The following is a 72,089-nucleotide window of genomic DNA, read 5'->3' on the forward strand; positions in this document are numbered from 1 at the left end:
ACTATTCTGTGTATTTTGGATGATTCACAATCATTTAGACAAGTAGCTTCCTCTGTAGTCCAAAGCTTTCTCCAAAAATGTTCCAATGGTTGTTGCAGTATCTCATGCCATTTAAGTGACTTCATTTTTTTTTCCCGGACAGTTTTTCACCTTTGTTTTAGTTACTTCTAGATTGTACACTTGGAAATCAGGCTTAAAGCTAACTCTCTCTTAGAGAAATCACCATAGCACGAAACTGAAATCTGTCACGTGACTGGCATCATGTTTTTTGTAAATGGGGAGGTTTGCTGAAATCAGGTGGTCAAGTAATCAGAAGAAAAGATGAGAGAAAAGCCCCAGGGAAGCATGCTAGAAATTGGAAATGTGTGGGTACATACTTGTATTTGCCATCTGTTCAACTGGATTTATAATTTGGGAAGAGTCAGAGAAGAGATGAATAGAAAAAAAAATATATTAGTTGCCACAAGAGAATTTAAGAGAAGCTTAAAAAAAGCTTTGGTAGACAGAGATTAAACTAATGAAATGAGCCAGTGAACTTCTGTTGAAATTTTCTGTCTCTGGATGATTTCTCCAAATGTTTGGAACCTTTCTTATTTAAAGGCTTAGGAATAGCACATTCTCAATTGTTTTATTGACTTCTACCAAGATGACTTATAAAAGCATCCTAACGCCTTTGGCTTCTAATCGCTCCTCCTGAGAAACTGTTCTAATTTTGCCAAATGAATTGGGAAGGTGAGAGTGTATGAAACTTCTTCCAGGTTTGTCTTGCTTCAAATTATGTTCCTTCTTGTTATGAATGTCTAACGATAAAAATACTATCCCATTGCCATCTGTTAAGTACATTCTAAACAGTTTGAGAATATATTAGAACAATACCTTGCATGTTGAATTTATCTTCCAGAGATGGGGTGGCCTCATCAGTCTCCAAGGTCATGGCACAGTCAGGACACCTGTGAAGAATGAAGCCACCCTCATCATGTGCAGATGAATTCAATTTTCTCTCTATTGTAATGTCATGTTTGATTCACTCACTTCTTATTTTTATTTTTAAAGACAGCCTACTGCTGCAAGCCTCTTTCTTTGTCACCGCAAATAGGAAACATTCCTCAGAACTATCAAGCTCTGACTCTCTTTGCCTTTCCAAGGTTGGTGAACACCTCAAACACCGAAGTAGAGTACTTAGATTAGAAATATTTTTGGTCTAGGAATGTCAGGCAACTCTATGATATCCAAAGTTCGACTGTTAAATTCATCATCACAGAAATTGTCTATTTGATTTGATTTTTGCTTTTCTTGATCTTACGTGCTAAAGTAGCACACAGGCCCCTGCATCGTGTGGGCAGCATCCTATACGCTGCACCTTAACGAGGGATGGGTCACAACACAGCCTGAATCTGAATCCAATTAGAGTAGCAAAAGGTTCTGCAGAATAAGTCTCCCGTCTTTGCTGGTTTCCTCTTTAGAGAAACAAGGCAATGTTTCCACATTATATTTACTTAATGGATGAGACTCAGTCTATTAGATGAGATATAAAATAAATTAAATTCTGTGGCAGGGGAACACCCCGAGGGCACTGCGGTTTGTAACACTATGTTAATATTCTCCAAGACCACTGCATGAGCTTAGCAGAACTATCTTCAAAATTAGCTTTACAGGCCACCTGCAGACTTCTTTTTTGCTTTCCTAATCAAAACTGCAATCCTAGGTAATTTAACAAAATATTAAGTAAATAATTGCTTCAGAATATTTTAGGTTTAGGGACATAAATCGTATTCTTTTTATATGCCTGCTGATGCTGAGAAGCAGGGAGGTTCCAACTTCACAATTTCAGTTTTGGGTGAGCTCTATTACTTTCCATTCTGAAAAATTAAATTCCTTCTGCAGATGGATGTAACAGAATCCTTAGCTAAATTATACTGGGAAGAGGATCTGACTTCAGGGGTCTGTACAGTTACATACTCAGGATCAAGATAAAAAAGAGTGTAACAAGCTCTAGGGTTTTGGAGTATATCCATGCGTACTTATGAATGTGAACTCCTTTTTTGGGGATGGTTTTTGTTATGCTCTTCCAAACCAGTGCTTTCTGAAACTGAACACCAACTGGGATAATAAGGACCTGTGGTGGGTGAGCCTCATAACTGCAGTTGTGGATGGAGGGGGCTTCCTAATTAGACGCTGGCAGCTTAAACCTGGCAATCTCTGCAGCAAAAAAGTGGTTGTGATAATAATGACAGCAGCAGGGTGTGCTGTGTGTGAACAGAGAAGCATTTGCATTTTGCAATAAGCAATCTGCTTTTGGTTGTAGCTCTTCCATAACGTCAAGTTTTGGTCTAGATTCTGCTTTGGTTCTGTTGATGGCTTCTCTTATCCTCCTTTAGCTCCTTCCTTCTCTATTTTCTATAGAATGATGGGGTTTTCTTTATTCCCTCCCCCTGCACCCGTGCCCCTTTCTGGTTGGAAGGTTTTTTATTGTCTTTTCAACTCCTTAATGGTTATTTTTATTTTTAGCATGTTTTTTACTTACTAATGCCAAATATTAATCAGTGTCCTGCTTTTCTCCCAAATCCTATGAGGACTTTAGAACTCAGTAGCTCTTGTCACCTCTGTAATAACTTGTACATTGTTTTTGTCCCATAGCTGTCTCATGTCATTTAGAAAAACTTAAAATTAGTCATTTTTATTTCCTAATAAAGCTGATACTCATGCTTCCAGTTCTTTGCTCACTATTCCTCCTTGCATATCTCTCTTTCCTTTTCATTTACTTTTCCATTCTAAGTTCATTCCCCTGAAGTGTATCTTTTAAAAGATTTTTTGTGTAGGGATCTGCTAATGGATAGTTATGCTCAATTTTGTAGTCTGAAAATGTCTCTATTTTGTTCTCATTCTTCAATAGTAGTTTGGCTGGTCATATGACAGTAAGTTGACAGTTATTTTCTTTTAACGCTTTGTATCCTTCCCCTGCCGCCCCGAGCTTCTATTATTGTTATTAGGAAGTCCCCTAGGGGATGCCTTTGCTTTCTATATTATCTATTTATTTTAAAAACATTATCTTTGTCTTTAGTGTATTCCAGTTTCTCCACTATGTGCCTAGGTAGAATTTATTTTTGTTTATCCTGTTCAGGACCAGGAAAAATAATTGCCTAAAGTCATAGAAAAGAATTCTAGTATTGCCTATCCCAAATGTTCATCATTTGCCAATTACCTTCACAATGTTTGCCCCATCTGCTTACCACCATACTTATGTTTGCCATCATACTTAATATCTTTCTTTAAATGGGCTTTAAAAAGCTTTACTATAGTATAAATAAGTACAAAAGAAAAATTCTATGAAATTATGGGTTTAATATGCTAATTATAATTTCCTAATGAAAATATAGCTAATATTTTATTTAAATAGAAAAGTTCTTGTTTGTACCACCTAAAATACTTTGTACACAAGCAGTGAATTCATCTTATGGAATGAAAAATGCTACTTTAAGTATGCCTTTGTTTGAATTCTTCCTCAGACTTATGAGGAGGATTCTATTCCCTAACTGGATGAAATGACTTCTGGAAGCTTCTGCATTTGCTTAGGGCATTGTCTGATTCTGGGAATCTTGCCCCACCATAAAAGGAAAGTATGATGTTCTATGGTCCTGGCCATTTTGGCTAATGGAAGTGACTAGAAGTGGTGAAAGCAGAGGTTGAGAATTGAGAGTCCTCTAGCTACTCTCAATTCTTAATCTCTGGTTCACAAAATGGACAAAAATTTGCATTTCAACACAATGTTTGAGTCAATCTCTTTTACCAAGGAAACTGATGAGTAAAGCCAAACTTTTAAGTTTATACTTCATAGGAGGTTAACAAAGCAACAAAACACTAAGCCAACTTAACCACTGCTCTTGTGAGCCAAGGGTGAAAGAAATTTATGGTCAGATTTAAAATGCTTTCCTTGATCAGAATATTCACACAAGTATGCTAACTCAGGGAGAGATAATTCCTCAGTCAAATTCCCACTCCAACTGAGATATTATCACTGTTTGAAACACTGAAGAGACTATGATATGCTAATAGCTTTAAATTAGTTCACATTCAAATTTCTAGGTGTTTGGGGAAACTAAACATGCTTTACAGTAATTGGCCTCTTCTGTAAATGTGGCCTTAGGTACCACTTCTTGTGTTGAACAGCCACTTTTGAGTCCAGGAGTGAGGGGTTCCAGGCCTAGTTATCTCAGTCTTCCTTAAGTAGACATGGCTCTCTGCCATCTCACTGGGAGGCCTTCCCCAGTGTGGTACCTAGCTGCTTAGCTGGTTTTAATTTGGCCTTTTGTAGAAAGTTTTATTTAAAAACAACTATGAAAAGGACCATTAATGTCCAAGAAAGTGAAATTTGGGCCAGGATGAAAAGGATGCAAAGATACCAGTAAACCATGGATACTTAATGAGAAACTCCAGAGAAGGAATGAAATCAAACAAATTTGACTCCATCCCAATGAGCTGTGTTTAGTTTTAGATAAATATATACTTAAGCGAGTCATGTAGGGGACTAAAAATAGCATTCAGGTTCAGGATAGTTTCTACCCCATTTATTAGAAAATGCATGAACTCAATGGTAATTCAAGAGGATCCAAATTAATAACAAAAGAAAAATCTTTGAGAAAAACAACCCCTGCTCCCAAACAAGAAAAACAGAAAGAAATAAAAATAAACTTAAAAATAAGGAAGAAAAATAAATGCCTAAAAGGTAAAACTTTGATATTTTAGGTTAAGAAAGAGAGAAGAGAGTTAAGAATCCCTTCTTTCCTCCCACCTGGTGACTTCTCCATTACCCGGGAATGCAGAGATGAAGGACAGTAAGCTGTTTCTGCTGGAGAAGGTAACATGGCCATAGGCACTTACATTTTGAGATGGTGTTGAGTGTAGGGCAGATATGGATGGAATGGTCAGATCCTGACATTTCTGATGGAACAGTGGCAGCAGTTCTGTGCTACAACTGTGCACAGTTGTAGACTACTAAGTAGAGTTTACTTAGGGTGCCAAACTAACCCTCTGTTGAAAAGCTGGATAACTCTTCAAGGTCACTGAAGAAGGGGTATGTATACCAAAGAGCTGCCATAACAAAGTACCACAGATTGGGTGGCTTAAACAACAGACTTCTATTTCCTCACAGCTCTGGAGGCTGCAAATCCTAGATCAAGGTGTCAACAAATTTGGTTTCATTCTGAGGTCTCCCTTCTGGGCTTGTAGATGGCGTTCTTCTCCCTGTGTCTTTACATGCTCTTCCTTCTGTGCATGTCTGTGTCCTCACCTCTTCTTATGAGGACAGTGGTCATATTGGATTAGGGCCTATCCCAATGACCCTGTTTTACCTTAATTACCTCTTTAAAGGCCCCTTTTCCAAATACAGTAACATTCGGAGGTCCTAGGGGTTTGCATCTCAACGTATACCTTTTTTTTGGTGGTGGTGGTAGGGGAGCAATTAAGGCTTCCCCAAAAGAGGGTGATTTGGGCAAATATCCATGCATATCTTTGCAGAAGTAAGTGGTACCCTCTAAAAGTCCTTGACTACCTGTAAATATTATTTAAGTCAAACCTGCTTTGTGTGATTTTTTTCTAAAATTAATAATTGAATACTAAGGTATTAGAATTACTTAGAAGAATATTAATTACAGAGTTTTGAAATACTTTTGTCTTCTCACCGCACTCAAAATAGAAATCAAGAATCTTGATTGAATATCTAGTGCTGGTGAGTGTTCAATAATGATGATATTAGTTAATAATAGTAGAACAATTCTGAACAAAATAATAATAATAATAAAAAAACCCAACCATGGAATTCTTTGTGGCCTAAAAGAAAAGTCATAATTTTTCCATATATATAGGAATAAAAAATTGTGTTGAAATGGTATAAGCTGTGTTTGAGGAACTTGAGTATTTCTTGAACTACAACTGCCTCAAGAAATATTTTCCCACAGTTCCTTCTACCCCTAAGCCATGTATCTGGTGCTTTGGGAAGGGTTCTGTTTCTAGCTGGCTAATTATGGATGATAAATAAATGATAAATATAGTCACAGACTGAAGTCCAAACATTTGATAAGCTTTGAAAGATAAACTTTAAATGAAATTGAAAATGACATCTATGTCATTTTGTTATGTTACCTTTTAATATGTTACCTTTTCTTTTGGCTTAATATGTTACTTTTTAATATGTTACCCTTTCTTTTGGCTTCTTTGAGGACAAAGTTTGGGTCCAAACCTCAAGGTAGGGTTGGACATGGTTACCTCTGACATGGCCTGTTGGGCACTTTAATCTATATCTAAGTACTTTCAACTTTCTTTATGCATTGTTAGCTTGTTTTAGGCCTAGAGACTCAAACGGAAGCTAAAGGGGAAAATATATATTGTTAATCAGACTGTACCTCTGCAGAGTCCAAAAGAGAAAAGGAAACTATTTCCTAAAGGCCAATGTTTGCATTTTCCCTGAGAACTAGGAAAAGTTTGAGTTTGACAGAGAATGAGGTTCACCAGTGATGAGATATTGTTCTCATTTTATCTTTTGTAAGAAAATAAAAAGTAAAAATAATACAGAATGTATAGTCAAAATTGGAGGCATGATTTTAATATTTTCAAGAAAACGCAATATTCTAGACCAAGTTTTATCTCCATACAAATTGCTGATTTTGAAAACCATAAAAGTGAGGTATTTTTTGGAACCCTTTGAATACAGATATATAATTCTTAATTTCATAATAAAGTATTGGGCTCCCCCTCCCCCCCAACTACACATTAATTTTATTTTGTTTGTTTCTTATTAAACTGATTTTACCACTAGATACATTTAAAAACATCTCCCAAGTAGCAGTAATTATAATTTGGTTTGGCAACTCATGACAATGCTTGGTGTCAAATAAAAATTTGCCTTTAAAATGATACGCATATATCTCCCAAATACTTCATTTCTTATTTTTATGAGCATTGTGGAGAAATAGCTCTGCAGTGAAGGCATTCACAAATATAATAGTAATGCTATTATTTCTGATTTCTATATAGAGCTTTTTATTTAGTGATCACAAAATGCATCAGAAATGTAGCCTCATCTGTTTGCCCAATACTAATCACTGCCGAATTTCTTGCTAACAAATGTAGAAAGAGAAGCAAGGAAGTTGGGCGTGATTTTATACAAACATCCCTGATGTTTGGAAAGACTGCCAAGGGGAGAGGATTCTTTTCTGACTCCTGGATTGCTATTTTAGCCCCTATTTAGCCTTTTTCCCATGGAGAAAATGAACTATCTCACACAATATGTTTACAGTACAATATGTAAGGCAAAATGGCACAACACAGTTCTGTCAATATCATTTACGATGAACAAATTAAAAAAAGATTTCTTTCATAAAATCAATAGTGCGTGCGAGAAAAATCGAGATGAATAGGCGAGGGAGAGAAGGTGCCCAGGGTGACAAATGGGTGGCATCTTTGCACATTCCTGCCTGAGTGAGCAAAGGTAAACAATTATTCGCTGAATTTGTGTTTTCACTGTGTAAGTTGGGTCAACAGAGTCTGATAGGAGGAAGAGAGGATATATTGTTGAGGCATAAAATAAAAATGTTTATCTGAGCATTTATCACCCCTTGATCTAAAGTGGAATTCAGAGATGGGGCTCTGCGCTCGGCAGACTCAGCTCTTGGTTTATACGCAGCCTCAGAATGGCTCTGCAAACCATAAAACGTGCTTTCTCACTTTTCTGCTTGGATGATTTTAGAGCTGCTCTTTAGAGACCAATTTCTCTAATGGTGAGATCTAATTCAATTGTGTGCTCACTCAATTCAGAGGGAAGTCCATGGAAAGAACAGCACCACAGCATGTTTGGGTGCTGGTTGGATGAAAATCCTATTCTGGGCAGTGAGGAGAGCAAATGTATTGCTTCCCACTGAATGTGTTGGTCATGCCTCGCTCTGAAGCCTTCTTATTCATTTAATTCAGGTGAAAACTCTACTGTGCAAAGATTACATACATCTTGACTGATTTTGAAATGGTTGTAATAGTTTTTCTTTTTCCTTAAAGCCCCCCAATACCACAGTAATCTCATGTTGTTGTTTAGAAAGACCTGCGTTGTAAACTCTCATGGACCAAGGTTAAGCTAATGCTGCTCATTCTGTATTGTTCTTATTTAGTATTGTGCTCATGATATTTGGACAAGTCATAAATACCTCTGATGATAATGAATTTATTTGAATGCTACCTTTGCCTACAGAGAACCAACTCTCAGTAGGATCTGTGCTTTGAGTTATTTGTATATAGTGATGGTAGATGTGATCCTCATTCAAATATCCTCTTCTAGCCATTTCCCCAGAAATGATTATTTCATGTGTGCTCTGGACAACAAGGAAAGGTAAGCAGACTGTCTTGTACATTAGGCCTTATTCATTGATTAAGCCTTCCAACTTTCATACTATACTTAGTAGGCTTACAATGAAAAGACCAATGCTTCAGAGACTTTTAATTTTCTCCTAGTTATCTGGTTTCTAATGAAAACAATAGAATTACAGAATTTCTGGAAATTAAAGGGAGCGAAAGACCCTCTAATACTCTGACTTTACAGATGGTGAAAGAGAGGCTTGGTGAATTCGAGTTCTAAGATTAGTTAATGGCAAAGTCAGGACCCGAATCTGACCCTGTTCCTTTAGTTACTTATCACATGGCCTCCTCTATGGCAGGCACTGTGCTAGTTGCGATGGATACAGAAGTGGATGGGACAGACCCAGAACATGAGGGATAAAAACTTAGTGAGTCTCCCTCCTTTCAACTGGACCTCTGAGCAAGATCAACTCAATGTTGACTTCTTGAAGCACATTCATGGCTTAAAGTAATATTTAAAATATGTAAATTCTTCGGTAACTTTTTTTTTGAGGGAACATGTATGTTTGCGTGTGCGTGCCAGCTGGCAGGCGTGGGAGGGGGAGGGGGGCGGGGCAGAGGGAGAAGAAGAGAGAGAGAATGTTAAGCATGTTCCACACCCAGGGCAGAGCCCAAGGCAGGGCTTGATCTCATGACCCTGAGACCATGACCCTGAGTCATTATCTGAGCCAAAATCAAGAGTCCAAGGCTTAACTGACTGAGCCACCCAGGTGCCTTCTTAGGTAACTGTTTTTAATCCTGGCCTGTTCTTCCATTTTTAGCATCATGGTTTTCCAAGAAAGGTATCTTAAACCAGCTTCACTAACATGTTCCTCTTCCCACTGGTGTAGTTTGTTTCCTCGAAGTTCTTTGGCTTTGTGCCAGTGGTCTCTCTTGTTTCCACTACTGTCTGGTGCTGGTAGAGCAAAAAGAAACCCGGAGAGAGAAACTCCCGAAGATCAAGAAAGAGAAGGCCTACCCCTCTCCAGCATTCCACAAACCGCTAATTCTAAGAATCATTCTTCTGACTCTTCCCTGATAGCCAGTTTGTCAAGATTTCTCAGAATTAATTTATTCTTTGCTCTCTACATCTTCTTTTATTTTCTACCTTGGAAGATACTAGAACAAAAACCTAGGTCCTACATCTGCCAGCATAAAGCCTTGTCATGGCTTTTTATTCTTATTAGCAAGAAATAATTTTCCATTTTAAAAATGTTGTCATTTTGTCTTTAATGAAAACTTATGTTTACATGAAGCTTTATTGTTTACACAGTGCTTCATATATTTTATCCTTTTTAAAAAAATATTTTGTTTACTTATTTGAGAGAGAGAGAGAGCATGTGCAGGGGGGGGCAAAGGGGCAAAGGAAGAGGGGAGAGAGAATCTCAAGCAGGCTCTGTGCTGAGCATGGAGCCCAGTGCGGGGCTTGATTCCAGGACCCCGAGATCACGACCTGAACTGAAACCGGGAGTCAGGCTCTTAACCAACTGTGCCAAAGAATTTCTTTGTCATTTTACATATATCATTTTATGGTCTTTATAGTTCTTTATCATTTTACATTTTCTCCATTTACAGTGTGAAACCAAAGGCTCAAAAGGTGTGGTGAGAAATAAGATCACATTTTTGCTGCCTGCTAGAAGGTGGCTGGCAGTTTGCTGAGAAATGATCTTGACTTATTCCATTAAGCCACACTACCACCATGATGACTTTTAAAACCATTCCTCTTGATTACTCATAAATTATATTGAAGTCTTCCTGAACAAATTTTTTTCAGAGCATAAACATGTTTTGAAAACATAGCAAACATAGCAAAACAAATTGCAAATTTTGCAAACATAGCAAAATTTTAAATAGCAATATGAAGTTGTGTCCCTTTAATAATGTATGAGTTTATGTAGGATTTGTTAAATAATTTGTAGAAGTAATGGCATTTGATCTTCTACAAGTAGTCTTCCCTTGGGAAGGGAGTTTGGGTCCCAATATAGAGGTTAAGAGTGTGGACTCTGCAAACAGACTGTCTAGTTTCAAATCTTGGCTCTGTCACTCCTAGCTGTATAACCCTAGGCAAGTTATTTAACATCTCTATGTGTCAGTTTCTTAATCTGTAAAGTGGGCATAAAAAAATGACCCTAGCTCATAGGCTTATTGTGAAGATTGAAAATCATGTGTGCACATACACACTATATATATGTTTGTGTGTGTATATATATATATAGAGAGAGAGAGAGAGCGAGAGAGCGAGAATAGTGTCTGGCACATAGTAAGCCATTCAAAGTGTTAGCTATCACTCCTAAGATGGTGTGTCAGGAAAGCAATCTGGACTTGGAGTGGAGGGAGAGTAACTTCAAGGGCACAGGAGAACAGAGTACAGCAGAAAGGCAGGAGTATGTGTGATAGAGGTCGTACTGGTGGGCATGGTAGGGTCGGCAGATCTTGCAAGCTCTGATGCATCCAGGATGACCTTGTATGTGTAGTGCACTGCTTTCCCTGCTGAGCTTGGTTTGGGGTGCAGAGTTACCCTCTGGGGGTGAGGCTTGGAATGAGCAACGCTGAGCCCCTTCCTTAATTGAGGCAAATGATCAGAATAAAGACTTTGGGAAAAGGCTACATGAAAGCTTCCAATCATAGGAACTGGTCCACATAGTGGCCAACCTGGTCTCTAAAACTCTGGAAAAAGTTGCTAGATAAGAATGAAGACATCACAACAGTGCTATCCTATCAGCTGGTGTCAATGGAGATCATGTGTTTCTGGCTGCTAGGAGGTCTTGGGAAATAGCTTTGCTTCCTAGGTCTGACCTTCAGGGACATAAACTTACTCCTACATGACCTGAACTGGGGGTAGGAGTGGGCATGGGGGAAAGGTCAAAGCTGCTTAAGAATTTTCTCTTTCAAGTCAGCGTTGCTCTATGAACCAGGTTCAGGCTGGGGCTGTCTGTGGTGGGAGTTTCCTTGCCCATCTTCCTTTTTAAATGTAAGATCATTGTGGGCAAGGACTGACCATATGCACTGTTTCTCCCTGGCAACTACCTGGTAACTGTTATAATTACAGGTGATTGGTAAATAATTGGTGGATGAATTGGAAAAGCTAGAGAGAAAAGGGGACATGAAGTAAGAGCTGACTTAGCCAGAGACTAAAAAGGAATTTGGCCTCGGGACTGATGCCTGGTCAATTGAAGTGCCCACCAGATCAGCACTTTTCAAATTACAGGAAACTATATAGACTTCTGATGATGCTTGAGTACAATGGAGCAGAAGGAAATGAAAATTGATTCCAATTCTACAGGAGAAACTCATAAAGAAACACTTCAGGAACTGAGAGAGCCAATCAATGTAGTTTTAAAGATGCACACCAGTGTCTCTTATAAACTGACATTAAAAAGGATTATTGTCATTTGCTAAATAGAGAAGTTGAGTCAAAGAACAGCAAATGCCTTGAGCCCCTACAACTAGTAGATGGCAGGAGTCAATCAGTTTTACGTGCTGTTCTGTCTTCCTGTTTAAAATTTATAAAATCTAAACAGCTAATGAGGCTGTGTTTAATTCTAGGGAAGAGACCTAAAATGATTTAGTTCATGACAGGTGCAACTCCTTAGGGTAAGGAAGGAGATGCAGGGCTTCATGTGGAGGAGGGAAGCAGAACAATGTAAGAAGCCATCCTCTAAATGACTGTGAGGATTTCAAAATCAGTATAGGAAGCTTCAGGCTGTGGCCTAATCCTTCCAGAAAGAAAGTCATTCTGGTCTCACTTGGAGCTGAAGCCTCAAGCAGTTAGCCCAAGGCGGAGGGTGTCAGAAACAAGGCATGGCTTTAATTCAAGCAGAGTCAGTCTGTTGACTATGAAAAGCCAGACTCAGGTTGTCCTCCCAGGACAATTGTCTTTCCTGTTCATTTCAATTACTTTCCTGCAGCCTGTAAATGGTTTCTGAAGAGCCTTGGTAGCTATACCATCTTGATTTACAAAGAAATATTCTGCAAGACTGGGGCTTTGGCACATGAATTTTAATGATTTCTTTCTTCTTCTTTTTTTTTTTTATGGGTCAGGCCTGATGGAGTGGTTAATCTTGTGCTGAGTTTTAGGCACCTGCATTGTCTGAGCTGCTAGCATAACAAACCTTTCCTATCAATGGAGAATTTTTAAAGTCAACTTTCACACTGGCTTTAGAATATCAAAGGGAATATAAAAACTAGAAAGGTAATATTGGAATTCTAAGTCAATGCTAAGAAAAATGTTACAGTAAACTGCCATACACCTCAGGCTCTTGGAGATGGTAGCAGTGGGAGGTGGGACACAGGAAGGCTATATTTTGATTTTCAAAAGACCAGTGAAGAGAAATTTTTTTTTTCTTTTTCAAGGTTAGCATATATTTTGCCATTTTAGTTTTAGCACTGGACACATATTGTAAGTATTTTATTTCATGACACCCTGACCTTCTCTCTCTCTCTCTCCCCCTTTTATCTACTTATTTTGTCTCTTTCCTGGTAGTCTCTGAGCATCTTTAAAACTATTCTTTTTCTCTATCCCCACTTCTTAGGATCATGCCTGGCACAAGGTAGATCCTTAATAAACATGTGTTGAATGAAAAACTGAATTCCAGTATGTGGAATGACCAAAGGATAATGAAAAGATTAATTTTATTTAATTCATGCTTTTGTTTTTGGTTAAATGTTTTAGGTTGTATTTTGATTCATATGTAGCACTGTGCTGTGCCACAGTAGGTCAGAGTGAAAATTACGGACTCTGGAGCCAGGTTTTCTGAGTTTGACTCTTAGCTCTACTACTTACTGTCTGTGTAACCTTGCACAAATTGCTTAACCTCTCTGTGTCTCAGTTTTCTCATTTGTAAATGAGGATATTAGTAGAATATACCTCAAGGAGTTATTAGGAAAACCAAATGATTTATTCCATGTAAGGCACTTAGAACAATTTTTGGTCTGTATTAAGTGCTGTGTTAGTGTTGGTCATTGTTTTATTAATCATGCCCTGGGAGTGATCCTCAGAAAGCGAGTCTACTAAAAGGGTTCTATCTTATTACCAAAAACTCAAATGAGTTTTCCAGTCTCTTCGTTTTAATAAGTATTCAAAGTGACATGTGGTTTCCTCTCAGTCCTTTTGTGGGATTTATTTTTAGTAGCTGGGAAAGCTGATATCTTTTTTTTTTTTTTGAAGATTTTATTTATTTATTTGACAGAGAGCGAGAGTGAGAGAGGGAACACAAGCAGGGGGAGTGGGAGAGGGAGAAGCAGGCTTCCCGCGGAGCAGGGAGCCAGATGCGGGGCTCGATCCCAGGACCCTGGGATCATGACCTGAGCCGAAAGCTGATATCTTAAATGATCACAGCTTTTGATGCCCATGGATTTGGCCAAGACCAGCTTTCTAAATAAATGCAATACGAGGATCCTTTGGTCAGAGATGGGTTCTAAAACTACTCTTCCAAGAAAAAAGTCTTAGGTGGAGTGAGGGGATCACACCCTCATTATAAATCTACAGTACAAATATAATATAGTCCCCCAAATAATCCTACTCTTCAAAATTTGATTCTTTATAGGGAATGCTTCTGATTTATATGACTTGAGTTAGGCCAATTAAAAACTTGATGGACTGAATGGTGAATACCTAAACTGAAAAAATGTGACTCTCTGGATTGTTGCAGTTCTTAAAAATGTGAAGGTATGTAAAAGCAGTATGTTGGCTCACTGCAGGATGCTTGATACAATTTCATGGCATGTTTAAATCTCTGCAATCTGAGAAGACGCACTTCTCTGTTTTAGCCCCAGATTGGCTCTTAGTTACATTATCCTTCTGCTGCTTTCCCTTCCTGTTTGATTTACTTTTTTGTGTGTGGGGCTTCTCAAAGCCTTAACCATATGGGATTATATTAAGTGGCTCTAGTAACCAAGTTGAACACCAATAAACATGAAATGGCTCATTATAGGGCAGGAATAAGGAAATGGAAAGTGCTGGTAGTTATATAGGAGTTTATGTATCTAGTAAAAGGGGTTCTGTTTTTAATACCTTTTGTGGCATATTAGATGTGCTTTCTTGTGTTGAAAATCTTTGCATCTCTTTCACATTAAATATTTCAAGATCACTTAGTTATTTATTCTTCAAATACAATGAGTAAAACTATCCCAAAAGGAGGAAAATGGCAAATTGCTGAAATTACAACTGTTTTTACTTTTCTCTATTGGAAGTAGCTTTAAAATCCATGGGGGGAAAATCCAATTTGAAGGAAAGCAGTATTAGAAAGCATGCAATTATGTATAGTGAATATTTCCTCAATGATGGAAAAATTCAAAATACATGAAGAGAAGCCTTTGTGACCATTTTCTCAATAAGGTGAATTGATACCGTACACTGCTATTGGGGACTCCTGTTGCCAAGGAGGCAGAGTAGAAATGGATTTATTTTTGTATTCTGGACTGGGGTAAGGGCACAATATCATTGATGGAGATGGGACCATGTGCCAGAGACCACATAGGAATTAAAAATATGCAATTTGATTTTCCATTCTGATTCTGCTCCTGAGAATAAGAATAGTGATGATAATAGCAACTATTAATATTTAATTCAGTAATACAGTTGTTGCACGTATTAAGTGAGATATTTTCTTAAGTTATAAAGTTCTGACGTGATGTAAGTCAAGCCACTTGGCCAAGTTTTATTCCTATTAGTAAAACGGAATAAACTACTCTTTTGCTACCTTGAAGATGAAGGCCCTTAAAGATTTTCTATTAGATATAGGATATGTTTACATTAATATAGAAGTTGGTATAGCTAATTTTGTGAGTTCTTACAGGTATCCACTTAGTGTTCTTTTCCATTTCCCATATGTTGGTATTTCTGTTCATATAATAATTGCATTCAGGCAGGTGTGAAGCTGTTGGACAAGGAGAATATGAAAATGGTCCCGCCTTTTTTTTTTTTTAAGATTATTTATTTATTTATTTGAGAGAGAGAAAGAGAGAGAGAGAATAAGCAGGGAGGAGAGGGAGAAGCAGGCTCCCCGCTGAGCAAGGAGCCTGACACGGGGCTCTATCCCAGGACCGTGGGATCATGACCTGAACTGAAGGCCGACACTTAACTTACTGAGCCACCCAGACACCCCTGACTCCGACTTCTTCACTTAGCACATGGAAAGATGGATAGAGTATTGTGAAGCATACTTAAACTCACCCAGGATAAGTGTGCTGAATTCTGGAAATAGGGGACAGAGTTCTTATAGCCTCATGTAGGGGCACTTAAAGGTGAAGCATTCATTTGGTCATATCTGGGCCGTACCTCTATAAACATAAATTTTATATGGCTTATGGGAATGAGGCACTTAAAGAAATTAGTTGAGGAAAAATAAATCAGGTGCAAACCCTCAAAACATGAGAAAGGGAATTGAGAGGGAATGAAATATATTTTTTTCTTTCCATTTCTTATGTCTACTCTTAAGGTTTTATGGAATTATTTTCCCAGGATTTGGCTATTGGGTTTATGGGTTACCCTTCTCAATCTTTATATTATACAGCCTGATATTTGTGAACTTTGGATATTATGTATTTTTGCACATGTTTTACCCACAACTGGTTCATGTGCTGTGATAGTTTGGAATTCATAATTCACAATGCCTTTGGCAAGGTATGCTCAAAAATGTATATGATTTTTTCCCCAATTTTCTTTTTTAGAAGTTATTCTAAAATGTTAGAATATAGAAAAAACTCTAAATAATTATGCAATGAGTAACTGTGTATCCACCACTCAACTTAAGAAATAAATATTGCCTATTACTAATGGGACTGAGCATCTAATCATGTTTATGAATTTTTGTTCATATGTTTTATTCATATGTTAATTATCTATGTTTCCCTCTCAACTTTTTTTTATTGTGGTAAAATATGAATAACATAATATTTGCCATTTTAACCATTTTTACACGTACAATTCTGTGGCATTAAGTGCATTCACAGTGTTGTACAACCATCACCACCATTGTATTTCCAGAACATTTTCGTCTTCCCAAACAGAAGCTCTGTACCCATTAGGCAATAATTTCCTTCTCTCCCCACCCCTCCCCCAACTCCTGGTAACTTTTAATCTACTTAATGTCTCTATGAATTTGCCTACTTAAGATATTTCATATAATTGAAACCATACAATATTTGTCCTTTTGCATATAGCATATTTCACTTAGCATAATGTTTTCAAGTTCATCCATGTTGTAGCATGTATCAGAAATTCATTTATTTTTTATGGCTGAATAATATCCCATTGTATGCATATATTACATTTTATTTATCCTTTCTTTTGTTAATGAACACTTAGGTTGTTTCCACCTTTGGCTATTAGGAATAATGCTGCAATGAATATTGACACACAAGCATCTGTTTGAGTCCCTCTTTTCAGTTCTTTTGGGTATATATTTAGGAGTGGAATTGCTGGGTCATATGGTAATTTGGTGTTTAGAATTTGTTTTTGAGGGATTGCTACACTGTTTTCCACAGAAATGGGACCATTTTACATTCCCATTATCAATGTACAAGAGTTCCAGTTTCTCCACATCCACTCCAATTCTTCTTATCTTCCATTTTAAAATGAAATGAACAGCCATTCTAGTAGGTATGAAGTGGTATCTCCTTGTAGTCTTTATTTGCATTTTCCTAATGACTAATGATATTGAGCATCTTTTCATTGATTATTTGCATATCTTCTTTGGAGAAATATCTATTTAAGCCCTTTACCCATTTTTGAAGTTGGGTTATCTCTTGTTGTTGAGTTGTAGGAGTTCTTTATATATTCTGGATATTAAATCATTGTTAGAAATATAATTTGCAAATATTTTCTTCTATTCTGTAGGTTTCTTTTGATAATGTTCTTTGATGCAAAAGGTTTTTTAATTTTCAGGAAGTCCAATTTATCAGTTTTTCTTTTGATGCTTGGGGTATTTTATCTTTTTCTTATTGATTTGTAGCAATCCCTTATATATCCTGGATATAAATCTTTTATTGATTATATTCATTACAAATATTTTCCTTATGTGTGTGGCTTGTCATTTCTCCCTTTAAATGATGTCTTTTGATGAGCACAAGTATAAATTTTAAGTTAGTCACATTTATTTATATTTAGTCTTTAGTATTAATAGTCTAAGAATTCGCCTTGTTCAAAGATCAAAATGATATTATTCTGTATTTTTTTCTAAACATTTTACATTTTCCTTTCAAATTTAAACCTTTAATCCAGTTCTCTTTTTCTTTTTTTTTTTTTTAAGATTTTATTTATTTATTTGAGAGAGAGAGAATGAGAGACAGAGAGCATGAGAGGGAGGAGGGTCAGAGGGAGAAGCAGGCTCCCCGCCGAGCAGGGAGCCCGATGCGGGACTCGTTCCCAGGACTCCAGGATCATGACCTGAGCCGAAGGCAGTCGCTCAACCGACTGAGCCACCCAGGCGCCCCAGTTCTCCTTTTCGTGTGGCTGGCAACATTAAGAGAATCTCTTGAGGGGCGCCTGGGTGGCTCAGTCTTTAAGCGTCTGCCTTCGGCTCAGGTCATGATCCCGGGGTCCTGGGATCGAGCCCTGCATCGGGCTCCCTGCTCAGCGGGAAGCCTGCTTCTCCCTCTCCCACTCCCCCTGCTTGCATTCCCTCTCTCACTGTGTCTCTCTCTGTCAAATAAATAAAATCTTTAAAAAAAAAATAGAGAATCTCTTGAAGCCACTGTTGGACTCCAAATGTCACCACAAGTGTACGACTGGCAGCCCTTTGCCTCCAGATCCTACTTCTTGTTCGGTTCTTTCAGGTGGTCCTCCTGACTTTCCTTACTGACTTCTTCTTTTCCAGAAGGAGAATCATGGGTTGACCTGCTATGCATCCTTCAATCTAGGCCTGTGAGTATCTGGCAGACTTGGATTAAACATTCTATCTCGTGCCTAGAATGAATGTAGACTTGTCCACATTTTGTTTTCTATATAATTCTAGAAGGTGGAAAAGTAGGCATTTGTATTGGTGCCATCCCAAGGACTTTCTGGAGCATATTTAGTTACTTTGGCCAATTGTAGTGTTGCCTGGAAGGGGAGACCAGGAACCACTCTGGGCCTTTCTGATCTTGACATTTTAGAAATAGAATAGCTCTTATTGGTGGCATGACATATACAATTTGTTTTATAAGATGAACATTTCTTTTTTCTTCTGTTCTTGTCAGAAGTCAGATGGAATCTCATATTTTCATAAATTACAAATTTTATTTGGTAACGGCTAATCAATCATATTTCAGGATCCTAACATCTACCTGTACCTGTATTTTGTGTTGAGAGATGAAAATAACTGATAGCTCTGAAACTTTTAAACAGGGAGACAAATGATGGCTGCTCATCTTCCCTGGGGCTGGCAGGGAATCATGTGAACAGAGGAATAGGGTAGCTGAGAACATTGATTTTGCAGTTTGAAATATCTAACTTTTAAAAACAGTATAAGAAAACTTATCGGGCGCCTGGGTGGCTCAGATGGTTAAGCGTCTGCCTTCAGCTCAGGTCATGATCCCAGGGTCCTGGGATCAAGTCCCACATCGGGCTCCTGGCTCAGCGGGGAGCCTGCTTCTCCCTCTGACCCTCTCCCCTCTCATGCTGTTTCTCTCTCGCTCGCTCTCTAAAAAATAAATAAAATCTTAAAAAAAAAAAAAAGAAAACTTATCAATTGCAAGGACTACAGCTGAAAGAAGCATGGCTGCCTGTCATGTTCTTTTATAAACTTTAAAACATCTATGATTAAGAAGTCCTGGGAAAAGGCAAAGGGATTCATCTGAGACTTTGGAGATCTGGCTTTTTCATCATGGCTCTTTCTTCTCCATACCAGATGAATATGTTTTCTGCATAATATCTCTGGATCCTTCTCTCCATTTGGCATAGTGATGCCTACATTGCTATTATGCCAGGATTTTTGAGAAGAAGGCAATGCATGGGAAAGTAGCTCATGAACCATAAGCACAGGCCACTGGTTATGTTCATCATCCAGCTGATGAGACAGGAGCAACAGGTTCTGGCTGAGTTAGAAGGCATCTGAAAACCACAACTAATGGAAGAGTTATTTCTAAATTGTCAAACTTTCCTCATTTTTTAAGGACTTTGCTTATTTAGCCATGACAAAAACCCATAGCTGACATTTTAGATGAAAGGTGAAATGGACAATTTACTCTTTGGATACATGGGAGTGGGGATTAGGGTATATGGACCCTGCAGCAATCCTAGGAACAAGGGAGAGACCGGCATCTGGAAGAAGATCCATTCTAGGCTGGACATTGTGCCACCTGTGTTTCTCAACCCTTCTGTGTTCCTGCTTATCTTTTGGGGGAGGTCCTCCCCTGTATCACTTTCTGTGGATTTGGGTTTACAAAAATACAATCACTTTTGGCAAAGTGTTCCAGATGTTGGGAGAACTACTACAGAATAATCTTGTTCTGCAGAATGATTTGATTCAAAATGTAGCCAATTTCTAGCCAGCAGAAGGCTCCTGAAATGTTTGTAGCATCTGTGGCTCTGAGCTACTCCAGTCCAGGGCTCCAGATGCTGGCAGGCATTTCTCTCTATTAAATCAGCCTTAAAGGATTGCTATATGCACTTCAATCAAACCTTTCCCACACACACGTTCCCATAAAATTGCTGCTCTCCAGAAATCTTTTCAACCACACTCATGTAAATGTGGCTTTTTCTATGACTAGAAGAGAAAGAATATGTATAAAGTCTGGTTCAACAATAGCACCTTTATATACCCCACCACGCTTTATGTTGTGTGATGGGACACTGCTGCTTGATCCTTCAGAGATTGTCAGGGGATGTTTGGTCAGGTTTTTCTTGCCATAGGTTTAGTGAGTTCCCATTATGTGACAGGGTTGGAACGCAAGAATAAAAACTTATTTTATGGATTTCCTATCCTAAGTTTCATTTCTTTAAACTTTATGGCTTTCAAACTCTTTTCCTGATACCCAGGTTAAGTAGGCAGAGCAGGTGTTATTATTCACATTTTATAGATAAATCAAGGCTTAGTTATGACTTAGAGATGTTAAATAGAGTTCACTGTACTACATTTAATAAGATTTTTTACTATGTTATTTTATGTTACTTATTTTTGAGTTTTCTCTTATAAAGTAGTTTCATCTTTGAACAATGTCTGATCAAAATCATAGGAGTCAGACCTGTATCCTTTTGAACTCTCTGAGATTATAGTTAAATGGAAATAGATTTTTGGAAATATAGATCAATGTATTTTTCATTTCCCTTCAGTCATGCTTCCCTACAAAAGTTAAGGCAGATACCTTCTAGAACAAATACATCCATAGGGTAGAGAAGGGGGATATGGCCTTCAGGATGTCTTCACCAAATAGGAAACAGAAGGGAACCCTTATGGTAGAGGGAAGGGGAAAGAGAGTATCCTAATTCCTTGGGTGTAACCTGAGGAAGCAGCCAACCTATCTGAGTAGGAATATGTTGAAGTTGATGCTGTTGTTGGCAGGATGTGATTTAGCTAAGAGTTAGGGATGAATCTGGCACTTTTCAATTTCCAAAGCCAGTGGATGAGATGCAGAAGATTTCAAAATTCCCATGGGCTCTGCTGGGGAAACATACGGATATCCATTGGGCCAGCAGGAATCAGAGCGCCCTTCCCAACCAGAGATGAATAACCTTGATCATGCACTCTAACTGCTGCTCTAGCACAGTGTCCACCCCCATCCCCTACCCCACAGTGGTCACAGCACAGGACCTCAGGGCCCAGGGCTGCGCTAGTGACAGGACTCTGAGGACCCTCTATGGATCAAGCCCTATCTCCAGCCCCATCACACTGAGGACTTGTAATTTACTCTTTACACCCACATGCCATCTTTACTTCAAATATGTGGGCTCATAAGGAAAACTTGAGAGACTGAGTATTTTTCCAAATGAGACCAAATAAGTAATTCTTTTAAGCAAGCTTAAAATACAGAGAAAGTATTGAATTCAGTAGTTTAAAATTCCTTCTTAGATCATTTCCATTTTGACCTTCCCCCTTCTCCCAATTCCCAGTAAAATGGAAGTGCTCACAAGAGATTTAGTTCAGTTAGAGGGATACAAAGGAAGTTGCATTTTTTTTTTTTTGGTAGTGTATTTGAGTTTTAGCATGTGAATTGTCCACCTAGTTACAATAGGAGAAGGAAATATTTCAGTGGAGCTGAAGGGTATGTTAGAGGTCGGTGTATATGAGAACCTTGGAAACAATAGGAGACCATAGGCATTTTTCCTTTCTTGTATTTGCTTTCATTCTTGCTTGCCTAAGGATCTTTTATATAATGGACGTCAGCAAAAGTGCCTTCCTCTAGGAGGGCAGTCCCTGTGCCTACTGTGCTGGCCTCCAGGGGCCCCTTGGTTTCTTGATTTAATTACCATAAGACCTTTTGCAGTTGCCCCATGGTGCTTCTAGGCTTTCCCAGAAGCTGTGCTATAAATCTTCCACCCACTGAAACCTTTTGTATATCCCTCAACCAGAATAATTGGGAAGAAAATTATGTGCACGTCATTTCAGTTGGAGAAAGTGCTAATAATTCAGGGATCTGTGCAATGGGACATAGAAATCCATTACTTTTAGGGTTAGCTCCATATTCCGTTGACCTTGGGCAGCTCTCTGGGCCACTGTAAAGTGAATTGGGCTATGTGATTTTAAATGTCACCATTTACCTTTTGCTTGATTTGCCTATTCACTTAACACATATTTATTAAGTGCCTACTATGTACTATCCTAGGTGGTGGGATGTGATAATGAACCAGATAGGCATGGTCTATGCCTTCATGGTGTTTTTATATAGAGAGAGAAAAATTGGGAAACTTTGTAATAAATTATAAGGTGATATTTACCATAAAACCATGACACAAACACTAATCCCTTTACAATCAAATTAACTTTTCAAGCAACACTTTTGTTCCAGATGTTCTTAGGCATCCTAGACCAGCTCTCTTAACAAGCCTGGTTCAGATTGGGTTCTCCAAAGGGCAGTGGAGAGAGCACTAAGGTCTCAGCAGAGATCTTGCAGGCAAAATGGTCCTTTCATGATTGGGGCAAAATAATGGAAGTGACTAACACTCTGAGCACCTATTATATGCTAAGTGCAACACTGTGGGCTTAACACCCATTATCCCATTTGGGGGAGGTCAATCTCAATTACATTTGGCCTTGAACTCCCAAGTAAACTATAGATAGATGGCTTTCCATCAGAGCTTTCCATGTTCTTTACCATGACCTTTTTTTCTAATTCAGTAAAATAGAGCACAAGAGACCACCAAATGTATTAAATTAAAGATAACGGCAACTGATCACAGAACTTTTTGGTGAAGAAGGGTGTATATAAGAGAGAAACAGATGGGGAAGATTAATACCGGTGAGTTCACCTCTTCATTTCATAAGAAAAGGGCATTTTATAGCCATCTATATTATTTTGAAGTAATGAAACATTTTCTTAAGTGGGAAATCCTATCATCTGTTGTGCTTGAGTAGCCTTAATCTAAAGAGAAGCAAATATTTCATGTTTTTATAAGGAACTCTGAAAAAAAAAAAACCAAAAACAATGACTAACCATCTGGTATATGCTTAAAATCTGTTCTGGAATGTATATTCTATATATTTTCTAGATTGTTATATTTTAATGCTAAGCATCCTTACAGATGCACCTATTTCAGGATTACATGTCCAGATGACTGCTGAAAGAAGACACAATATCCCTCCCCAACCCCAAGACCAGTATTCTGACCATCCTTTATTCAGAATGTTTAACAAAATAGAGTCTCAAACTAGGGCATATACACCTAAATATTCATGTATAACTCTGTTGCCCAGTAGACTGGGGAGACCTCGGGCCCTGAGGCCTCTACGCAGCCAAGCCAAAGGATGTTGCCCTAGGCTCTTGGTCTTGCCAGGAGGAAGAATTCAAGGACAGACACAAGGCCATGGATGAGCAATATAAGCAGGGAAGTTTATTAAAGTGAAAGTACACTCTCAAGATGTGAGAGCGGGTGGGCTCAAGGAAGAGCTGTGCCCACTGGGGTTTGGGTTTCCTACTTTCATTGACAGTTGCTAACAAATGGGTAGAATACTCATTACTTGAGGAGGGGATTTCTTGGAAGCAGGGTGGTCTTCCAGGAATATGGGTTATGCTGCCTTTTCTTCCTTATCTGGTCAGGAATTTCCTGTCATGGCACCCTTAGGGAGGAGATTTTAGTACATTAATGCAGCAAATAAAGGAATAATGTGAACTTTGTTCTACTTTGTCAGCCATCTTGTGCCTATCTGGTTTAATCTGGTTTCTTTTGATTTTGTTTTGGAGTGCTGCCACAACAGGCCTCTGACTTCCTCTTAGTTGCCCATGACCTCCTCTTTGCTGACTTCCAGGCATCCTGTTAGAACCTAACTAACTGCCTGCTCTAACAACTCATGTATGTTAAGGCAAGCCCTTGAACCCGAAATAGCTCATTTTCTAAACATGTACTACTTTCCTTCTGTAGAGGGGTCAAAATTTATATGTGATTCTTTAGATGGGGAAAAAATGAGGAAAACTTTATTTTCTATCACTAATGTTACTTTGCTTTTGAGCTCTATACCTGAAAATGGTGGAAAAAACTTAAATTTGTAAAGATATCTTGGTTTCATATTTTAGGTAAATCTTCAACTAAAGTTCAAACTCTTTATAACTGCTGTTTCTCCCATATCAAAGGCCCACCCTGCTTTCCAAAGGGGGATCTGAGTGTAGTGTAAGGTGTGGTAGAAGTGTAAGTGGCCTCAGGGTCTCAGGGGCCCATCTGGCCTACCTAGTGTCTTCTGGGGTTTTTCTGAAAATTTCCCTTGACCTGACTTGCTCACCGCTGCTACCTGTCAAGTGTGGCTTGTCCTGCCCAGTTTGTTTGCTAACTGCTGCTGATTATCGATTTTTCCACCCTCCACAATCAGGATCAGGTACATAATTTGGAAGACCCCATGCAAAATGAAAAAGTGGGGTCTTATTCAAAATTATTAAGAATTTCCAGATGGCTACAGTAGAGCATTAAACCAAACACGGGGCCCTTCTGGGCACAAGGTTCTTTTAAGCTTCTCTGCTATACCTACTTTCCAGAGTAATTCAGAATAACCTAGTCTGGCAAAGAGACCACTTTAAGTCCTTAGGAGATTAGGGAGGAAGAGAAGCTGAATGGGAGAAAACAGATTTATTCATTTATTTAAAAAAATGAGGTGGGTGAGAACATGGTTGCATATTAATAAGTCTTGTTTTTGACACAAGCTCAATCACTCAATTCTTAAACTTGTGAATGATTGCTGTATCTCTTTGTCTCTAAACCAAGCTCCCCATAATTTGCTTTTTCTTTTTGCAAAGGTCAGCATCCTCTTATTGAGGTGGCTAATTTCTCCATGTGGCTAATTTCTCCATGTTGTGACAACTAAACCTATATTTATATAGATAAGCCTTTTATATTAACACTATCAAAACTCCTCCCTCTGTAACCCCCCTTCCCCCCGGCCAAATGCTCTAAACTTACAACAGTGCCCTAAAATATTAAGCTTTAATATTTACATTATTTTGGTACTATGTCTTCAGGATGGGAGTGGAAAGCATTTCTTTGGGGTGGAAATAATATTTGATTTGTATGATGGTTGGTGCATTAAAAGTAATTTATTCAGTATTCATAATCCAAATGAATGCTGATGCTAGGGCCCCATCTTGTGCTTTTAAAAAAGGAAATATACCTGTGATTGAAATCCATTGGAATATAATAAAATCAGATTAAAAATTAGAATAATATTGTTAAATTCTAATTCTAGTGTCTTCTATATTGTGTAGACCTATACTTAAGAAGTTGAAATAAAATTAAAAATATTTGCCAGAAAATTAGGTGGCAATTTAACCTAACATTGACTGCCACTTTTTTTTTTTTTAAATTCAGAAGGCTAATCAGTCACAAATTACATATTGCTATGCTAACAGTATCTTATGTAATGTCTAAAAATCAGATTGACAACTTCATACTAAGGGACGATGGTCCTGTGTTAAATTAAGAGAACATTTTTATTTTGCAGTTTGCTATTTACCTGGAACACCATAGCAGCACTAATACCTACAATTATAGACAAAGAGGTAAAATAAGGTGGCCATCTACCCTATTTGATTTGTTAGCAGCTAAGAGCAACTTCTTAATAACATAATTTAGACTCATGCATTCTATGCAGAGGCAGCTGATTGTGATATTTCTGGGGAGGGGGGAAAGTGTTCTATCCAACAGATGTATTTGGAAAGATATACTAATGTATAGTTGGAAGAAGATTTTTGCCAAGGGTTTGGGCTTCTAGATTAAAAAAATTCTCTCATTAATAATATTGTTACAGTTAGAAATATGATTGGTAATTTCCAGATTGCCTTTCCTCACCCTTCGTATACCTCTATTTTGTTTACATCCTAGTGAAATATTAGCACATTTCTATTCATTAATCAAGTCCTGCGATTCCTTCATAATGCTTCATAAATCTAAGCCTTCCTTTAGCTCTCCCCACTATCCATGTTTAGGTTTCTGTTGCTTCAGTCCTCCACAGTTATAAAAACCTTTCTGTCTTCCTGCCTTTACTCTTATCCTTATTTTATTTATCCCATACACAGTTGCCATATTAATCTTTTGAAAATGACACTGGATTACACTATTCTCGTACTCAAAAAACTTAAAGATGCCCCAGAGTCTAGAGAATAAAATCCAACTTTCTTATTCTGGCATGTAATCCCTGCATAATTGGGCCCCAACTACCTCTTCAACCTATATTCACACTGGTCTTCCCAAAGATCCTGTCATTTCTTTCAAATTGGTCAGATGAGGCAACCTACCCGAGTGTGCTTCTGCCCTCATGTGTTTTTACTAACTGTGTTTTCATCACCTGAAATGCTCTCCTATAGTTTCATCACTTACCCAAGTTATTGTCAGTCTTCAAAGTCAGCCTAAATTCTCTCTGCTCTGTGGACCTTTTTTTCTAGCATTTGAGATAACAGACATTTTGGTTCTTTTAATTCACTCAACCAATAATTACTAAACTCTTTCTACATGTTGGTTTCCTTTACAAGGCCCTAGAGATGTAATAGTGAGCAAGCCAGATGTGGTTCCTGCACTCATGGAAGTTCCAGGCACAAAATAGAGTAAACCTTCTCTCCATTTCCAGAGAGAGCATTGACTATTTATGATCTAATTTGAACACAATATATTTTATATGTTGTGATATATATATATATATCTCACAGAGTATATATTTATATCTTCTTTATATACTTGATTAAACCCTTTGAGAACAGAAACTATGTCTTATGTTCAGTTCCATGAAAGAAACAGTGTAGCATGTTGGGAAATAGTGCAGCTCTGTAGCCAAATGGCAAGCTGTCAGTTTGGTTCTAGCTCTTGATGGTTTTGGAGCTGGGGTGAGTTACTTACTCTCTCACAATCTCCTCCTTTCAAAGTAGTTTAATTTTAATATACCTACCAAAACAGGGTGGTGGTGATGAGTATAAAGTGATTTCACACTTACAAAGTTCTTCCAACAGAGCCAGACATATATTGGGTGCCCAGCAAATGCTAGTTTTTGTTCTTATTTTTATAATGCCACACACAGCCTTTGCGGTCTTAGGCAAATCATTTAACTTCACCATAGTTTCTTTACTTAACGTGTAAAATAAAAATGATCATGTAAGCCCGCTGAAAGGGGTGTGTGTGTGTGTGTGTGTATTTGAGGAAATTAGATAAAAGATGAAAGTTCTGGGGAAATCAGAACATGCTATAGGAATGTAAGGCTCTGCCATTAACCTGTGCTGGTTGCCTGGGAAAAAACAACCATAGTTCTTGACCTCCCATAGCCTACAGTCAAACCGGGGTAGCAAGAGAGACAAATAAGCAATGACAGTATATTGTGTTAACACTTGGAGAGGGAAAAAGGAAACTGTGTTCAAGCATGTAGCAGGAATACCTCGGGTAGTCCTGGAATGGCAGCGGTCAGAGAAGGTCCACCTAGGAGGGATATAAGCAGATGGAATGATATGTGTAGAAGCAAGGAAAAGCATGAACTTGGCTTGTTTGAACATGAAATAAAATTTAGTATAGCTGGCACTTGGAATGTGAGCATGAAAGTAGCAGGAGGGTGGGTACGTAAGGTATTCAGGGCTGACTACTACTCTAATTTGTGGGGTCTCAGTACAATATTAAAATGTAGACCTCTTTTCAGACAGCAAGCACATGGCTTTTTCCTTTCTTTTGCATACTCTGTCTTAACTTATTTTTTAATTTGCTGTTTAATGTGCTCTCTCAGGCACAGGGAAACTTGGAGGGTAAGTGCAAACTCTCCAGTTCTCCTGTGCCCTATCCTGCTACTTGGTGCTAATTGTCCAACTTCAGCTCTCCCCGAGGGCTGGGACCAGTTGGCAGCAACAGTTGCTAGGTGGGTGCAGGGAGCATGCAGCTGAGAATCCTTCTTGGGACAGTCAAGAAGCAGTGAGGGGTGGGAGGCCCCAGGACATGCTCCATTGTCTCATCAGCCTTCATTGACAAAATTCAAAGATAAAATTATTTAAGAATTTCAAGATGGTGGTATTCTGAGTATGGGAATTAGTGTGACTGTATAGTATTGGTATAAGACTATTTTTTTATTATGTTATGTTAATCACCATACATTACATCATTAGTTTTTGATGGAACACTACTTCCATGATTCATTGTTTGCATATAACACCCAGTGCTCCATGCAGTACCTGCCCTCTTTAATACCCATCACCAGGCTCACCCATTCCCCCAACCCCTCCCCTCTAGAACCCTCAGTTTGTTTCTCAGAGTCCATAGTCTCTCATGGTTCGTCTCCTTCTCCGATTTCCCCCCCTTCATTTTTCCCTTCCTGCTATCTTCTTCTTTTTTTTTCTTAACATATAATGTATTATTTGTTTCAGAGATACAGGTCTGATTCAACAGTCTTACACAATTCATAGGATTATTTTCTTATGTTCTAGGGATAAAAGGTAGATATCTACATATAGATATATAAAATTATACAATGCCAAATCAATGGATCATTTCGATCACTTCAGAGTCAGTTTTTAAAAAATAATTAAGAAAATTAAGTAGGAAATACATGAGCAAATAAACAGGGAAAAGATGTGGAAGGTTTAAATGGTTTCCTCTGAGTGGGGAGATTATTGTGTAATTAATATATATATATTTTTTGCCTATCTAAACTTGATAATTGTTCTAAAATAAACATTGATTTTATAACAAAAAAGAATAAATTATAATATTTTTTATCCAAAAAAAAAACCTCTGGAAGGGTTTTTCTTGAATAGTGCTCAGAAAAAAGAAGGTTTTAAAGCATGTATGTTCATAGCAAAAATGGCTATATTAAATCATTAGCCTGGTATTTCCAGAATAAACCCAACTTGGCAATGATTAACAAAAAAATAGCCTAAAGTATTTGGGTTTGTTTGCTAATAATTTATTTTTTTTATTTTTGTTTCTAGGTTTATAACTGAGATGAGAAAATTTATAGACTATTATTTTGTATTAGAAAAATATTTTGAGGAGAGTGACATCAGCAAGATGGCAAAATGGGAGTATATTGCTATTGTCCCCCAACAGAATTTACCTATTTTAGGAGGTGTATAGTTTGATGAGTTTTGACAAATATATAGTCATGAATCCATTACCAAGATCAAATATTGCTTATTTCTGTTACCCCACAAAATTCCCTTATGCCCCTTTGTGATCAATCTTCTATCCCCTAGCTTCCAGCAACAACTGATCTGATTTCTGTCTCTATAGCTATTGACTGATAACTATTGATTTTAATTTAGTTGCACTGTGGCTAGAGAACACAGACTTTATTATAATGATTCTTTGATATTTGGTAAGATTTACTTTTAGCACATTATGTGGTTAATTATCATAAAGTATCTTTAGTTTTGAATTACTATATGCAGAGTCCTATATATGTCAGTTAAGCCAAACTTATTGGTAGTTTTTTCTAATCTTCTATCACCTTACTCATTTTCTGTCTGCTTTATCTATCATATTCTGAGAGAGGTATATTAAATTTTTCCACTATTGTGGTGGATTTGTTAATTTCTTGTTGCAGTTTTGTCAATTTTTTTGTGTGTGCCTTGTACCTGTTGAGATTAGGTGCTTACAAGTTTAGAATTGATAAATCTTCCTTGTGAATCAAAACTTTTATTATTATATAGTAACTTTCCCTTATCCCTAAAATTTTTTTAAAATTATATTTTTCTGGTATGAATCCAGCTTTCTTCTGGCCAATATTTGAGTGACATATTCTTTTTTCTAGCCTTTTATTTTAAATATTTTTGAGCCCTGTGTTTTATGTGATCTTTGTCCAAAGCTTAAAGCTGTATTTATTTTTTAACACAGTCTAACAATTTTTGCCCATTAACTGAACAGGTTAGGCCATTTACATTTATTATTACTTATATTTTTAATTTGCTTCCTCTTTTTGCTTCATATTTTATTTTTTCTTTTCCTGCCACGTCTGAATCCTTTTGAGCTTTTTGTTTGTTTCATTCCCTATCCCCATTGCTTTGGAAGTTATATACACTTTTTTAAGTGATTACTCATAAAATTATAATATATCCACTTAATTTGCCAAAGTTTAAATATAATATCTCTATTTTCTTCATGATCATTAAATAAGTTTAGAATTCTTTAAACATGATTATACCCTTCCCATCTTCTATGTTATTGTTATCCAGTATTTTAGTCCTCAGCTGTTTTTGTATCCCTCAAATCAGTTGTTTTAAATAATCCATTTAGATCTATCCATGTACTGAGGGATACATGGATATTCTTTATTCACTACCCCTAGCTTCTCAGACTTTCCTCCTGAGATCATGTTTCTTCTTCCTAAGGTATATCTTTTATAAGTTCTTTTAATGATACTCTCTTGCTAGTCAGTTTTCCTAATTTGCTCTTGTTCTTTTTAGCTATGCATACAATTCTGGGCAGACAGTTATTTTCTCTGGATGCTTAATGCTATTACATCATTGTCTTAGTTTAGGATGTTATAACAGAGTACCATAGACTGGATGGCTTATAAACAGTAAAAGTTTATTTCTCACAGTTCTGGAGGCTGGAAGTCTGAGTGAGATCATGGTGACAGTGTGGTTGAGTTCTGGTTGAGGGTCCTCATCTGGCTTGCAGACCAGTCTTATTGTATCCCCATAGCATAGAAGGGATTAAACCTAATGACTTAATCATCTTTCAAAGGTTTCACCTCCAAATGCCATCATACTGGGGCTTAGGATTTCAACATATGAATTTGGGGGTGGGGGCACATACATTCAGTCCATAACAATCACTACCTTTTGTTTTCCATTGTTGTCAGTAAGTCTTAGGATTCATTTATCTACAAATTCAATTTTGGAAAATCTACGTCATAATTTCTACAAATATTCCCTCTTTTCCATCCTCATCTAGAAATCCAACTTGACATATCTTGGAGCCTCTCATTCTGTCCAACATGTCTCTTAATTTCTCTTTCATAATCTCTGTTTCTTTGTATTGCATTTGGAGCAATTTCTTTAAGTTTATCTTCCAGATAATGCCTATTTTTTTCACCGCGAGTTTAGCTTTTCAAGGATCCAGGCTTTATGAAGGCGCTTTACTATTCCCTTTAAGGACTAGTGCTTAGGTCCTACCTAGAGGTTGTTGTTAAAAGCAAAACTAAAACTTAAATTAGGTTATGGATAAGAGCATATGCCCAGGAAATCCAAATCTCACATGATGTTACTATACTGGTTTTCAGTTATCTTTTCTCTTTTTTTTCCCCCAGTCTGTAGGTATTTCCTTTATATTTTATGATCTCAGCTATACATTTCAATGGGTATTCGTTGTATTTTATCCAGTACTTCTAGATGTTTCATTTGGAAAGGAATTTTTGGTATATTTATCTGCCATACTGCTAGAATTGGAAGTCCAGAGTTCATTCTTTACCTGAATTTCCTTTATACTTGGTCAGATTTTAATGTGTATGTATCTTAGCTTTCCATATCTTTGTGTTTTGCAAGAATACAAAGCATTCCACAATCCTGCTGTCTTGTATTCACTGTTCTACTCCTATATCCACAAGATCTTTTTGATCTATATTATTTCTTAGTTTCTTAAATTTCTAATGACACTTTCTACTAACTAGCTCAATGTGGGGATACAGGCACTCTTAGATGCCACATAGCTGGAGGCAGAGTCAAGGGAATGAATGCACCGATCATTAATCACCCCAGATAAGGGGACTGAGATTGACATGAGAAGTGGGAAAATTATAATGTCTGTAAATGTTCCCTTAAATGGAAATGCGTAGGTGGGCAAATTATCTCTACATAAGTATATAAGCCTTTAAGTATAAAAGGACCATGGTACCATGTAAAATTAAGCTATATGGCACTGACAAGTCCCCATTTTGCTTGGACAATATCACTGGTAGCTATGGATAATTTTGGGGGATTAGGAGGGGCCTTGGGAAACTGTGAGGAGACATCCTGCAAAGGCAACTGCTCTATGTGATCCCCTAATTTCAGGTGAGTTTCTATGTCCTTTGGTTCTTAACATCTTTGTGGTTCTTTGTCACCAAGCCAAGCTCACCTCACATGGTACATTAACTTCCTTCAGTATAATAGACTTTCTTTCCAATCATCCTGTCCATTTACAGTATGGATTTATGATTGTTATAATAAGACTTCAGATAAAACTTTAGATAAGACTTCAACTAGATGGTCAGCTCTTGAAGGACAACAGTCTTTTCTTGTATCTTTCATAAGTAGTATCACATTGCTATGGCTCATGCTTAATACATACTTGTTGAGTAAATGAATGAACACATACTGTTCACAGTACATCTTGAGTGGTCTGTCATGGAAATTCACATCTAGAGACTTTTGAAAGTGAATTTTATATTTATAAATGAAACTGTCTTAGCCCTAGTGGCCTATCATTTCAAAGAGTTTTAGTACTTAGTGACCATTTAATGTATGGATTATTGACCTATTCACTCATATTGCAGATGCTTTGAGCTGTCCAAGTCTGCCAACAGAAATCTGCTACAGACTTCAAGATAAATGACTTAATAGTCTTTAATGGTTGCTGTTATGGATGGCTGTGCCCTTAATTGATAGTTTAGCAGATTAACAGCTTACTGGATAGATTACTTCACTCTGCTATACATTTTAGAGAATGAATGTATCTCTAATTGCTCAAGTCAAATCAAATATTTGCTGAACTTCCACTATGGGCAAAACACTGTTTAGGTACTAGAGTGGGGATGAGAATCAACTTTCAAAACACAGAATAGCAACAAAATGCATACAGTAAAAATGTCAAAATCAAATGTAGACATCTATAATGGATGCTTTCTATGAATATTTGCCAATTTTATATCAATGGAGCACTAATAAGAAATGCTATCAGTCATTATTCTTAAGAATCTCTAAAACGGATATTTGTTGAGTGCTTGCATAGGCACATTTAATTGTGCTAAAAGAGTGTTACTGAATATTATTGTTCATAAAACATGAAATTAACAAAAACACGAACAGCATTTGAGTAATTAAGAGATGTGTTAGCAGCAGCAGCAGCAGCCGCGGTGATCATGGCCATGGTTAAAAACAACAACAAAGAACTTGTCAAATACCATGCTGTGTATGTTTTCTTCCTTGCTAGTAATGTCAAGCCTAAGAAAAGATTTGTTGCAAATGAGAAGAGGGGGGACTCCTCTGTCTATTCATGAGGTTGTGTGTAATGGTTAAGAATATGGGCATTGTTACCAAACAGACATTATTTTGAATCTCCAGTTTTTTGATTACTGGCAATAAGAAGCTGGGCAAGTCACTGAACCTCTCTGTGGTTTTATCAGTTAAGAAATGAGTGCAATACCTACTTTTATGTGTGGTTACTTTACCAGGTAGTTATGAGTGCCTGGCCCATAGCTTGCACACTCAGAGTGTTCAAAAAGTAGTAACAGGGGCGCCTGAGTGGCTCAGTTGGTTAAGCTCTGACTCTTGGTTTCGGCTCAGGTCATGATCTCAGGGTCATGACATCAAGTCCCACCTCTGGCTATGTGCTCAGTGCGGAGTATACTTGGGATTCTCCCTCTCTCTCTGCCCCTCCCCCCACTCACGTGTGCACTCTCTCAATAAATAAATACATCTTTAAAAAATAGTAACAATTATTATTCTAGTTATTTTACTTGTCCAAAATTCATGTGTCTGCCATGACTGTAAAAATCTAGCAAAGTCATTAACTGTTAGGGAGCAAGTGTTTGGAAAGTCAAGCTGAACTTTGACGATGAAGTGGACATGGGCACAGCTGGGAAGTTGGACTGCAAAAAGATAGGCTGTCTGTAGGACAAGCTGGTGAAAACCGGAGACAGAAAACTGTGGTTGCAGAAACTCAGTGCTGGTAATTGTAGAAAGAAAGGGAGGATTAGCACTGTGTTTTCTCCCAATAAGCCCATGAAGACTGTTTGTTAAATCTAGTTTAAAAGACAGAAACATTACCAGAGAGCACACTGGAGTTTGCTCTTTGTAGTCTGTCTTATAGAAATATATTATTGTTCTTACCTGCATCACTGTGCATGATTTTTTAACCTAATCAGGACTTACTTTTCTTGATTCTTTGGCCTTCCTTAACATTGCTGCAATTTACTCTAAGTAAATTGATGTGGTACAGAAATTCATGTGGTACAGAAAGTAAAGTGAAGAAAGATTTTAGTTTCTTATTAATGCATTTTACTTACATAAAATGGAAACACTTGATAAATACAAATAAATCTTAGAGAAAGAGTTGGCAGAGTAATAAAAACCAGTTTTCCTCCCGCCCATTAAAGGTGCCTTTTGGATACCACAGAGGAACCCATTCACAAACCGTCGGCTCCAGCATCTCTCACCTAAAGCAGGAGATGCACAGCCCAGGTTGGCTCTAAGATTTCAAGTCCAGAGTCAGCTTACATTTCCCATTAGGCAGGGTAGTCTTGTGATTCATTGCCAGTAGCCTGCCCCTGGAGGGATGGTTAATGAGGTTTTGAAGTTTCATTTAAATTTTCTTTTCAAAATCCTTTTCTTTCCATGAAGATGAAAGTCAAGAGTTTCCAGGTAAGCTTAGTTGGAATGCATTCTACTTCTCTGAAGTTTAAGAATGGTTAAAAAAATGTGGGTAGAAATGCAGGGACCATGTCTGATTTAACTGGGTGGGACTGCCCCAGTGTTACCTGCTGAGAGGTTTCTTGGGCAGGTATCAATTTGCCTCAGGCATTTAGAAGGCTTATTTCTTCAGGTGGGCTGGCCCATTATCTCCTCAGGGCACAAGACTGCTTTCCATTAGTGCTGATGTGAAGGGCGTGCTCACTGAACATGAGTGCACAGACACAAGTGTGAAGAGCAAGACTGGCGCTGTCGAAAGGAATTGGCAGGGCAGGAGGAGGCTCTCTTGAAATGGTGGCACACGTTCTTGCCAGGAAGTATGCACTTCTTGAAGTTCTATTCCTGTCTTTAGAAGTGGAATTGGGAGATTTTTAGACAATAGAAAGCCAAAGGTAGAGCATGAAAGTTTTTACTTGGCCCACAGGGATCAGCAGGGTAAGGAGAGAGATTTTTTAAGCTGCCACAAAAGCAGAACACAAAGAACAAGAGCAATGAAGATATTAAGGAACAGCTAATCTTAGCCAAGCGATGGAGTAAAACACAGGATACACCGTGAGTACAGGTGTGGCTTGCTGCGGCAGAAAGCTTCTGACCTTGATCTAGTGGTCACTCCTCACCAGCCCTGGAGAGCATGGAATTCCAAGTGTATTGCTAAGTACTAATTTGTCACAGTTGGAGGCTCTAATAAAAGCTGTTTATATAGATGCTGTTTTGTTGAAAAAGGTTGAAGTGGGGATGAATAGGTAGGGTCTGTAGCCAAATTTTAGGTTGTTATGACTTGGGTTTCATTACAGCTTACTTGGTAACCTTGATGCTATTTCCCAGGGACTTTTGTGTCAGCCTTCATTGCACTGGGCCAATTAGTATTTCAACCAACACGAATTAAGTTGACTTCAGAGCAGGAAAGCAGTCTTCAGACTATAAGAATAATTCTGGCCAGTGTCATCCTGTCATGTCAGCCACCAAACTCTAGGTGCATGTTTTTATTTTTATTTTATTTTTATTTATTTTTATTTTTTTAAAAGATTTTATTTATTTATATGAGAGAGAGAATGACATAGAGAGCATGAGAGGGGGGAGGGTCAGAGAGAGAGGCAGACTCCCTGCTGAGCAGGGAGCCTGACGTGGGACTCGATCCCGGGACTCCAGGATCATGACCTGAGCCGAAGGCAGTCGCTTAACCAACTGAGCCACCCAGGCGCCCTAGGTGCATGTTTTTAAAGCCTGAGCCCAGCTATCTACATCAGAATCACGTGGTGTGTTTGCAAAAATGCCCCACCCCAGATCGGCTGCCATAGAACTTGATGTACACACATGAACACACACTCGGACCCCTATAAATCTAATGTTTGAGAACCACTATTTTTGTAGATATTTATCAGTTTTAAAATATAGGTGGGCAATATTTATATAGGCAGTTTTTCTTCCATATCTACCTTTATGTCAGTTAAGGTGAAAAGCACACACTGTGGTAGCAATGATCCGTAATTCACATGGCCTCTGTAGAGGTTCAAACTGAGAGGCTTATGCTCTCCCAGAAATCCAAACTGCAATAGCAAAGTTTTCATACTTAAAAGTAATAATAACAATGTATTTCCAAATACTGTGCCTATCAAATACATATCAGTAGATTAAATAATCACCTTGAACAATTCTTTAAAAAAAGAAATGCCTTTTCCACCCATATTTCTTTTTATAGTTTAATGTAACCATGTTCTTCCATTTAGATTGATTTTTAAAAACTTGAATGGTCTATCTTTTTGGAACTGCATTTTAGAGGCATGCCATCATAACCCATAATATGTGTAAAGCATGTAGCAGAATGCTTGTCATACAATGATGCTCAGAAAAATGAGTCTGGTGTTTTGTTCCTTCCTCCCCTTCTCCTTATTTCCCCTCTAGATGGCTCCAGAAATTCATATCAACTTTGTGGTAACCACCTTTCTGATTCATGATTTCCAGTTTAAGCCACAGGCAGTCTATTCATCCTATTTATAACACTGGAGATAATTACAGGTACCATTTGGTTCTTAATTAAAAGCATCTTTGCCTGACTTAGTCCTTCATGTAAACTTGGAGGTGTATGCTTCCTACTGAGTCCCTGCTCTCAACATGGCCAAAGGAGAAAGAGAAGAAGATAAATGTGGGGAATCCCTTTATGGAAAGTGTACACATTCCACTTCCTTTTTGTCCCAAATGGGGAAAAAGTAATATCCATGTTTTCTTTTTGAGAAAACGAATAAAGCTGTATCTTCTCGTCAGTGTGATTGCAGAGTTTTGAAGATTTTAACTAGACTAAGGACACCTTTGTTTATCTCTTGTACTGACATTATTGCTGCCCTTGGATCAGTTACCCAGAATCCTCTAATTGAGCAGGTCCCATTACAAGGTTCAAGAGAGAGCATTACATATTTCCCTTTACTTTCACATATATAATCATATGTAGTCACACAAAAGCTCCTTAAGAGGCACAGGGAAGCCATTTTTCTTTGCTGGGACAATCCCTGCTCAGTTTGCCAAAGATCTTACATTTCATTCTCTTCACTGTTATTATACAAATACTCATGAAAGTTACCATTTATTTTTAAGGATCATTTAGAAGTGTTTCTGGATTACAGTTTTAAATCCAGAATATAGATCACTGGCAGAATGCTATCTATACAGCTATCTCTTTCTATATTTATATTATAAATAATTTTAACCCCATTCGCGCTGTTTATTTAAATTGTCTTAATGTTCTAGAGCAGAGTTACGCAGATTACAGATCTTGAAGCACATCCATCTCTTTCACATGCTGCCTTTGCTCTTCATGATCTCTAATTTATGTATTGGAAAATCCTATTAAACCAGGCTTGACAAGGCAAACAATAGTAATTTGCTTTTTCTGTTGATTGCAAATGTGCCTTCTGGGTTACTTGAGTACTAGTAGTTTCTTTTCTTCAGTTAGAGATGCACTGGGATTTTATTTTATTTTATTTTATTTTTTTTAAAGATTTTATTTCTTTATTTGACAGAGAGAGACACAGTGAGAGAGGGAATACAAGCACAGGGAGTGGGAAAGGGAGAAGCAGGCCTCCCGCCGAGCAGGGAGCCCGATGTGGGGCTCGATCCCAGGACCCCGGGATCATGACCCGAGCCAAAGGCAGACGCTTAATGACTGAGCCACCCAGGTGCCCCTGCACTGGGATTTTAAATAAAAAAAGTCAATTTAATTTCCAGTGCCATTTGTTTTGGAAAAAAAAAAAAATAAAACAAGGGAAGTTGGGAATCTCTGAGGTCTTTACACTCTATCTGAATTTGAATTTACAGTTTGTGGGGAGTAGGACCTTTTACATTTGTTTAGAAACAAAGTTAACATTAATGAAGAAATTAAAGAAACACAGTGGAAGAGACCCAGAACGGTGGGAGAATTCTGATTTAGATGTCAACTTTGCGCTGAACTAATCTTGGTGTTCTAGATTTTTACTAGAAGCCAACTGGTTCATGATTTCCCATTTAAGCCACTTACAAAGGTGTAAAATCACTTACAAAGCTCATGATTTGGGTATGGGGCCAGGGAGGCTGATGTTCAGAGAATATGGCTAAATGGCAGGGAGTTCTCTGAATTTCATATGCTTTAGGATGGTTACTTCTTCTTCTTCTTTTTTATTTTTTTAAGTAGGCTCCACACCCAGCATGGAGCCCAACACAGGGCTTGAACTCACAACCCTGAGATCAAGACCTGAGCTGAAATCAAGAGTTGGATGCTTAACCAACTGAGCCACCCAAATGCCCCTAGGATCATTACTTCTAAAGACTACTGTCGGGGCGCCTGGGTGGCTCAGTCGTTAAGCGTCTGCCTTACGCTCAGGTCATGATCCCGGGGTCCTGAGATCGAATGCTGCATCGGGCTGCCTGCTCGGCGGGAAGCCTGCCTCTCCCTCTCCCACTCCCCTTGCTTATGTTCCCTCTCTCGCTGTCTCTCTCTCTCTCTCTCTCAAATAAATAAATAAATCTTAAAAAACAAACAAACAAAAGACTACTGTCCTTGAGGTCAGTAATGAGTTGGTGGAAACTTGGGATGTCAATACCTTCTGGGAGGACTAAATCTATTTATTACTTATAATTTATGCTCGATGGGAGCTGCCTAACAGGTCAACACTTGAGTAACATCAACCTCAGGGAGTGGTAGTGTTGGTCTAGGGAAAGAGGGAGTGAATTGAGGGAAGACACATTGATCAGAAGAGGAAGGAAGGAGAGAAAGAAGGAGGATGCAAATACTATTTGAATAGAAAGTTTAAAAGTAATGATTATCTACTGGAGTATCTTGAGAAATATTAGGAAGTACAGAAATCTATAATAGGTACTTTAATAAATTTGATTATTTATTTCTCCTTTTATCAGGATACTTCTGTTGACAATCATGGGAGAATGTCTTCATAATGATCCTGCATCTTCAAAAAAATATACTCAAAATCTTCTTGGCTTCTCTCCAATCCATTGTTTCTATTTATTTCTCCCTTGACTCTTGGTCTAACCTCCACTTCATTTTTTTTTTTTTTGTTCACCAAATTCTGAAAACCATAAAGTTTTAAATAAAGTAAATAAATAATAAAGTCAACCATTATTTTTATTTACCCACTGCCTGATACAGAGTCAGTCATAAAGTTGGTTAGTTGTTGAAATTGTTGAATCATTTTGTTTTCAAAGACAAAATACAAAGACTTAATGGAGTACCACCCATTTTACTATACACAGTTGGAATGTCTTGGCTTTTCTCAGTGAGGACTTTGGTGTACCTCGCTCTGTATATATGATACTCTATACATGTCTTTCTGTCTCTAATGGGGGACTATCTCTCCCATTACTCTAGATCTCTTTAATCTCAGCCTGGCCAGTGCTGCTCAGTGAATGGTAATGAGTGGAAGATTAACTAAAGTATAGAGAAGCCATGAATGTCCCATGGGCCATTTCATTTGGCTCTTCTAGTGCCTTCTCTTTATTGTGAATATTGGGGGATGCTCATATTCAAGGGGGCTGCTAGCAGCTGGCTATGGTTCAAGTGTTCCTCTGTATTTTATGTAAGTTTAATCCAGATGTTAAGACCATTCTCTAGAGTTTAATGGTGCTGGGCTTACTGCATCTAAACCAGAGAGGAATATTCGTATGGTAATAGGTAATTTGGCTAGAGAAGAGAGCTGGGAGTTGAATCCAGAGTATGTTTCTTCTGTTCCAGGCCAAACTGTTTTCCTAAAGTAGGAGAAATGTTGTATTGGGGATAAAGTGTCCTCTTAAGTGTTCTCACCTCTAGTAGGAAAAATTCAATTTCCCTGAAAGATATGTCACCACTTTTCCCTTCCTGGGGCTTTAATCTCTGTATCACAGTGGAAAAGGCGCTGAGGATCAAAGATGCAATACAAATTACTGGGTCACGTTTTGAACCCTACCTGTGTGGTCATCAGAATGTCTAGGAGCAGGAGGAGGCTGGTGGCAGATGGAGAGCTGTGGGAGTGTTGCAGGAATAGCAGGGAAGGCTGGTGAAATTATCTCAACACAGAATGGTGATTTTGATACTGTGCTCTGCCACCAAGCACAGGTTATTAGCTATAAAAAATCAATTTTCTTTGATAGTGTCTCTATGTCCCTTACCTCTTTTCTGAAATTTAGGCGATGACCACAGTAACTTCAGACAGTATACTGCATAATGCATTATGTGTTTATTGCATTTAGTTGCTCTGGACATTATAAAATCAATACATTATGATGCTGAAGCCAAATTTCAAAGTGTATACCGTATTTTTCCTATCTCCCTTGTAATTTCAATCAGATAAGGTTTTTTGTTTCTTGTCCAATACCATTTGGTGAGCATTCAGTTTCTTGCAAAAAGCTAAATGTAATATGTGGATATGCTTCAATCTAATCTCAACGTATTTATTTAGTTCATAGTATGTGCAAGTACATAGAAGGTGCCATGAAAGAAACAAACTTTGTATTAGACACAGCGCTCTTCCTCTCTTACAGAATTTACTCCTGTATGTTATATTCTCTGGCTCTTTTTTCAATTTTTGAGCTTATCCTTTTTATGACAAAATTAATATAACTACATTATCAACAAATTGGAAACAAGTGAATCCATATTGTAGTAAGTACAGTAAGTAGTAAGTAATATTGTATTCTAGCAAGAACTCTGTTTTCTTCCAGTCTTTTCTTCTGGGCATGTGGGTTAGAATTTCTTTGTTGCAGTGTACCTGTATGCTTATAGCTTCTTTACCTTTTACAATAGTATAAACACTGCCCATTTTACTATACAATCTTCATATTTTAATTGTGAAAGGCCATGATACTTTGAAGAATAGATGAGAGGCACTATTCAAGTAGTCCCTTGTTTTTATATCTGTAGCAGCAGCATGGGATGGTGAAGTGAACATGGGCTTGGCCCAGAAATTGGGCTTCGGGACAGACTCAGTTACGTTTTTGCTCTGTGAACAGAAGCAAGTTATGTCTCCTTTATGAGCCTCAGTTTTTCTATCTGTAAAATCTGCCATGTATTTAGTAAATGTGTGATCTGGAAATGATAGTTATTATCACTTAGGCTCTTTCCAGCTTTTGTCATAAATAGTAAAATGTGGATCATCTTTGCATGTATAACACTTCCAGATTTTATATTATTTTCTTTGGCTAGAACTCCAAAGTGGACTTTCTGGGTTGATTTATTTAAGGATTCTTGACTTGCTTTTTCATGTTGCTTCCCAAAAGAATTTACTAATTTAAATCATACTGTCAATGTATGAGAAATCCTCATCTTGCTTTTTGTTTTTCAGATGAGCCTTAAAGTCATCCATTTAAATTCCTGCTAATGCAAATGGGATTTTGATTGTAATATTCAGCCTTCTCAATTGGGAATATTGTAGGTCTGTCCATTTACTAAAATATTTTCTCTTTTTATAAACTTTTACATTTTTTCATATATCCTATTTTTCTCATCCAGAACATGTGTAAAGCTTTATGTGTCTTATTGCTATTGGGAATATACACATATTAGAATAATTATAGATTATATAATTATAGATAATTATGTGATATGATTATATTATATAATCTATATTTTTCACATTTCTTTAATATTCATACCTGTTTTGTGTGCTTTTGCATCACCCCTCTTTTAGTTAGAATTTCTAAGCCAATATAAGTAGTGATAGAGATAATAGGCATCCTTGATTTATCTGAATGTAAAAGGAATTTTTCTAGGACGACATTTCCCAAACTGTTCTGAGGGGACTATGCTTTGAGCAAAAAAAAAAAAAAAAAAAGGTTACAGTCCATTGAGATTTGTAATTGGCAGTACCATCTTAATGTTTTCAAGGAGTCCTATAGTCAGAAATACGTTTAAACTTTGTTCAACTCAGCATTTCCCACACCTACTTGGACAAGGAATCCTCATATTCCATCCCCCACACCTATTTTTAGAACCGCTCATATTAACATTTTAGAGAATGGTATTTCTGAGTAACTCCCATTTGGGAGAAATTCTATAATATACCCTGTGAAGTATAATGTTGGAATTAATTTGGAAAAGATTTTGTTAATAATGTCAAGGAAGTAGGCATTTATTCCTTTTAAAAAATGTCATTAACAGGAAGGAGTATTAAGTGCCTTTTAAGTATCTATTAAACAATTTAGTTTTTGTTATTTAGTCTACTAATAGGATATAATAAAAAGTTCCTCAAGACTGAACCCTCTTTAAAAATCCTGGCATAATAACTACTTGGAATTGGTGGATTTTTTTTTCAATACTCCTTGGATTCTCTTTGCTACTATTGTACAGTAACTACTATAATTACAGTAATTTTTGCATCTACAGTCTTAAGTGAAATTGGTCTATGATTTTTATTTTTGTGTTAATGTCATTAAATTTTGGTATTCAGGGATATACATTCATTCCATTGAATGATGTGAGTACTGTCCTATCTTTTCTCAATACAGTAGCTGCTTATATTCAATATGGGAATCCTTTGCTCCTTGAATGTTTGAAATAATTCCCTGGTTAATGGGCTGAAAGCTTTTATGGGGGATATTCTTTAATAACCCTATCAATAATTTCCCCAGTATTGCTCTTGTCAGGTTTTCTTTTCATTGTTAAGTCAGGTTTGGTAATTTATATTTTTCATCCAGAAAACTATTTTGTTGGGATTGCCTAATTTATTTGCTTCTATATAAAGTATCCACAGTATACTTTATAATTTTCAAATATTTTCTGTCCTAGTTTTTTTATATTTTCTTTTTTCTAATTGTGCTCTTTCTGCCTTTTTTCTAAGAGCTATGCTTGAATTTATTAACTCTACTATTTTTCTTTTTTTTGATTTCTGAATTTATTATTATTATATCTTTCTGTTTTCTGAAGCCACTGGTATTTCTTTTCCTAAATAATGAATTTGATTATTTTTTCCCTTTCTTTTCTACTTTTTATTTATTTATTTATTTATTTATTTTATTTTATTTTTTAAAGATTTTATTTATTTATTTGAGAGAGAATGAGAGACAGAGAGCACGAGAGGGAAGAGGGCAGAGGGGGAAGCAGACCCCCAGCTGAGCAGGGAGCCCGATGTGGGACTCGATCCCGGGACTCCAGGATCATGACCTGAGCCGAAGGCAGTCGCTTAACCAACTGAGCCACCCAGGCGCCCTCTTTTCTACTTTTTAAACAATAAGAACACTTGACCATAAAATTGCCTGTGAGTAGATCTATAAATTCTATAAAATTTAGTGTGTTTTATTACCATTTTGTTTTATCAAAATAAGATTTTATTGTATTACTATTTGGCCTATTGAAGATCTCAGGAAACAGCCCCTAAAAGGGCCTGAGATTTGTGGCTGCCATTCATTCCCTTTTCTTTCTCATGTTCACTGCTAGATTTCATTGGGCTAAGATGGCTGGTCAGAAGCAGGCTATGCTAAAGTCACTGTGGTTCATGTAAAAGTTCAACCCCTTACCTACTCAGGAGAGAGAAAGCTAGCTACGACCTTCAAAGTGTCTGTTTAAAGCCACTTTAAATTTATTTAACAAATATTGATAAATCAATTACTATGCCCCAAGCATCACTTTAAGCATTTTGTGAATATTAATACAATTAATCCTGTAACAATTTTGTGCTATAGATATTATTCACCCCTTCACAGATGAGAAAAGCATAAGGCGCAGAGAGGCTGGTGAGAGTCAGGACTTGAACCCAGTGGGTCTGGCTCCAGAGGCTGCAGTCCGAACAATTAAGTTAAACTGCTCTTTTGTTTTGAAATTCTGCCTGCTTGTTCCTTTGAGACAAATATCTCCATAAATATGTTAGAGAAAACCGTCTCACTTTGTACCCTGTTTAAAATTTTTAAAAAGGTTATACCTGCATAGACTTCAATACTTGTCCCAGGAAGGTTATAAAAAGGGTGAAGGGAATCAGGATACGCCACCCCAAAATATAGAATCTTGGATATTTTCAGCAGAAGGAATTTGGGAAACAGCCAAGCAAGAAGGACTCCTTGACCTCCTCCTTCTCTCCTGAAGCCGATCCCAAGACCCTCTGGTGAGAGGTGCCCTCCCTATACAAGGAAGAAAAGAGCATCTTTATCTCAGGAGACTGGAGGTCCTGGGAGGAATCAAAACCAACAGTCCTTGCTAATTTCCCCCAGTTTAATAACCTTAGCTCATACCCTTTGTCCTAGTGTGTTTTCCCAACACTTGCCATTCTTCATCAAGCCTAGTTTTAAAAGGCTCAGACTTAACTGTTTTTTCAAGTCTTCATTTCCTTATGATGGCTCCCATGTCACTGAAAACCTATATTAAATACATTTGTGTGTTTTTCTCATGTTAATCTGTCTTGTCACTTTAATTTTTAGGTACAGCCAGGGACCCCAAGAGGGTAGAGGGAAAGTTTTCCTTCCTCTATAGAGGTCAGAACACACCTGTCTTATTCTACTCCTTGCTGGAATGACCAGAAAGCCTGATCATTTCCTTCCCTGTGGTATTTGCAGGCTACAGACAAAAACCTGCATCCATGCTTATGCCAAGCCAGTCTTAACAGAGTCCAAAATGTTCAGATCATTGAAAGCCCCACCATTGACAGGGGGGTGCAAGCAAGATGGACTACACTGAGACTGTCCTTGGCACTACCTTAGGTAGGAAATAGGAGGAAAGGAAACACAGATTGGTTGCTATTCTTGGTATTCTGAAGTTGCTGTCTCAGATGGTTCCAAAGAATGAAAGCAAGATGTAGTTCAGTTAAACAAGTGGCCCTGAGTTTGGAGGTCTGACAACAGGAAACACTTAAGTGGCTCAGGAGAAACACAGAACTTTGCTTCTGACCATGGATCACTCCGTGCAGGGTGCCGCACTGAGCAGTTACCTCCTGGCCAGTCAACGTCTATAATTCAGTCTCTCTTCCATACTGTAAATGCAGTTTTGAAGTTTATGTTTAAATGGCTGCTGGTTTTTTCTGACCAGGACCTCAAAGTACACAAAGAACATCTCATCGGTCTTTTTATTGTTCTTCAGTTTCAGCTCCTTTGGAGGAAATAATTTATTTCAATAACGTGCTGCCTAGTAAACCACACTCCCCTTAGCAAATTTTACATATACCTTATAGTGTATATTTCACTCAAGACCATGCCACATATAACCTTCAAATTCTATAATAAACACACAGAAAATTAGCTTTATTTATATAGATTGAGTTCCTCCTTGACCCAGTTGTTTGTAAGATAATTCTATTTTTTTTCCCCAGTGAATGGAGTTTTAATTTAAAAATATCATTACTTTTAGTGTGTTGTGGTCAGAGAATATGTTCTACTTTTCTCTCTGTGTTTCTATACACATATCTTTGGTTTTTAGTGTCAGTATTTGATTTAACAAACACAAAGAGCTTTTTAACGAATGGGGCAGTGATAGTAACATCAACCACACTCAATGGCACTATACAACATAACAAATGTTAGTTGTGTCATACTTAGCTAGTGAAGTTTTGCATCAATTGCTAAAATGATATGATCATACAGTGAAGATGTAGATCATAGATCATGTAGTCTTATCTTTTCCCAAAACAGTTACAGATTTTAGTAGGCCATTTGTTTAATTTCAGGATTTACCTAACAACGTCACCTACTTGCAAATCAGCTCTAACATATGGAAGCTCATATTTCATAATAAAAGCATCATATATTAATTGTAAATTATGCCACAGCTCTTGAGACTTTTTTGTATCATCTTAAATATTTAAAGTCATAGAGAACCCTTCATCCATTTCAGCCAATCAACCATTTCACTTTCATCCTTTGGTTCTTCATGACACCTAATTTCTGAACTACAATATTCTTTATAATAGACTAGAATGGGTAAATTATTGTCCTATGATTCTTCTGGCTAAGAATGACTACCAGCATAGTTCTGGAAACACTCGAGTGCCATTTCCCTAGAACAGAGGTCCTCAAACTTCAGCAGGCATTAGACTCACCTAGAGGGCTTATTAAAACAACATTGTCAGGCTCTACTCCCCAAGTTTCTGGTCTGGCAGATCAGCACGTTGCCTGAGAATTTGTATTTCTAAAAAATTGCTGGGTGATTCTGAAGCTGTTGGTCCCAGTCTGTACTTTGAGAACTACTACTCTAGCATCACATAAGACATGTACAGAACTTTTGTTCCAATATAACCTAAAGGATTGTCAAACTTGACAAGTCCCAAGTCTCAATCCACTGGTCTTGATTGTAAGTCTGAAAAATCTATTCTTCTTCAATAATAAGTGCTTCTCAGAGTCCATCTTCTCAGCTTTCTGGCTGGCTTAGTCTTAATCTGGGGGGTTATCATTCTCAGACTTGGAAACTCCATCATGTACAAGACAGTGCTTTGGCATGCTTTATTCCTGTGGCAGGCATCATTTGAAATACACAGACTCTTGCTCTCTCAAACACCTGAAAAGAACTTTTCTATACTTTGATCTGTTTTCTTGCTTACAAGAGTGAGATAGACAAGAAGAATGCAGAAATGGTGCAGCAAAGACGGATGCTCCTAGAAGCCAAACAGAACAAGTAAGGGCGTTTAGGGCTGTCCAGGCTTTTGCTGAATTCCTTTGAATCTCTATTGCCTCTGGGTGTGCACATTTTTTTGATGCTCAGATTATATGATTTTTTTCTAGTCTAGACAAGGGAGACGAATTAGAATTCTTTCTGGGGTCTTTTTGCTTCATTGCATACTAATCACAACATTTCTTGAACTTCATGGAGAATTAGGAAGAGTCCCTCATAGTAATCAGTTCTGTGTCATCCACAAATAAGGTTACAAAGAGAAGCTTTCAGGTTATCCGACTAAGACCATCTTTAAACATGTTTAGGAACAGATATTCCAATCTAGGTAGCCTGTTTTAGTGTTCATTCATCTGTATATTGATGACGTTCTTCTCCTGAATTTGTACAAATCCTTAAAATGTCAGCTCATTTTTTTTTTTTTTCTGATTCCATTTTTCTATCCAGATGAGAATCAGGTTAGGTGTCCCCTCATGGTAACACAATTAAATTACACTTTTAAAGGCAAAACGAATTGAGATTCTTTAATTTTTTTAAATAGATATAGCCCTTAATCCTGTTAATGCTCTTTTTAGTCTTTGTCATCTCCTTAAATATTTGTAAGCTAATTTTTTTTTAATAATAACATGTTTTCTTACTTGCTATGTATCAGGCAATGTCCTAAGCATTTCACATGTCATTGCATGCTTTACCAAATTAGTAGATATGCATTATTAAAACCTCATGGGTTTCTAAAAAAATTAATCATTTTGCATAAAGATTCAGACATTTCTCTCAAGCGAACAGAAATAATTTTTCCTGGTCATTATTTCTTGTTTTCCTATCTTGTAAAGGTTCTCTGGAAATTGATTTTTGATTTGCACCAGTTGTTTTAATATTCTAGTGTTTTCCAATTCTGTCAGTATTAGTAGCTTCGATGAATACTGCAATTTTCTTTGGCATTCAGGGAAGCTCAATATGCTAATTAAAAGATGCTGATCAGGAGATGTTAAAATTTCTTTTCGGATCTCAGTTAAATATAACACAGAGATTTCTGACAGAAAAGAAATGGGTGATAACAAATATAGAAGCAGGTGGCAGAAACTGTTTAAAAGATTGCTAGATGTCACTCTGGAAGAGTAAGCAAAATAAGAACACTCTCCTGAACAGAAAGGTTTAACCCTTGAGAGTGATTACAATCTTTGTGCCTAACATAGAAGTTCGTTCATTCATTTGGCCACTCAAGCAACAATCACGAGCAGTCCTGTACTGTGCACGTGGCCCTGCACTGAGGTGAGGTTACAGCTCTAAAATCCTGGTTCTTGTCCTTGAGGGAGAAGCTCCCAAAGGACAGGATGGTGTAAGCAACGCTCACCTCACCCCTGCATTTCACTTGTACACTCTTAAAATGCTGGAGAAGGGCATTTTCATTTGGGATATTGTTATTAAGAACAAAAGGGAAATGTCCTCAGGGGAAAATACTTTTTCTCAGGGGGCTCACGATAGGAGAGAGTGTGAGGAATTTTGTTGGTGGTGGGGAGGAGTGACTGCTGGTGCAATGCGAATGCTTAGGAAATTCTGTCCTCACCTTAGGAGGTTAAGAAAGGGCTCCTCCTCCAATCTGCCACAGGTCCAGGGATGAGAGCTAAGTGGGTGACCTGATCCTAAGGGAGGGGGCAATACCTGGTCCTGGGGGTTTTGGGGACCCGGGGTCAGGTGGTGTCTGATATCTGCACTGGATGAAGAAGATAATGCTCATCACGAGCTGAGACTATCACACTCTTTCCATGTGCAAATAAGGTTGAGGGCTCATTGCTGCTTTTTCTTAATAAAATCTCTTCTACATCATTTTCTTAATATGTTTGGTGGAATTATTCTGAAAGATGGAATTTGTCAGGTTGGGCATTAGCCTCATCCTCTCTCAAATAATGTGACTCCAGATCTGCCACAGACAACCCTGGCAATCGGATCATATAAGTATCCAGTAAATTACCATGATGCTTTCAGTTATGATACCGTTAAACTTTGAGTAGGAATTCCATAAACTGAACTTCATTACACTGTATAACACAACATAATATAAAATAACACAGCATAACATAACATCCCTGTTAAATCCTTGTCAATAAATGATAACAAGATTAAAAGAAAAAAACCTGTTTTTTCTCAGCCATCTCAAAGTATAAGATTTGAGCATATCAGCATCATTTAATCTTAGGCATAGTACGTTTCAGGTCTCCCTCTCTCTCTCCCTCTTTGCAATTCCCCTTCTGACCACATTTGATTGAATGTTATTTATGCTATTAGGAGTAGCCATACACTATGTGCCTCTTATGCACTGGGCATTTTGTATATATTATTGCTAATACACAGAAACTCTACCAACATAGGTATTATTATCTCTCTTTTACATTGAACTCAGATTTGTTGGGAAGAGCGGAGGTAGGATTCAAACCCAAATCTGACAGGTGCCAGAGCCCAGAGCCGGGGCTTGCTCTTCCCAGTGCACAGCCTCCTCTGGAGAAGTGCTTTCTGCTCATATTCACAACACATCTAATCAGGTTCATTGCGAACTGTCCTTTACAACTGATGAGATTGCAGATATGGTTATAAGAATCAAAAAGAGTAGTTGTAACAGCAAATACAACACTTAAAAAGGAAAGCCATGTTGTTAAAAATGGTAATATTTTGCCAGTTTTATGATTTAAATAACCATTACTCCTGTATGGTTGTATTTAAGGTAGTGTAGCAGGAATTCAGTAGTGCCAGGAATCGAATTTGACATTTACTTCAGAGCCAGAGTATATATGGTTCACTTCTCTTCCCCAAAGAGACCAGAATGACAGGTTGCATGTCCAGCCTAAAGAGAGGTGGCCTGCTATCACTAAAGATTTACCCCGAGCCGGTGGTCTGGGAGATTTAACCATGCCCCCGCTCAGCGGGCTCCATAGCCTGTGGCATCTTCTAACTTCCAAATGCGGCTCAGTATTTGGTTGTTAGATCCATCCTCCTATGTTGAATCAGGGGGGTCAGGGAAGTCATTTGGAATGTTTTGTTCCAAATTCCTGCTGCTGTTACTAAGCATAGATGCAAACGCAGTGAAGCAGGGGTGGAGCTGACCTCAATGCTTGCACTATGGTGGATGGGGTAAGTAGGACAATGCCAAGGATGGTTACCCGCTGATTACTTCCCTGGAGACTTGAAATTAGCTTCATGGTCCCCTCTGTTCCACATCATCTCCACCTGAGGGTGGCCTGGACCCAGGGTCGTCTGAGTCCAGAGAGAGCATGCCCATATCTTTAGGAGTCTGTCCTTTGTGTGTGTGTTTTTATGTGGGCCAGCCTCTGTGCCCTTGCTTCACTAGCTAATATTCCCAAGATAAAAATATCTCAGAAATCAAACCACTGTTCTTCAACTGCACAAATGACTTGGTGGAGATAACCCTGGAAATATGACCATTTTTCTAAAGGAAGAAAAACAGTATGTTAGGAACTAATAGAACCAATGTTTGAAGATGTTTTGTCTTGTAATATGTGTGCATCACACAAGGTGGCAGAATAAGCATAAGGCGATCCTCCAGCGAGGCTGGCCGCTGCATTGTTTGCAAGGCAGTGACGGATTACAAGCCCCTACCTCTGCATCCACAGCTTCAGCTGCTACTTCTTTCTGTGTGTGCTCACACGTTTGTGTTTAAGTAGAGTGTGGCACATAGTTTCATAATTTGCCGGCACGCACTCAAATCCTTTGCTTTCAATGAGAAACTGTGTTAAGTGATTAGACTTCATTGGCATCTTGAAAATATGCACTGACTCCTGGCTCCGATTTATATGGCTTCTTTTGATTGAAAACACCAGCTTATTCTCCATCAGCAGTCTAGTTCAACTCAAGGGTATCGTAAAAGCTCAGCCACAAGACAGTTTTATAACCTATGATATCAAATTTTACTTTTTTTCTTCTCCATATAGGATGTGAATGTGAAGTTAAATATTTATTAAATATTTGTCAAGCTTATTAACTCTGTTTGTTTTTCTCCATAAGGAGAATTAGAAGTCCCTGGATTTATTTTTAAATTTAATTGAATGGTTAATACTTAATTTTAATCATTATTAATTCAATTTTTAATGTAGTCATTTTTATGGCTGGATTAAATATTTTACCAGACTCAGGCTTGTGAACAAGGCCATTAGCAGTGGACTACATAGGACTGTCACACCATGCATTAGAAATACTATAGATCAAATTTATTTGTACTATTAACCTATTCAGTACAAAGAAATGGGTCGTCTCTCAAAGTCATGGTGAAAACATTTGATCTCCAGAATAAAAAATGGAAGCTATGCATATACCTCATTTCTCATATAAAATTCACATGTTTTACTTAGCCTCAGCTGTTTTAACTGATTCAATTTATTTTCCCAAGTTCTTTATAGAAAATATTAGGCTGGACTATGGGATGGTAGAATGCCCATACCTAATAAAGTGGGTCATGTAATTTTCCATACTAGACCACCAGGTAGACAGATGACTGTGGCTGATCATCTTTGGTCACTTCTCTCCTATGATTACTTTCCCAAGGGCTTTCAATACTTCTGGAAATCCTGTTGCTTCCTGCATCTGCGTCTCTCCTTTCCTTGAGCTTAAATTATAATCCTTATTTCTAGGCCTCTTGCATTTGGCTGCATCTTGTCATTCCCTCTTCCACCTAACACCCACCTGCAAGTGCTGGAACTAGCTCATACTGGCCTGGGAAAGTCGATTTTACACATCTTTTCTCAATTCTGAGGTTAGCAACACCAGGTTGATAGCTTGGAATTGCCCATGGTGGGAGAATTTACACCACAGAAATTAGCAAACACTACAAAAAATCAGGGCTCCCCTCCTCACCTCCTGAGCCACTTTACCTGCACACCACAGAGTAATACCGCGGATTCGAATGAATAACCCCAACTCCCAAGTCAATTCTGTCATTCCCCCCACCATCCCAAATTTGTAGTTAATGGCACATTGTATGAAGTTACTCTTCACTGTGTTAACTTTTGTAACTAGGAAATAAATATATTTATTCACAGAACTGATGGTATTCTTGTCCATGTTTGGGAATGACAGATGACTGTTATGCAGCTGGTGTGTCATTTGAGCCATTGTGCATGCAGCAGCTGGGCAGAGATTTAAATGGAAAGTGTCTCCACCTAAAGACCATGCCAAAATTGAACTCCAAATAGTCTAAACACCATACTGAGTTTAGTGAAATGTCTGGCACTTCTTCAATTTGCTGGCTACTCCTGGAGAGCTTGGCACAGTAGAGTAGTACAGAGTATTACAAAGTCACAAATTTGATTTTTGAGGGACCTTATGAGCAGCTTTATCCTTTTTTAATTTTTTAATTTTTTTAATTTTTTATTTTTTTTAAAGATTTTATTTATTTATTTGAGACAGAGAGAATGAGAGACAGAGAGCATGAGAGGGAGGAGGGTCAGAGGGAGAAGCAGACTCCCTGCCGAGCAGGGAGCCCGATGCGGGACTCGATCCCGGGACTCCAGGATCATGACCTGAGCCGAAGGCAGTCGCTTAACCAACTGAGCCACCCAGGCGCCCTGCTTTATCCTTTTTTTTAAAAAAAAATTTTATTTATTTGAGAGATAGAGCGCGAGCACGAGCAGTAGGGAGGAGCAGAGGGAGAGGGAGAGGGAGTGGGAGAGGGAGAAGCAGGCTCCCCGCTGAGCAGGGAGCTGACGTGGGGCTTGATCCCAGGACCCTGAGATCAAGACCTGAGCCAAAGGCAAACACTTAACCGACTGAGCCACCCAGGCTCCCTTTGAGTTACTTTATCTGGAGGACTTTTGTCACCCTGAAAAAGAGATGCCCTGACTTCCTGCACTAAATTTGAATATTGTCACCTGGAAGTCAAACAATCTGGCAGAGTCAAGTATTCAAAGTGTTTAAAAATCCACAAAAATCCAGAACATTCTTTAATCTGAAATTCCAAATCCCTCAACAATATTTTCCCAACCAACTTCCCCAACTTTTCTATAGCATTCCCAATCTATCGTCCTCTGTGATTTCCAGTCATCCTGTCTTTGCTCGCTCTGTATCTTCTGCCTGAAGTCTCCTTTATCCTCTCTTATTTTATCTAAACTTTATTCTGTTTCAAGATTGATGTGAAATTCTAGCCCTTCCCTAAAGCTTATCCTGGTCTACCCACTTGGAAATAAGTACGTCCTCTACAGAACACTTACACCATTTTCTGTACAAATGTGAGGCTACTTATTAATTTTAGCTATATTTACACATATGTTTTATCTTTTCTACTCGATTTGACAGCAGAAGCCACGGGTGCCTGTTACTAATCTCTGGAGGCTTAGCTCCCAGCTCCCCCTCCTCACTCTGCTCCGCGATGCCGGGGCTGGGGCTGGGCCTCGGCAAACCACACGTCTGCTTTGCCGGCTGCTCGCTGTTAGCTTCTGCCATTAGTGCCACCAGGAGGAGAGACGGGAGGGCAGTGACTGAGAAGGGATGTGCTCCTCCCTGTTTGCTTGATGTTTCTGAAAATAGTGTCCCAGGGATGGCACATCACCTCATCGGCAGCAGTTGCTTCCAGCCTCCGGCTTCTTTTCAAAATTCCACAGCCCACCTCACACTGTCCCTCGGAGGCAGCAGCAGCAGCTGTGCAGGGCCTCGTCCTCAGGCACCTCAGCTCCGGCCCCCGAACCTCCCCTCCGCTTTCCTGAGCAGCCACCGAGTGGTGCTCCCTACTCACACACTGGAGCGCAGATCCAAGGAGCGCCTCTTCTAGCTTCTCGGTTTTCCCCTGTGTTTCTCCAGCTCAAGGCTCAAGGACGCACTGCTTCCTCTGGTTATTAACTCTATGTTACCCCAGTCTTCCCTTGAAAAGGCCTTTTCCACTCCTCCCGACACTTGCGTCACCAATACCCTATACTAAATAGCCTGTTGAAATATCCAAGTGTGGTTTCGGTGCTCCTGACCAGACCATGATTACTACACAATGACTGATCCATCTGTGTTTCCTCCTTTGCCCAGTGCCCCGGCCCAATTCCTAACAGCCTGGTTTGAGCCCAGTAATTACTTAATAAATATTAGTTGAATGAATGAATGTATATTTATGAAGATAAAAGATCCTGCTATATTTCATTATTCTGTCTTTTCTCTGCCATTTTCATGCTTACTATGCTCAAATAAGGGCTTCAGTTAACATTCGTGGGCATTTTTGGTTGGATGAGGAAACGTTTCCTTGGAGTTTATGGGGTGGCTTACAATGCATGACTTGTCACTGTGCTTTACAAACAGCCGAAAACAGCATCTGCATTATGCAGCGCCCCTTAGTGTTGGCCACTCTTCTACTCCAGACTCTGGGGCTTTCCATACTGAGAGAGATTCGGCTTCCCTCATGTGTACTGGTAACCCAGAGAGACATGATTTATGATGTGCACATCGAGAGGGAGAAACCACTGGCCACACTTTTGCTCACTCTAAAAACTTGGTAAGGATATTTTTCAGGATATGATGTAAGGGCCGATTGTGGAGAAAACAGCTGCCCTACAAGCATATGAAGAATTGCTACTTTAACCAGAGTAAACTTTGCAGGAGGCTGAGGCGTTATCCATTACAGTAGAAGATAAAAAGAGGGGGCGCCTGGGTGGCTCAGTCGGTTAAGCGTCTGCCTTTGGCTCAGGTCATAATCCCAGGTGGGATCGAGCCCCGCATGGGGCTCCTTGCTCAGCGGGGAGCCTGCTTCTCCCTCTTCCACCCCCGCTGCTTGTGTTCCCTCCCTTGCTGTGTCTCTCTCTGTCAAATAAATAAAATCTTTAAAAAAAAAAAAAAGAAGATAAAAAGAGTGCTGGGGGGGAATGTAGAACTGGATCAACTGGGTGATCAGCAAGGATGTGATTTCTAGGCTGGATTATGAGAAATGCTCAAATCTGGATATGTGGTATACCCATAGGAATCTAGTAAAGTGTGGGTACACCTAGATCTCTTCCTCACTGCTTTTTAGTGCTTACATCAACTTGAGCAACTGATCTCATTAAAGTGCCTTTGAGAAAACTCCTTGAATACAGGTGTGAAATTGGTAGTTACAGCAATGGTGGCAGTGTGAATGTTTTCTCTGAGTATTTTGCTGATTTTGATCATTATTAGCATACAAACAAAGCCAGTACTCCAGTGAATAAATACAGCATCATTAAGCAGTCAAGGGAGGTAAGCCATACCCTATACCCCTTGTTCTCATCTAGGCTGTATCCTTTGGGAATCATCTGAAAATAATTCCTCCCCCAAAATGTGAGTTTGCTTAATATAGGCTTTGCTAAATATAAATAACTTAAAGGTAAGTAAATTGCAGCTCAGCAGTACTGGGGAACCTCTCCTAAATAATGGAAACCTAATCTTGGGCACCTATATTATGGATTTTGGATTTGGATCATTTTTATAACCAACAGAATATCAGGAATCTTCAAAAATACATACCATTACTCTTTAAAAAGGACAAAGAAAATGTATTCTGAATTGGAACGATCAAGTGATTTAGGGGTATGGCTAGGAGGCAGATTCTGTCTGTCCACTGGGGTAGTATGGTATGGTGTAATGACCACAGGCTCTGAGTCAGCACAACTGTTTCAGCCTAATCTCTGCTGGTGAACCTCAGTAAAATAGGGATAACAGTATCTCCCCCACAGGTTCCAGAGAGGATCCAGTGCTATTACCTTCCTGAAAGTTCCCGTGACAATGATGGCTTGTAGTAGATTCCCAACCAATTCTGGCTGAGTGGGAAGGGACAGGGGTAGAAGCTGGTGCAGGAAGTCACAGTGGGCTCTGGGGTGTTCGGCACCGGTATGCAGATCCCCGACTGGCCTAAAGGGGTCTGTGACACCCTGTGTTCACCACCCGGGGTGACGGAATTTAGACTTTCCCTCTAACCTCTGGAGTCTGAGGTCAGGTGTGAAAATCAGTGGGGCCAGAATGCAGAGCAGGGAAGGTGGATCTAGGTATATGGCCTCAGAGCAGATAGTTTGTGAGTCACAGAATCTTTTCCCAGCCATCAAAGCCCCTCAAGTAAAATCTCAGACCTGCTGCAGTTGTCCCGCTACTGCAGCATCCCCATATCTTTCTTCTGTTTCTCTTAGGTCCATGTTGCCAAAACATCATACCTCAAGTCTGAGCCGTATTTTGCTATGACAGAGCCGTCTGTACCTATAAATTCCACACTTCAGTGCTGTTTGAATTCTAACTTTCATAGTTTTTTTTTTTTTTTTCCTTCGGGACTGTGTAGTATTTCTTTTCACTGTTATAAATTTTCTGAAGTCATCTTTGCCTCAAGTAGTCTCTGCCCCATCTTCAAATTTGCTATTTCTCATTAACTATAAAATTAGCAATCTGATCCCTACCTTTCAGAATTACATGGAAAATAAGCATAAACGGGTGATGATAAAATCCCAGGTGAATTTCTTATGGGTCAAGTGCCTTAAATTTAGTGCCTGGAGTTTGTGAACTATTTTGACTCCTCCGAGACCTCTTTATGTTCTTCCCGGTTTGTAGCTGTTTTTTTCTGGAAAGGTGACATTTCTTATTGTAGAGTTCTAGGTGAAATATTATTGAATTGTCCTTAATCCTCTTCCAGGAATACAGGGACAATAGTACTGATTCACTGGGCACCTGCCATTCAGTAGAGAGAAGCAGCATTCTGTGCTGCCTCATTTTTCAGGACTCGCGGTGTTGATAAGAGGCATTCAGAAGAGCTTGATACAGACACTAGCTTATCTAGTCTCCTTGGCAATTGCTTGCGGATGAATAGGCAAGTCAAGGCCTCATAAGGAAAGGTCAGGATGAAGGTTAACAAATATATTTTTGAGGCTGGAGACATGAATAAGCAGAAACTGTCAGAGGTTGCAAGGGAAAAGTAGGGAGAAAAAAGGAATTCAGGACCATTTTCAGACAAGCGAGGAGAAAGAGAGCAGACAAAGGAACATATGGGGGAGGAAGTAGACAAAGAATTAATGAATGCTGGCATACTGACCCTCAACTGCAGCGGGAGCAGCAGGTCCAGGAAAGCGTCCCCTGACTAAGACTGATCGCTGAGCCCAGACACAGCATATAAGGTCCAGCTCCAGGAAGGTCCTTGGAGAGAAGCACAGTGTGATTAAGATGCAGTTCCTGCTTAACCCAGACCTGGGAAAGTGAAGAGAAAGCGAAAGGTGAGTCAACAGGAAACTGTGAGCAATACTGTGGCAAGGAAAGAAAGTTAGGGAGTCAGAAGGTGGAAGAGTAGTCTGAAATAAACTGTGCAGCTTGGCAGGCTGGGGCAGGGATAAGCAGTGGCAAAGTGATGGAAAATAAGGACCCCTGGTGTCCTCTGGTGAAGTCTAGAAAGCTGGGCACCTAGGGGCTTGGAACAAAGGACCCCAGACATTACACTGACATAAGAGAGGCACAAAAGAGAGCTACATTTGGGCTGCAAGGGTCTCTAGGGGAAGAATACTGGTCATGGGTATGGTAAATCTTGTATGCTAATGTTCTCCGGTGGCATTGCAGATCGATTTTGCCTCTTTGCTAGGTGCTGTCCTAAGACCAGGGGTCACTACCACCCCTGATCTGAGCCACCATCATCCCTTGCCTAGATTATTTAATAGTTTCTTAATTGGACTTCCTGCTTCTATCCTTACCCTCTAAAGTCTTATTTCCAACCAGAATGATCTATTTTATTTATTTATTTATAAAAGATTTTGTCTATCTGACAGAGAGAGAGAGAGCGAGAGAGCAGAAGCAGAAGGAGCAGCAGGGAGAGGGATTGGGAGAAGCAGGCTCCCCAATGAGCAAGGAGCCCAGTGCGGGGCTCGATCCCAGGACCCCAGGATCATGACCTGAGCCAAAGGCAGATGCATAACCTACTGAGCCACCCAGGCACCCCCAGAATGATCTGTTTTAAACTGTAAATCATATCTTCTCTTTTGCATAAAACCCTGTGATGACTTCCCATTTCACCCACAGTAACAGCCAAAGTTCCCACAAGGCTTTACAAAGCTTTTGTGATCTGCCCCCTCCCCAGCCCCATTCCTTCTGTGATTCCACTATCTACAACACTTCCTCTTCTTCACTCTGCTCCAGTTAAATGCCCCCCACCCCCTTGCTATTCCTCAACTATCCCTCCTGAGGGCTTTTGCTCTGGCTGCTCCTTTCACCTGGAATCTTCTTTCCCCCAGATACCCACATGGATAACTCTGTCATCTTCCTGGAATCCTTGATCAAATGTCTTCTTCTTGGAAAGGCTTTTATTGACCACCTTATTTAAAATTGTAACCTCCAAACACCCTTCTTTGCATCCTCTCTCCCTTTCATTCCTACCTTTTTCTTCTTTTCCTTTATTTCCATAGCCTTTATCATTTTCTAATATTTATTATCTAATCCAATTTTTAGGTTTGTTGTTTATTGTTTGTCTCCTCCCACTAGACTGTGAACTCGACAAGGACAGGGATTAATATGTTACACACGGATGTACCCTGAGTGACCAGGCCAGTGCCCTGTCACATAGTAATACTCAATTTCCCTTCAGTAATCTTAATCTCTGTAAGTAGTACCAGCATCTAAACAATGTTCCAGTTGGAAATCTAGAAGTCACCCTAGATTCCAGCCTTCTCCTCTATGTCCTGTATCCAGTTAGCATATTAAAATTAATTTTAATAAAAGTCATACTAAATCAACTTCCTAAATATCTTGGATCCACCTCTATCTAATATCAGTGTTCTACAGCGATGATAGTGATGATGGGGAAAAGGAAAGAATAATTCTTCTTTTTAAAATTTTATGCTGTGGGGCGCCTGGGTGGCTCAGATGGTTAAGCAGCTGCTTTGGCTCAGGTCATGATCCCAGGGTCCTGGGATCGAGCCCCACATAGGGCTCCTGGCTCAGTGGGGAGCCTGCTTCTCCCTCTCCCTCTGCCTCTCCCCCTGCTCATGCTCTCTCTCCGTATCTCTCTGTCTCAAATGAATAAATAAAATCTTTAAAAAAAATAAAATTTTATGCTGTGAGCTTAAGAAGGAGTTAGGTTGTGTGTATATCACTAGAAAAGGAAGATAAAGAAATTGGAAATCTTTGTTCTTTCACTCCTAGTCTAGTACTTAACCAGATCCTCTCTCCTTGCCCCTCACCTCAGCTCTCAGGGGAAGCAAATCAGATCGGTAACTGTCTAGATGTGGATCTCAGTGGCAGTGCAGGTCAAAAAGGGTAACCTAAGATATGGATCATGCAATGAATAGAATACTGTTTAGGTTTTTGTTTGTTTGTTTTGATTAGCTTATCGATATCTGAAGACATAAAGATCTTATGGAGCCTGGGTTAGTCCAGAAGATCTGCTTCCATCCAGTATAGATATGAAAAGATCTTTCAGGGATGGGGGTGTTAAAATGATGTCTTGGCCCATGACGTCCACGCACAATTAAGGGGCAGGCTCATTAACTGGTAGGGTATTCCCCCGGGGGCAGTCATGAGCTGAGGGACACCCGACTCCCCCTAGAGCTTACCTAACACCGGCTGCTGTGGAAAACCAAGTCCCAGACTAGCAGTCTACTTCCCTTGTCTTTTTCTTGTGATCTGTAGTTCTTGAAAGATAGAAACAGGAAAAAGCATTTGTTGAGCTGATTGAAGGCAGCTGTATTTACAAACTAAAGAAGAGTGATAGAGTCATAGTTGTTCAGTGCCCCAGCCCCACCTTAACCTGCTGAGACTGTTGCTATCTCCAGATGGTGAAGAAACAGTCTTCTCCTGGGCATTTCATGATCAGTGTGTGTAGTATATTTCTCTGGGGGAATTGGGATATCTTTCTCTCACTCTCACTTACTTGCCCTTTGCGAGCATTCCTCTGGGATTAGAACTCTGCAACCAGGTATTTGGAAGCCTCTGTCACCGGGCAGTGTCTGCAGAGCCAGACTGCAGCATCGGCCCTATTTGAGACTTGCCACATGATGATGAGGGGCAGTCTGTCTGCAGATAGCAAGGTCTGCTTCAGAGCCCTTTCTAGAATTTTCAGGGGCTATTTAACCTACTTTGCACCAACTGTCTATGGCTTTCTGGTCTGAGAAGCAGATTCTATAGCATTTTAGCATTCTAAATCCCAAATAAAATTCAAGAACCAAAGTTATACATAGACAAAAACAGTCTCAACTAAGAGAGGAATAAATGAAAGTTTTTGTTCCTCCAAATGTAGTCTTTTTTTTTTTTTTTTAAAGATTTTATTTATTTATTTGACAGAGACAGAGATAGCGAGAGCAGGAACACAAGCAGCGGGAGTGGGAGAGGGAGAGCAGGCTTCCCGCCGAGGAGGGAACCCGATGTGGGACTCGATCCCAGGACCCTGGGATCCTGACCCGAGCTGAAGGCAGACGCCCAACGACTGAGCCACCCAGGCACCCCCCTCCAAATGTAGTCTTGATTAACATCTCCTTTAATTATGGTTTAGAACCTGCTGGACTTTGTTTTCCTTCTCTTAGACTTTCCTTTCTTGCAAAAGATCAATCTCAGATGTCTTCTTTGTGTTCGTTTCAAAAAACACCTATCTGTCCCTTCCTCCCTCCAATTTCCAGTTCTTTCATGGGTAGAACTTTCAACAAGCCTGAAGACTGACTGGAGAAGTCCGACATCTTGTTACTCTGTGCTTCAGTGGCTGTTAAATTGATAGTTTCAGAGTGGATATCAAACTATCCACTCTATCAATGTTTTTTAAAAAAGGGAAAAAGATTACAGTCTGTCTAAATCAATGTGACACCTCTCTGATATGTGTGTCTCGATCGCATTCTCTGAACATATCCATTCCTTTTGACTGTCTCCATTTCTCAATGGCTATCTAAGTCAAATAGGGCTTGTCATTTCAGGAAAATTGCTCCCCATTTTGCTTAGGTTTCTCTTAATTTTCCATCTTTCTGTATTTATCACAGGGCCAAGGATTCACCATGGGCCTTGCTTCCAATCGACATGGGTTGGAATTTCACAAGGCAGACGGAGTCTTGGTTTTTCTCCTCAGTAGAATTTCTATTTATGGCACATGCATTTCCTTCTCTGCTGAATTCCCAGCAACAGTTCTCAGGGAGGGCTGCCACTGCTCTGAGCCTGTTTGGATTTTTCTTTCATTCTCTCTTCACATATTGAACTCATTCTGCCTTGAAAGGTTCTCAGTCTCCACTGGCCGGGGGAAGGTGAAACATATCACAAGTTGGCAGAGTTGCAGTGTGCTGTGCTTTGAACTTGTAAAATTCTTTTTAAAAGTCTAAATCTTTAAAGGAAAGAAAAGAGGCTTCTGGTACATTTAGACAATGTGAGAACAGAAATGACCTGAGTTTTGAGATAAGGGTTAATGCTGTGATGTCAGTTCTTGGGCCTAACTTCCCAGGAACCTTTAGCTTTGCCAAAGCTCTCTGATTTTAAATGCCTTTCAAGGTAATCTTTTTGTGTCTGAAAAAAAAAAAAAAAGAAAATAGAACGGGATTTATGGCCGTTTTAGTAATTTATCCTAAGACGTACAAACATGGTATTTTGTTGTACTCCCAGAAACCTCTCTTCAGAGATACAATTCAGCATCATGCCCTGCCACTCTTACTACTGCCCATCCAATCTGACAAACTAGTTAGAGAAATGAAGTGCAATGAAGATGTTCACTCTCTTCCCTCTCAATTAATCAGGCCCCGTTAAGAGGCATGGACTGTTCGCACATACAGCAATTACTTCACACATATTCCTCATCCAGCTATGATTATAGGATCCCATACTGACTGCTCGTGATTTAGCTCAACAACCAGGGAATATAAATGCTGCCCTGACAAAGATTCACAGTGTGCCTGGGCAGAACTCTCTGGCTTAATATCATCATCTGAAACATAAGTATAAAAATAATATCATAGTAATCATGGACAGCAACAGAACTTTTTAAAAAGCACATTACATATGCACTGAGTTGGTTCTGAACATATGTATGAAGTAGAGTTTCTTCTTTTTTTTTCCCATCATGACTCCTTAGCACCTGTCCTTAGCACCCTGTGTGCTCATAGGCCTCATTCCTCCACCACCCCAAAAATTCCCCCATCCATCTACACTGTCAATGTACTCATCTCAGTTTTATATTAGAGAAAATATCTGATTCTATGAGCTGATACTGGAGTTGGTTTCTTAACCTGGGGTTTATGAACCCCTAAAAATTATAGGCAAGACTCTGTGTTTAGGGATCTAAGTGCCTTATTCTGCAGACAGGATCTATAGCTTTCACCTGATTTTCAAAACATTCTAGGACTCCCAAATGTTTAAAATCACTGCAAAAAATATTTTCCATTAGAAGGGCTTGCTAATTTGGTCCTGCATGTTTAATGGTGGTATTTCAGGAAATTTAAGGAAGGTAGTTTGAGGCATGGGGGTGGGGTTCTAGTCTATTAGCTATACAATTCTGTATACTCATTGTTGTTTAGAATCTTCAGCTTGTTCCATTTTAGAACACTTTACTTTTAGTGATTTTGTTTGGTACATGCCCTGAGAAAAAATGTACCTAATTCTTGCATGCTGAGTCTGTCCCTCACACACTCAGTGGTATGCACTGTGGGTCTGGGGACACTGTTGTTCAGCTGCAGACTTCAAGTTACTTAGGAGGTGGAAGGTTGGGGAGAGGCAAAAAAATCAATTTTTATTCCATTTGTTAATCTGAGGAAAAGGCCCTTTGCCTGAATTACCCAAATGGCTAATAAGTCAGTATTTATCCTTTGAATAAATGAAAGAAAAACAAAAATTAGCTAGGTTTATATTTTGTAGGTTTTAAAGTCAACAAGTCAATATAAATTGCTGGGAATCAACTTTTAAAAACTTTGCCTTTAGTTTGATGTAAAGGATGGACACAGATTAGGGTCCAGAGGCTAGGTCAATCGATGTAGCTCTACAAACACAGGCCTGGGGAGATATCATAATGCGGCAATTTCCAGAATGGCTTCTTGCATGGCAACTCCAAAGATAGAATACAATTTTTTTTTTTTTTTTAAGCAGATCTTGGTCTCATACCTAATCATTTGACGAAGACCCCTCTCTTGGATCTTTGTGAAGCCTTTGGAAGGAGTCACTATTGCCTCAGGAAAAGGAAATCATCAAGTCTGACTTTTAATAGCGAAGGGCTGCCTGCCAAGGCGCAATTCCTCTTTCCTTTTCTCAAATCTGCTAGGGCAGTTTAAGGAATTTGTCCTCGGGCAAATTAATCTGAAGCAAAATGAATTGGGGGAGGATTGAAGTTTGAGTCAAAGATCTGAAATAATTTCCCCCTGAGTTAATTAGCACACTTATTTTAGGAAAAGTAAACTGTATCAAGAACATTGCTTCTCAGTCATCAGCTTATAACTCATATCTGGTGACAAGAATTCTCCTCTAAATAATGACTGCTTGTCAGAGAGACAGGCTTCCCTTACCTGGCTTTTGCACAGACTCTTAGCTTATAGACAGGTCTCACAAAAGCTTTTGCTGTGTGATTTATTTTCTAAAAAAAAAAAAGCTTGTCTCTTCATAACTGACCGAAAAAAGGGAATTTGGGAGAGATGGAGAATTCTGACATATGTTTTATAGACATTCCAGACAAGCCTGGAACAACAGCCCATTTAAATAACCGCTCTATGGATCCATCAAACTGAGCTGAGACATGCCTCAGCAACCAACCTCTCTCCATTTCAAAACCAAGCTCTCAGATAAAGAGCAGGGTAAAGAAGGGTCTGCAGTCAGTTCATACCTGGGAACTTCTCTGAAATGAGGATGCTGGAAAGAGTTGAATGGAGCAGGCTGTGACAGAGGAGTTGATTTTATCTCTGCTCTTACACAGAAGCATATGGTTTCCGCCCACAGGAAAAATCTGCTTCTCTTCTGGCTGCCACACTAATGCATGCATGAAGGGGAAAGACTTTGCGATCAAATGCATCTCTAGGGTTGGCATCTGTGATTAAGGCTTTCTGCTTGCCCTACATCCCTCCTTCAGGAGGTTTAAAGAAGCTGCCAAAAATTGTGCCTGCTTTGCTCAGATAGTGAGAAGTTGGGTGCTTGTTGTTAGCAGTTTATAACATATCTATTGGTTGGGTCAGTGGCCTAGCCCCATCCTTTACTTCTGCTTTTCAGCTAATGAAATAATTAGAGGACAGGCTTAGAACTTGTAGCTTAATGGAGAAGTGTTTCATGGCCAACACCGATGGCAAACTATCTGGTTAGATTGACCATGAATGAGATTCTTTGCTCCAGGTGTTCTTTACTGTGAGATAGTGATCTTAGTACTAAGGGCTAGTTGTAGGTCTTCTCTATTTTATAGATGGGAAACGCAGAGGCTGTGTTACCAAAACACAAATGTGAGAGGACACAAGATAGCTCAGTCGTTGTGGTTGGTGGTGGGTATTAATAGCATGCCAGTGGAAGAAAATATAATGGAGTCTTTAAGGTAATGGAAGGACTGGACTTCTAGTCCTGGCTCAGGGTAGACTTTGCCCTCATCCCTTTAAAAGCCAGAAAATTTCATTTAAGACCTCTTTTAACTACACAGACACAAGAGAGGATTTAGCATTTGTAGCAGGCACATTTCATACTGAACTTTGAGGGCAAGAGTCATGTGCCCTGACTTCTTAGCATTTGCACAAGTCCCTTCATTAACATAACACAAACAGTTAAAGTTTCAGAAATGCAGTTGATTTGAACTTTGTGTCTTAATGTCAGATATTGGAACCATTGTCCAGAGAGACCAAGAATTCTCTGTTAGCACTCACACCGGTACTAGGAAGAGACCTGTCACCTGGATGAGATGGGGTGCAGAAAAGCATGAGGCAGTGATGCAGCACTGCAAACAGAAAGGACTGTAGGAGGCTCTCGTTTGGAACTGGAAGCCTGCTGGAAAGGGAGGGGAACACTCTCCCCTCCAGTCATTCTTTACTTTCTAGAGAATTCACCAATGCCCTATTGTGGAAGGCACACAGATTGTCCCAGAATGACACTGTAGTTAGATTTGCAAGGTACTCTGGTTTGCTTTTGCATGGGTTTACCAGTTGGTAAACTCTATGCGGTTCATTTCAGAATTTTCTCAATTAATTTTTTTGGCTGCCTTTGTAAGTTTTCAAGGCAACAGTTTTGGTGGCTAAGGAGAAACTTCTGTACCACTTGGACCCCACGCTGACATCCAAGTTAAAAATTGTAGAGTAGACCAGGTAAGTCACATCCCACACAGCTGAGAGCCGAGTGAAGTCTGAAATTATGATCATGCGTTATGAGGTGAAGTGCAAAATCAGCACTTATTTTGTTGTTGGAATTTTTCAGAGTCAGATTCTCAGTATTCTTTCTGTCACTATCAGCAACAGCCTTCTAACAGTTTTTCCTTTCTCAAATCTTGCCCCACTACGGCCTCAGTGGTCTTGCTAATTCCCTCACATGGCGTAAAATGCTCTTCTCGATCTGGCTCCTGCTGTCATTTCCAGCCACAGCTCCCTCAGGTCTCTGACCCTGGCACTCTCTGGCCCATCAGTTCTGAAGTACTTGGAGTTTTCCCAACATGCCCTGCTGTGACTTGTCCCTTTGCAGATGCTTGTCTCTCTGCCTGGAATTCTTCCCCCTTTCCTGTTGGCCATGTGGCAAGTGCTGACTTTATCTTAAAGCCACAGCTTAAGCATTTCTCTTTCTGAGACTGTCTAAGCACATGTGGTTGCTCAGTATATGAATGAACAAGTAAATGAGCAAATAAATGAATGAGAATGAACGAATGGTCTTGGTCTTTACTTTGATTGCTCAGAATTAACAAAGACACTGCTACCTGGGTAAGCATTACGATAAATTTATAATTTTTAGCCAAATGTTGTAAGGGTTGGAGGAAACTTGGCACTTTACTAGGCCAACTTTGACAAACTGCTTTTCTCATTCTGCTTCAGAATGACTTTAAGATTGATTTCTTCATCCTCTCTAATATCACTATCAGCATCTAACATCTAACCTTTACAAAATCAAAAATGATGAAAACTAAATAATTCAACACAGGAAGCTCACCAGAAAACAAATGGACCGTGTGCAATATGTTTGGTTGTATGGATGTAATCTCTCAGTAGTTAAGTATTTGTGTTCATGAACAGGCTCCAAAATCTCTGAAGATTAGGTCTTCAAAGGTAAAGTCAAAGGGACTGTTTCTTAGTTCCTATGTGAAGACTATATCCCCCAGTCATTTCTTTTTTTTCCCCTTCAAGATGTTAAAAAAAAAAAAGAAGATCATAGGAAGGGAAAAATGAAGGGGGGGAAATTGGAGGGGGAGACGAACTATGAGAGACTGTGGACTCTGAGAAACAAACTGAGGGTTCTAGAGGGGATGGGGGGCAGGGGGAGGGGTTAGCCTGGTGATGGGTATTAAAGAGGGCACGTACTGAATGGAGCACTGGGTGTTATATGCAAACAATGAATCATGGAACACTACATCCAAAACTAATGATGTAGCGTATGGTGATTAACATAACATAATAATAATAAAAAAAAGATGTTTAGTTAGTGAAATTTGAGCATTTTCGCTGTAGAGGTCTACATGTCACTGAGCAGTGAAGCACCAGGTATACTGAAGAGATGTATTAGAGGGAGGGAGAAGGTGAGTCCACCCATGATGAGGAAAAACTCACTGAGACGTAGGGTGTGCCGTGCACTCCTGGGGCTGCATCTTTGTCCTCTTCCTCTTATCCTTTACTTGAGTGCAACGCCCCCGAGATAGATTACAGTGTTTGTCTACAAGGGTGTCCCACAAGGTCAAATTGTGATCTTTATTCCTTACGTGGCATTTTGTGCATTAGGGGTTGTGTGTGGAAAGCTAAGTCCTCAATTAATGTTCTTCTCTAACACTGCATATTCTCTGGGTGGGAGTGGGGGCAAGGTGTCATCTTTAGAATTTAGAATATTTGTTTACAAACTGGTTTTAGTGTGGCCAATACAAAACACATGCGAAAGGGATGTGAATAGCTGCTGTCTCTGTTCTGGGTGTCCCAGAATATCTGCACTATCCCAACCCTGTTAGGCATATGAGCTCTATGCCCTTCTCTTAGAGCTATGGGATGTTATGAGCTGGTGGTTCTTTGCTCAGAGTGAGTGAGACAGGGAATGAGTCATAGGGTACACAAAGGCATCACTCCTTCTGGGCAGTGCCAAACCAGTAGCAGCCTGCTCATGAGGGGCCACCCTTTAGTTCTTAGGGCTGGTAAGCCCCTGCATGGCTGCTAGGCTCTGGGCCTTGATGAGGGATGGTGCTCCCTCCAGTGAAGAGTGGGCCATCTGTGGATGACTCTTCTGCTCCCACTTGGCTCTTGGGCATTCAAAGCCCCTCGGAAGCCTTTTGCTAAGATGTCTCTTGTTCTTGCCTGCACGGCTCCTCAGATCTCGCCCCTTCCCCAGGAACTCCAAACCTCTTTTTTTCTTTACCTCCTTCTCTCCAATCCGGGGAAACATTCTTTGAGTTTTGGTACCTGGTATAGTCTCTTAACTAGGTTTCAGCTCTGGAAACCAGTCCCTAAAGAATCCTTTCCTTTTGACCATATCCTTCCCCTGAGGCAGGCGACACAGAACTGAATAGCAGTTTTAAAAGGCAAGTTGGTGGGAGAGAAGATAATTTGTGACTATTCCATCAAATTGTGAATTTAATTCTGAGTTAAATGTACACCATAATGGATAAATATCTATATATACTGTCATAGAATCAAGGATAAATAGTTTGGCCTTAAATTTTGTTTTAGGTGATTGGCACTTATGTCTTATTGGGAGATATCTACGTGTTTTCCTTACATGGAAGAATATAATCTGATTTTCATTCTTTCTGTGGTTCTCCCATTTTTCAGTTTCACTTTATAGGTAGGCAGTGCCAAGGCAGAGATGTGCTCATGGTCTCTGACATTATGTTCTGTATGCAGAAAATCTCTCTTAAAATTTCTAAGGCAATTTTAATTGGTGGCCCTAAAAAGACCTAGTTGTGAAGAAGCTGGATATTAGAATCCCAGAGATTTATCTATCTCAGAAGCTCTGGCATCCTTTAGTCACTGTGAACATGTGTGTTGAGTAAGAAAGAGAGATTTTCTATGTGATGAGCTTTTCTGTATATTTTCTGCAGAGGGAAAATATATAGTTCCTTAGAAGAGAAAAATCCATGAATACATTTAATAAATGTGCATTCCCCACCTGTGAAATAAATCATGCTATTTAGTAAACTACCACCAAATACATCTCAATATGTTAAGATATGAAAACTAATGACTATTCATAAAAATTGAAAGAAAAATATTTTGAGCAAAAATCTATAAAGAAAAGATTTCACTTTAATAAATGGGATTTGGAAGATGAGTTATGCTCTTATGCACTTTCTTGCATTTATAAAATAATAGGCTTATGAATCTTCCTTTGCCTGACAGGGTCAAGTAGCATACGGATTTCCTTTCCTCTTTATTTCAACTATTTAGATGCAGCACTTGAACTATTCTGGTTGCTCTCTGATGGAGAGTTATATCTCAAGGCTGGTGGAAACATGAGAATCACAATACCTTTACCAACAGCATTCCAGAATTTGTCCCAAATGAATCTTCAAGATATTCTCACTTAGGAGACTGGAATATACTATATATACAATTGAGGTTGTTTTTTTTTTTGTTTTTGTTTTTGTTTTTCCCATTAGGCCACACAGTTTATTTTATTTTAAAGATTTTATTTATCCATCTGAGAGAGAGAGCGAGAGCACAAGCAGGGGGAGCTGTAGAGGGAGAGGGAGAAGCAGGATCCTTGCTGAGCAGGGAGCCCGGTGAGGGACTGGATCCCAGGATCCTGAGATCATGACCTGAGCTGAAGGCAGATGCTTAACCGACTGAGCTACCCAGGCACCCCAACGCAGTTGATTTTAAACTATACCATTTACACTCTAGTTACTCTTTAAAAAGTCATCTTTAGTAACATAATAAAACCCTCACCACCCAAGTTGCTCGCTAAAACAAATACATAAAATTCCTTTGTTTTAATCTATAAATTGTAAAAGAAGAAAGTATTTTTTCTCTAGAAAAGATTATCCCAGTGGTTATTTAAAACTGGAATGATAATGTGATATGAGAATTATAATGATTCAGAAGAGTCAAACATTTGCAATTACAGCATATTGAGAAATCTAATCACATCATTAATTGCTGCATACCATTGCTAAGTAGAGGAAGGTTATTATTATTATTGTTTTTGATGAAGTACATTTTAATTATTAAGATTCACTTCCTCTTAGCCACATACCCTATACCTATAAAGTAGATATAGCATCAAAAACTATTCTGCTGATCCTGCAGGGAATGCATAATGTTGCAATACTATAGTATTGATTTCTTTTTAAGATTCCACGCACAATGGTGTAGTGACTTTTTTTTTTTTTTAAGATAGAAAAGATGAAAACATTTAGTTCCTCTTCAGCGTGTAAGCACCTTTCCCCCATCTCTGTAGTGGCCTTTGTTCCCTTGTTTAGATCAAATCTATTCCTGTCTTTTTGACATATTTCCTTGAGCTCATCATTTTATTTTCTTCTGGACTAGTTTGGAGACTGCTGAGTGCCTTACCAGCTTCAGGCCTTCCCACAGCCATTTTTATTTGTATCTGTGAAAAACAGGATTAGTCTTCTCAAATTTTTCTATAAATAAACCAATGTCATGAGTATAAACACCCATACCTTGGGTTTTGCACTCTATTTTATCATTCCCCAAATGATTCCCCATTCCTCCTCTTTGAGCTCAACCCCTTTGTAGGTGTGTTCTGAACCTCTAACTCATTGTGCCTGAATTCTGCCTGAGTTCTTATTGGGAATCACTTAGGGAAGTTGTGCAGAGTGTATGTATCTCACAGCTCTTTCTCTGATTTAATAAGGTGCAATCTGGATTTCTGTGCTAGGAAGGCTTAGGCCTTGAGACTGTGTTTCTCTTCAGAATTTGATCAGATTTTTCTGTTCCTAGCAATTCTAGTATGGCATAGAAAAAAAAAAAGTATAATGGCTATGAAATAAGAGTTACCTTTTGAGCCAGTATTGGCTTTAGAAATCAAAAGTATCTGATATTCTTAAGTAGAGAAAGTCTCTACATGTATTTATATGATATGGCTCGTTTGGTAAATATACTATTCTTAGCGCTAAGCATCTTGCTATTAGTCTGATTCACAACTATATCATACATTAAATCTTAGGTAAAATAAATATTCCAATATATTGGATCTGAGGACTATTTCTTTCTCAATATCAGAATCCTCCAAGAGTACTTTCTCTCAGAACTTGCAGGGCCTTTTGGAATTCTCTTTTTCTCTGTCCAGTCCCACTTAAGTGCATAAAATCTATATAATTAATCATCCAATACCATTTCCTTTGGTGTAAAATGAACATGATAAATGGCAATGATTGCCAATGGATTTAGCAAGTGAGAAAGTGCATCTGCCTATCCCGACTTGCTTCATTTGCTTATTTCTTGGGAGAGTGACCAGGAATGGCTCTGTAGCAAGCTGATAAATCTGGGCACTTGCTTACAAGTGTCAAGTCATGGGTCCTAGGTACAATACAATTTATGTTAAAGTTCATTATACTAAAAAGTAAGAACTGCTAAAAGTAAGGATTGAATTCTTCAATGATACCTACTTAAAGTAAATTAGTTATAGAATTAGTTTTAAAATAGATTATTTGGTGCCTCAGGCTTTAATTAAATGAATTGAAGGCCCTGTTCAGCAGCAGCGAGATAACATGTGAGCAGTGTTCTGCGAGCTCGTATGAAGGCAGTTATGGCTTCCATCACAAGTGGAGCATCTGGCCTGGTGAATTGCATGCCGTGGTGGTCACGTCGCCATAAGTGAGCAGTACTCTTTAAAAAGATCCATGAATTTGGGGCGCCTGGGTGGCTCAGTCATTAACCGTCTGCCTTCGGCTCAGGTCATGATCCCAGGGTCCTGGGATCGAGTCCTGCATCGGGCTCCCTGCTCAGCCAGGAGCCTGCTTCTCCCTCTCCCACTCCCCCTGCTTGTGTTCCCTCTCTTGCTATGTCTCTCTGTGTCAAATAAATAGATAAAATCTTAAAAAAAAAAAAAAAGATCCATGAATTTTAATAATACTTCTTATGACTACTTTTAACTGGAGACATGTTAAAACTTCCAATTAAGCTTTTAAAATGAAGCAGAACACTAAAGGTTGAAAGTTCGTATCTGCCACAGTCTTCTCATAGTGAGCGTTTTGGGGATACTTTTTAGTTTTATGAATTGCAAATGCCCTCGCCGCTTTTCTCGGTTTCTGTTTGTTTCTTGCTATTCATCTTTCCCAGCACTTTTCACTGTTTTGAAAGGTTTCCCCCTCATTTTCATGTTGTAATGCCTTTTTCTTAATTTAGTATAGATCTGGAAAGTGATCATCTGTGTGAAGATTAATGGGAGACTTATTCTTAGAGACACACAGAGCTTCAGACCTGGGCTTTGAAACTTCATGCTGTTGCCCACAGAAACCGCCAAGGAATCTGCCATCATGAGAATGAACAGGCTTGTGCTATGATAATGAAGCTACTTGATTTTTAAGCTTCTTCGGGGTGAAGATTACTTCTTGTTCTGAGTAGACATCCATAATATATGTAAACCATGAGGTGACACCACACTGGTGGTAAGACTGAATGAGTTAGTTCTTGCTTCCAACATTTATTTTTTCTTTTTTTGCGGTTTCTTCTCTTGAAGGGGATCATTAATGAGCCAATGATTAACATCCAGGTTTTCAAACCCTGATATTTGACTCCTTTCTCTCTACTGGCTAACTTACCTCTAATTGAAGGTCTTTAAACATCCTTGATTTAAGCTTTCAGTTATTAGAAGAGATCCTGATTTTTACAGTGGTTTACTCTTGAACCTCTAGGACAGATGGAGAAGTGAGTGGAAACACATGCTGAGTTTGAGATGGAGTAGTCTGGTTCCTCAACATGGACGAATATTATGGTCTGATTTCCGAGATTTTTGAGGTGGTGATAGAGACTCCTGGGCTTGAAGAATTTCAAGTTATTTCCAAGGGACACCCAAAAAGACCCAAGTCTTTCGGTATCTTAGGGTCCAAATGTCCTACTAAATGTCTAAATAAAATAATTGGAGTCCTTGTTCCACATACAGCTGCAGGGGATATAACACTATTTTAAAAATCTGAGGACATTTGGGTTAGGCAGGCCAGGGAGACAGGATGGGAGGGTCAATTACATTCTTGTGGTGGCCACTTCTCATCCCATACTCCTCCACCTCCGGCCTCAAGTCATGACACTTCTTCATCTTATATTTTCTGCTAATGGAGCTACTTTTCACATAACTCCACTTAAGGGTGACCCCAACTTTTTCTCATCCCTCAAGGCAGTATAATACAAGGCTGGTATTTGAAGAGACTTCTACTGAAGGCTTGTTTAACTGAAAAATATGACTTATCTCTAGAAATCGGTGCTACTCAATCTATTGGAAAGAACATGAACTCGGAGACAGACATATTAGG

Source organism: Mirounga angustirostris, unplaced genomic scaffold (genome assembly GCF_029215605.1).
Source record: "Mirounga angustirostris isolate CCGP_5_RB_7025 unplaced genomic scaffold, mMirAng1.0.hap1 SCAF_8, whole genome shotgun sequence".
NCBI lineage: Eukaryota > Metazoa > Chordata > Mammalia > Carnivora > Phocidae > Mirounga > Mirounga angustirostris.